At 54.2% G+C, this 60,948-nt stretch overlaps 1 protein-coding gene across 5 annotated transcripts; it reads right to left on the reverse strand.

The window, feature by feature from the left end:
* Nucleotides 1–20,136: 20,136 nt before the first annotated feature.
* On the reverse strand, nt 20,137–57,110 carry PRKCD (protein kinase C delta). Of its 5 annotated transcripts, none has more exons than XM_010347030.3 (19): nt 56,915–57,110; nt 48,673–48,784; nt 34,957–35,090; nt 33,700–33,899; nt 32,271–32,331; nt 31,932–32,094; nt 31,805–31,836; nt 30,037–30,122; nt 29,664–29,793; nt 28,646–28,746; nt 27,926–28,022; nt 27,598–27,698; nt 27,292–27,465; nt 26,950–27,041; nt 26,270–26,332; nt 24,820–24,958; nt 24,436–24,624; nt 23,446–23,574; nt 20,137–20,748 (listed from the first exon to the last, which is right to left on the reverse strand). In XM_010347030.3, the coding sequence occupies exons 3-19, from the start codon at nt 35,069–35,071 to the stop codon at nt 20,590–20,592; spliced, it is 2,031 nt and encodes a 676-aa protein (XP_010345332.1). In that variant the 5' UTR covers nt 35,072–35,090; nt 48,673–48,784; nt 56,915–57,110; the 3' UTR covers nt 20,137–20,589. The 5 variants fall into 5 exon arrangements, with proteins under 5 accessions (XP_010345332.1, XP_074259774.1, XP_010345331.1 ...); XM_074403673.1 differs by lacking the exon at nt 56,915–57,110 and adding an exon at nt 54,530–54,549; XM_010347029.3 differs by lacking the exon at nt 56,915–57,110 and adding an exon at nt 52,375–52,591.
* Nucleotides 57,111–60,948: the final 3,838 nt, after the last annotated feature.

The raw sequence follows: 60,948 nt of genomic DNA on the forward strand, positions 1-60,948 counted from the left end.
CAGCATGCACCTGTGGTCTCAGCTACTCAGGAGGCTGAGGTAGGAGGTTCCCTTGAGCCTGGGAAATGGAGGTTGCAGTAAGGTGTGATCGCACCTTTGCATTCCAGACTGGGCAACAGGACAAGATCCTGCCTCAAAAAAATAAAATAAAATAAAATAAAACTAAGGAATGGGAAGAAGGAGGAAGTTTCTTTTTTTTTTTTTGAGATGGAGTTTCGCTCTTGTTACCCAGGCTGGAGTGCAATGGCGCGATCTCGGCTCACTGCAACCTCCGCCTCCTGGGTTCAGGCAATTCTTCTGCCTCAGCCTCCTGAGTAGCTGGGATTACAGGCACGTGCCACCACGCCCAGCTGATTTTTTGTATTTTTAGTAGAGAAGGGGTTTCACCATGTTGACCACGTTGATCTCGATCTCTTGACCTCGTGATCCACCCGCCTTGGCCTCCCAAAGTGCTGGAATTACAGGCTTGAGCCACCGCGCCCGGCCTAGGAAGTTTCTTTTTAAAAAAAGAACAGAGGCTGGGTGAGCTGGCTCATGCCTGTAATCCTAGCACTTTGGGAGGCCAAGGTGGGTGGATCACCTGAGATCAGGAGTTTGAGACCAGCCTGATCAACATGGTGAAACCCTGTCTCTACTAAAAATACAAAAATTAGCCAGGTGTGGTGGTATGCACCTGTAATCCCAGCTACTCGGGAGGCTGAGGCATAAGAATTGCTTGAACCTGGGAGGCGGCGGTCGCAGTGAGCTGAGATTGTGCCACTACACTCCAGCCTGGGTGATAGAGGAAGGCTCTGTCTCAAAAACAAAAAATTTTAAAAAGAGCCAGGCACAGTGGCTCAAGCCTGTAATCCCAGTACTTTGGGAGGTCGAGGCGGACAGATCATGAGGTCAAGAGATCAAGACCATCCTGGCCAACATGGTGAAACCTCGTCTCTACTAAAAATACAAAAATTAGCTGGGCATGGTGGCGTGCACCTGTAGGCCCAGCTACTCAGGAGGCTGAGGCAGGAGAGTTGCTTGAACTCGGGAGGTGGAGGTTGCAGTGAGCCGAGATTGTGCCACTGCACTGCAGCCTGGCGCCTGGTGACAAAGTAAGACTCTGTCTCTAAATAAATAAATAAATGAAGCAGAAACCTATCAGCAGGCCATTGAGCACCCCTCCACACACATCCAGGTCCAGGGCAGGAGAAAATCCCCCTCCTTGATCTGGGTCTCACCTCCCAAGAACAACAAGGTTTCCAACATTAGCAAATGCTTTTCCCCAAAAAGACTTGGGTTTCTGCCTCAAGTCTTCATCAAAGTTACCTCAGGTAGTGTTAATGAGTACAGCAAGTTGTACATGGTATGTTTTTATGTTTTTAGTGATTTCAGATCTGAATGTTCTATACATATGTTTTCAGCAGGTTTTCACAGGAAGCAGGGACAACAGACCAAAGTATTTTTGGGTTTTTTGTTTGTTTGAAAAAGGGTCTCACTGGCTCAGGCTGGAGTGCTGTGGTGTAATCTTGGCTCACCACAGCCTTGACTCCTGGGCTCAAGTGAACCTCCCACCTCAGTGCCCCCTGAGTAAGCTGGGACTACAGGTCTGCACCACCACACCCAGCTAATTTTTGTATTCTCTGTATACACGGGGTCTCCCCATGTTGCCCATGCTGGTCTCAAACTCATGGGCTCAAGCGACCCACCAGCCTTGGCCTCCCAAAGTGCTGGGACTACAGGCGTGAGCTGCTGCATCCAGCTGACTGACCAGAGATTTAACAAAAACTTCCTATCCACACACCACAGTTTAAATTCTGGAATTTTCCAGCTCTAATCCTGTATGCCCAAAAGACTGAGAAATCCCCACCCAATTTAGAACTAGATGAGGTACTTTATCCCTTTAAGAGTTTAATTGGAGATAAGCAGAGACCTCCACGCATGCCTGAGCCCAGGTTCACCAGGGTTGGGGGTTAAAAGGCTTTGACATTTAGACTCCACCAGGAATTTCATTTGAGCTGATCACTGCAACATAGATCTCAGCAACTGCCTGTTCATTCATCCTCAGAGGCCCACATTGCATTGCTCTGCAAGTGTTGGCGGCCTGCGTGGAAGAGGAGCCTGCAGCGCCACCTGTAGGGCTGGGGAGGGATGGATTCATGGACCAGAGATCCTGGCTGCAGCAGTGTCTCCTGGTCGTGGTCACACAGAATTGAAACTGCAAGGTGCATGCTGGGACAAAGATGTCAGGCAGTAGTGATTCGCTCCCCACGAGACTAGGTAGGGCTTTCTTCCAATAACACCATAGCCCGTTGATTTTACCTTTTCTTTTTTCCTAACTTTACTTTTTCTTTTTTCTTTTTTCTTTTTTTTTGAGACGGAGTTTCGCCCTTGTTACCCAGGCTGGAGTGCAATGGCGCGATCTCGGCTCACTGCAACCTCCGCCTCCTGGGTTCAGGCAATTCTCCTGCCTCAGCCTCCTGAGTAGCTGGGATTACAGGCACGTGCCACCATGCCCAGGTAATTTTTTTTTTTTTTTTTTTTTTTTTGGTAGAGACAGAGTTTCATCATGTTGACCGGGTTGGTCTCGATCTCTTGACCTCGTGATCCACCCGCCTCGGCCTCCCAAAGTGCTGGGATTACAGGCTTGAGCCACCGCGCCCGGCAACTTTACTTTTTCTAAATTTTATTTATTTTTTGAGATAGGGTCTCACTCTATTGCCCAGGCTGGAGTGCAGTGGTGTGATCTCACTGCAGCCTCCACCTCCTGGGCTCAGCTGATTCTCCCACCTCTGCTTCCTGAGAAGCTGGAACTATAGGCACATGCCACCAAAACTGGCTAATTTTTGTATTTTTTGTAGAGACGGAGTTTCACCATGTTGCCCAGGCTAGTTAAATTTTACTTTTTAAAAGGCTGGACTCGAACTCCTGGGCTCAGACAATCCTCCCACCTCAGCCCCCCGAGTACCTAGGAGTACAGACATGTGCCACCATGCCTGGCTTATTAGTTTATTTTTTAATTGTTTGCTTTTATTTTATTCTACTTTTAGAGACAGGGTCTTTCTTTGTCACTCAGGCTGGCGTAATCATAGCTCACTGCAGCCTTGAACTCCTGGGCTCAAGCAATCCTCCCACCTCAGCCTTTCCAGTAGCTGAAACTACAGACATGTGCCCCCACACCCAGTGTGCTTTCATTTTTTATTGATGCATAAGCACTGTATATATTTATGGGTTACAGTATGATATGTTGTTACATGGTATATAATGTGTAGTGATCAAATCAGCATAATTAACATATCCATCACCTCAAACACTAATCATTTCTGTGTGGCGGGAAGATTCAAAATCCACTCTTCTAGCCATTTCAAACTATATATAATTCAATAAATTGTTAATTATGGTCAGCCTGGGGTGCTATGTAACCCTAGGACTTATTCCTTCAACCTCGCTGTACTTTTGTGTCTGTTAACCAACCTTCGGTGATTTTACTTCCTAAATGATCCCAAACGTGCCACCTTCTGCTTTCATCCTGGTCCAGGCCAGGCCTCCATCATCTCTCTCGAGAGGCAGCGGTCAATGGCCTCCCTGCTGCCTCTTGATCTCCCGGCTCCCCCTGCTCATTCTCTACACAGCAGCCTGAGGGAACCTTCTAGAACCCGACACAATGGCTCTTCTGCTCACACACCCCTATTCACACATGGCTTCCAGTGGATGAAGCCTTCTCCGGCCCTTTCCAGCCTCGTCTCAAACTTCTCCCCCTCAATTCCCAGGCCCCAGCCCCGGCCCAACTACTTAGTTCCTCAGTGGTCTCTCTCACTTCCTCTTCTGCCTACCCACTGCCCCCCCAGTCTAGGTTGGCACCTGAACACTTAGGACTGAGGAAAACAAAAGTTGGTTTGACAATAGGAAGAATGGTAACCCAAGAGGGGCAGGAGAGGGCTGGACGGTGTGGGAGGAAGGCGGGTCAGGAAAGCCTCCTGGGAGGAGAGGGCATCCAAGCCAAGGCTTCAGGTGTGGACTGGGAGTCTGACTGAGAGTGAGCTGTGGAGGGCTGGGGATGGAGTTGGGGTGCCCATTCCAGGAAGAGTCCTATTTGGATAACAGCAAACATCTAGTTTGACTAGAAGGCAAGTGTAGCAGACAGTGAAATGAGTGCGGGAGACGGAGCCTTGAATAATGGTGGACTAGAACCTGGTCAATCGCAGGTAATCAGATTCCAATCCTGTGTGGCCTCAGGCAAATCCCCCACCCATCAGAAGAGCCTCTGCTTCCTCATTGATAAGACAAGATATTGTTGGCCAGGCACTGTGGCTCATGCCTGCAATACCAATACTTTGAGAGGCTCAAGTAGGAGGATCACTTGAACCCAGGAGTTCAAGATTGGCCTGACATAGGGAGACCTGACATAGGGTGACATACGGAGACCCTGTTTCTACAAAAAATACAAAAATTAGCTGGACATGGTGATGCACACCTATGTTACCAGCTATTCAGGAGGAGAGCTTAAGGTTGGGAGGTCAGGGCTGTAATGAGCTGTGATTGAGCCACTGCACTCCAACCTGGGCAACAGAATGAGATCCTGTCTCAAAAAAAAAAAAAAAAAAAAAAAAGACAGGACATTGTCCCTACCTTACAGAAGATTGCATACCTTATATCTCAAATAATACTCAGGCCAGATCTCAAGGTACTAAACACACATTTGGGGTGAGGGTGATGGACAGGCAGAGACTTGAGCCAGGGGTGCTTAGTTAGCCCCCGACCCCAGGGGCCAGTCCCAGTTCCCTCACCAACCACTGAGAGATCCCAAGCATGTCCTGCCCTCTTTTGTCCTGGTGTCCTCAAGAGAGAGAAGAAACAGAGTCCCCAGGCATCTGGTAAGAGCCCAAAGCTGCCTGTCCCAAGCTTAAGATATCTCCAAGGAAGCCGAGCGCGGTGGCTCAAGCCTGTAATCCCAGCACTTTGGGAGGCCGAGGCGGGTGGATCATGAGGTCAAGAGATCGAGACCATCCTGGTCAACATGGTGAAACACCGTCTCTACTAAAAATACAAAAAATTAGCTGGGCATGGTGGCGTGTGCCTGTAATCCCAGCTACTCAGGAGGCTGAGGCAGGAGAATTGCCTGAGCCCAGGAGGCGGAGGTTGCGGTGAGCCGGGATCGTCTCAAAAAAAAAAAAAAAAAAAAAAAAAGGATATCTCTAAGGAATCCTCCAAGGATTTTAAGGATAAATTTAAAATTCCTACAGATTTTGCCCTCTGCTCTGTGACATACAGTTTTACTATAAAAATAATATTTTGCATTACTTAGTTGTAGATTTGGTGTTATTCCTTCCTTAAATGTTCAATAGAATTCTCCAGTGAAGCCATCTAGGTCTGGAGTTTTGTGGGAAGGTTTTTAACTTCAAATTCAATTCCTTTCATGAATATGTGCTGATACAAATCTCATTTCAAGTTGTGATCCCCATTTGTCAGAGGAAGAACCAGGACGGAGTTGTCAGAGAGCTGATGGGTTTTTTGTTGTTGTTGTTTGTTTTTTTGAGACGTAGTCTCACTTTGTCACCCAGGCTGGAGGGCAGTGGTGCCACCTTGGCTCACTGCAACCTCTGCCTCCCGGGTTCAAGCAATTCTCTGCCTCAGCCTCCCAAGTAGCTGGGACTAGAGGTGCCCACCACCACACCTGGCTAATTTTTGTATTTTTAGTAGAGGTGGGGTTGACTCTTCTCTATTGCAATTCCCCTGTCTTGATAAATTGGCTTTATCTGAACAGTGGGCAAAATAAACCTACTGGGTGGTTACAACACATCTTATCACCAAGCTAATCTAGATATTGGTAATGAAATAATGAAGCTTCAGCAGAGTCTTATCTGAAATTGCAAAGGCAGGCAAATTCGTTCCAGACGTCACGAGACTTAACATTCCATTATAAAAGTAAATGTCATTTTTTTAAGACATTTATTCCGTGTCACGATCAGACTATTACATTTAGCAATCAACAGCATATGTGCAAAAAAAAAAAAAAAAAAAAAAAGAAAAGAAAAGAAAGAAATCTACATTAAAACCCTTGTTGGAATGCTTTACACTTTCCACAGAACAGAAACTAAAATAACCTGTTATACAATTAGTCCCAAATACAGTCCTCGAGCTTTTTGCCCATACACATGAGTATTTGTCTAAATCATGTCTTCTTTGTAGCAGCTGGGCCCTGCCACCACTGTGCTTGGCTGGGTTCACAAATCTGTTGCAACCTGTTGCAACCTGTAGCCTCTCTCTCACTTCTCTGGCTCTCCTCTCCTGCTAAGCTTTGTTTCCTAATTTAAAATCTTCTGCCACTGCCATAGCTACTGCTGCTCCTGGAACTGCCACAGCCACCTCAGTTTTGTGGTGTGGCAAAGTATTGGCCTCCACCACCAAAGGGGCCAGAGCTTCTGCCTCCAAAGTTTTCTCTCCCTTCATAGGTCCAAAATTTGAAGACTGGCTGTTGTAATTGCCAAAATCATTGTAGCTTCCACCACCTCCAAAATTGCTTCCATCATTACCAAATCCATGATAGCTATCCCCACTGCCACCATATCCACCACCACCACAGCTGCCACCAAAGCCACCACGACCACTGAAGTTTCCTCCATGACCAAAGTCGTCATTTCCACTGAAGCCACCTCCACGACCACCACCAAAGTTTCCAGAACCACTTTGACCTTCAGCTGGATGATGCATAGCCATTTCTCGCTCTGAAGTTAGGGCTTTCCTAACTTCACAGCCGTGGCCATTCACAATACGGCATTTCTGAACGACAATCTTACCACAAAGTCAGGTCGTCAAAGTTTACAAAGGCAAAGCCCCTTTTCTTGCCACTGTCTCAGTCAGTCATGATTTCAATCACTTCAATTTTTCCATACTGTTCAAAATAATCTCTTAGGTGATGTTCTTCAGTGTTGTCTTCTTTTTTTTTTAGACGGAGTTTCGCTCTTGTTACCCAGGCTGGAGTGCAATGGCACGATCTCGGCTCACTGCAACCTCTGCCTCCTGGGTTCAGGCAATTCTCCTGCCTCAGCCTCCTGAGTAGCTGGGATTACAGGCACGCACCACCATGCCCAGCTAATTTTTTTTATTTTTAGTAGAGACGGGGTTTCACCATGTTGACCAGGATGGTCTCGATCTCTTGACCTCGTGATCCACCCGCCTTGGCCTCCCAAAGTGCTGGGATTACAGGCTTGAGCCACCGCGCCCGGCTGACCATTATTGTTATAAGAGTATACAACCCTTTATGAGATCCTTCCTTCTGAAAGATACTTTTGTTAGCTATGGAATTCTGGGTTGACAGGTGAAAACGACCTTCCTCCACTCTGCAGCTTCTCTCTCTTTCTTGTTCTGTCTCTCTGTCTTTCTCTCCAGATTCAAGGACAGTAGAGTGACAGAAGGCAGGGAGATGAAGCAGAAGGAGACATTTTAATATGTTAACCAGAAATTTACTATTTTAATCAGAAGTTGCAAAAAAACAACAAATAAGATGCAGCCTTTCTTAACTAAATATTTCTAAATTCTCAGGCTTCAGGGGGTTACCTAGGTAATGGTCTTTCTTACATTTCTGGTTGGGATAAATATCTTCATCCCTTCTCTGTATTTATTCCCTCCTATTATGGCAATTTGTTGTAGACTGTGAAATCCTTAAAGCCTGGGTACTTTTCTGGTTCAGCTTTCTTTTTTTTTTTTTTTTTTTTTTGAGACAGAGTTTTGCTCTGTCACCAGGCTGGACTTCAATGGCATGATCTTGGCTCACTGCAACCTGTCTCCTGAGTTCAAGCAATTCTCCTGCCTCAGCCTCCTGACTAGCTGGGATTACAGGCATGTGCCACACACCCCGCTAAATTTTTTTGTATTTTCAGTAGAGACAGGGCTTCACCATGTTGGCCAGGCTGGTCTTGAACTCTTGACTTCAGGTGATCCACCAGCCTCAGCCTCCCAAATTGCTAGGATTACAGCCTCATCTTTATTTTCTTCCCATAGCCAGGCACAGTGTTTTGTACAGGGCAGCTGCCACATGAATGGCTGTTCAATAAAGTGGGTAACTGGAGAGAAGTGTTGCAAATGATAATACATTAACCTGAGACAACTTCATCATTGTGGTTGAGAAAGTTTCAGGCGCAGATGCACTGCTGAAGGTTTCCTGCATTTTATTATTTATATAAAAACAGTTTCACTGCCTTGTGTATACTCTTATAACAGTAATGACATTTACTTTTACAATGGAATGTTAAGTCTTGTGACCTCTGGAAGGAATTTGCCTGCCTTTGCAACTTCAGGTAAGACTGCTGAAGCTTCATTACTTCATTAACATACCAGTCATGCGCGTAGTTACCATTTGGTCTTCTTTGTTCCTTCGTGTAGATCAAGCGTCCCCAAACTTTTTACGCGGGGAGCCAGTTCACTGTCCCTCAGACCGTTGGAGGGCCGCCATATACTGTGCTCCTCTCACTGACCACCAATGAAAGAGGTGCCCCTTCCTGAAGTACGGCGGGAGGCCGGATAAATGGCCTCAGGGGGCGGCATGTGGCCTGCGGGCTGTAGTTTGGGGACACCTGGTATAGATTCTTATTTCCATCGGGAATAACATTTCCTCTGCCTGAGGACTTCCTTTAACATTTTTTTACTGATGCTGGAGATGAATTATTTCAGCTTTGGGTGAAAAACCCTTTATGAGATCCTTCCTTCTGAAAGATACTTTTGTTAACTGTAGAGTTCTGGGTTGACAGGTGTTTTGTTTTAGTACTTTAAAGATGTTACTCCATTGTCTTCAAGTTGCATTGTTTCCAAAGAGAAACCTGTTTAATCTTTATTTTTGTTCTGTATGTAACAAGGGTTTTTTTTTGTTTGTTTTTTTTAAACTGACTGCTGGCTGCTTTTAAGATCTCCTTTTGCCGGGCGCGGTGGCTCAAGCCTGTAATCCCAGCACTTTGAGAGGCCGAGACGGGTGGATCACTAGGTCAAGAGATCGAGACCATCCTGGTCAACATGGTGAAACCCCATCTCTACTAAAAATACAAAAAATTAGCTGGGCGCGGTGGTGCGTGCCTGTAATCCCAGCTACTCAGGAGGCTGAGGCAGGAGAATTGCCTGAACCCAGGAGGCGGAGGTTGCAGTGAGCCGGGATGGCGCCATTGCACTCCAGCCTGGGTAACAAGAGCGAAACTCCGTCTCAAAAAAAAAAAAAAATCTCCTTTTTTTTTTTTTTTTCTGTCACCCAAGCTGGAGTGCAGTGGTGCAACCATAACTCACTGCAGCCTCAACTCCCCTGGCTCAGTAACCCTCCTGCCTCAGCCTCCTGAGTAGCTAGAACTACAGGCATATGCCACCGCAGCCTTGACCTCTCAGGCTCAAACAATCCTCCCGCCCCAGCTTCCCAAGCCTCTGGGACCACAGGTGCTCCACCATACCTGGCTAATTTTTTAAGAGATAGGCTCTCACCATGTTGCCCAGACTGATCTCGAACTCCTGGGCTCAAGTGAATCCTCCTGCCTCGAAATTATATCACAACTCACAAGAGCTAGGATTAGAGGAGTTAGCCGCCACGTTTTCCTAATAAGACAACTTGTTAGCTAAATTGCTCATTTTCCCTCATGCCGGGCACCCTTCCGTCCCCTGCAGGTGTATCGCCCACTGAGGCCTCTAGCCCAGGGCTTTGGTTTGCCTTACCATCGCCAATGCAGAAAAAACACTAGAAAGTTTAACAAACAACTTTTTCCCTTCTCTTGAAGTTTGTCTTTTGCTTCCACCAAAAAACCTCAACTTTCCTTCCACTCCTGCCTGTTTTTCATCTCCTCCAACTTCTAAAAGTCCCCGGAAAAGCCTGCAGAGCTGGCTGGGGAGCTGTCAGCAGTACCCCCGTGGGCACAGCTGCCCTGCGCCTCCCAGTGGCCGCTGCTCCGCCCTCTCCCCCCAGACAGGTTGTCAAGCTGCCGCTGCCACGAGTTCCTCCATCGGCACAGCCCCTGCCTGCCGCCTCCAGCAAGAAATGCCAGGCTCATTATAACCTCCACCTGCTGGCCACAGCTACCGCCTCAGCGCACCAAATGGCAGTGGTTAAACTACTTAATTAAATCCATCATCTCACTTCCACTGGCTCCCCCTCCCTGAGAGCTCACTTTTCATCCAGTCTCACACAGGCTGAAGTAGGACTATATTAGCTGTGGCCCCAGCAGTGCAGATGGGGCACCGATGGCCGGCCAGGAGCAGAAATGCTGTTCCTCAGGGGACTGCACCTGACTCCCAGGGCCATGCACACCCCAGCTTCCTGGCCTTTGCTCAGGCTGGCTCCTCTGCCTGGGACTGCCTGACCCGTGTCTCGCCTACTCATTCTTTCTTTTAAAAACTATGAAATGTCATATCCATAAAGAAAAGCACATAGAACAAAAGAACAGTGTAGCACATTATTATAAAAGGACACCTGGGTAACCAGCCATCAGGTCAAGAGTCAGAACACCTACATGTTCTTTAAAAGACATTTTTTAAAATTATGGATCATTTGGAACAGAGACAAGCACAGAGACTAAAATAGGCACCTACGAGCCCTCCGCCCAGCTCTGTGAAACTCCAGTGGTTTTCCTTCCATGCTCCAGATTTTTTTTAAAGTGGAACATTACAGAATGGAAGCCAAACTTTGTGCACCCTCTGGCTCCCAGGCCTCTCCCTCCCCTGCAGCAGAACCTGAGTCCTGGCCGGCCACTCTCAGCCCTGAGTGTATGTGCACCTCACAGAGCAGCCCATGTCCCGAGCTCCACACGGCTGGCTCTGCACTGTGTCTAGCCTTAGGGAGGACATTACAACCCTTGTCCTTCCACCTGGTGCTTTTCCCCCAATGTGGGCTAGAGATTTTCTTGGTGTTGAAGCAGGGAGCTCTCTTGGACAGTTAGAGTGAATGAACCAGTATTCTACCATAAGAATTCACCTCCTGTCCTTCAGCAAGCCTCCTGTCAGGGGCAGTCAGCTTGTTTCCAATTGTTACAACATGGCAATGAGCATCCTTGTCTGTATGGCTCGAGGCCACCACCAAGGTTGTCTCTAGCAGAGACACTGCTGGTCTTCAGTGCTCACAGAGTGCCAAATGGCTTTCCAGGGGAACGGGGCCGACTTACATTCCCACTGCTGCGAATAGCTCCCCACCCCCTGCCAGAGGCCTACACCTACCAACAGCACTGGGTATTATCAGACTTGAAAAGTTTTGCCAGTCTGACGGTGGAACCTATTCATTCTTTAGGTCTCAGGATTAGATGTTCCCCCTGATGCAGGGCAGATGAGCCTCAAAATTGGGGCTTAGCCTGGGAGGGTTCTTGGCTTTATCCAGGAAAGAATCCAAGAGCAAGAGGTGGTGTTAGACAGCAATTTCTTTTTTTGAGACAAGGTGGCCCTTTATTGCCCACACTAGAGTGTAGTGGCACGGCCTTGGCTCACTGCAACCACTGTCTCCTGGGTTCAGGTGATTCTCCTGCCTCAGCCTTCCAAGTAGCTGGGGTTACAGGTGCCCATGACCATGCCTGGCTAATTTTTATATTTTTGTATTTTTAGTAGGCATGGGGTTTCACCATGTTGGCCAGGCTGGTCTTGAACTCCTGACCTCAGGTGATCCTCCCACCTCTGCCTCCCAAAATGCTGGGATTACAGGTATGAGCCGCCTTGCCGGACAGACAGTTGTTTTTATGGAGGCAGCAGCACAGGCAGTAGGGCCTGAGTAGCCACTCAGAGGCAGTTCTGCAGTCACATTTATACCCACTTTTAATTACATGTAAATTAGGGGGTGGGTTATGCAAAAATTTTTAGGAAAAGAGTGGGAACTTCCAGGTGGTTGGGTCATTGCCATGGAAAAGGGTGGTAACATCTGGGTGTTGCTGTGGCAACAGTAAACTGACATGGTGCAGCAGTGGTTGTATCTTACAGAAAACTGCTCGCCCCCTCCCTATTTTAGCTAGTCCTCAATTTGGTCCAGTGTCCAAGCCCCACCTCCAGAGTCAAGTCCCACCTCCTACCTCACCCACTTCCAGGAGACCTTCCCTGGTCACCACTGCCCACCCAGGAAGAGCCAGCACCTCCTCTGTATACGACAGCCTGGGTGGGCAACCCTCATCCCCACACCACCCCATACTGTGATCATCTTTACGCACCTTTCTCCCCGCAGAGGCCACGAGCTCTGTTCCTTGATTGCACCAGCTTCCCACTATCCTGCAAGGCCCCCAACATGCGATCGTGGAGTGAATTAATGAGTCCAGCCTTCCTTTCAGGTCAAGACCACGAATGCACTAAATTCTCCAGTACCAGATCTGCCCTTAGTAGCTGCTCAAGAAACATCAGTGCAACCTGCATATTCATGCCCCAGCTTCTACCAGTAGGGGCTACATTTGGGGGGGTCTCCAGGTTGCTCTGCAGCTGAGCCTCGGGAACAGGTTGGGGAAGATCATGAGATAGCTCAGTATGGGCTGGAAGACCAAACAGGGGCAGAAAAGGGGCCATGTCGCACGTGTCAGCTGCTCTTTCAACTGCTGCAGCAGCTTTCCATGGAATTTTGTGACAGTGGCAATTACCGCCTTTCCTAGGGTTTGATTTTAATTTGTGCCAAGAACCGGGGTATTTGACATTCAAATTTTCTTTCTCGCAATTTAAACTCACATGAGGCCCACTTACTATTCCTATCAATCTTAGACACATTTTCTGCTGTGGAGCTGGCTGCTGGCCCAAAGCCCAGGGTGAGAGGAGGAGTGAAGGCCCCTGTTTCAGGGACTGCAGGCTGCCGCTGACTCATGACTCAGGGCTCTGTACCCCACTCCCATGCTAGGAAAAGAGTGTCCCCTTCCTACAGAATTTTTTACACTTGCAGCATCATTATGAAGAGATCACGCATGACAACATGCAACATGTTCATGGAGTTAAGAATCACATTCTTACATTTCTGGGTGTTGGGCTGCAGTAACAGTTCTCTACGCATTGACCTCCTACCAGCCATATAAAGCAGTACTATTACACACACGCTGCAGAGGAGGAAGCGGAGGCTGAGAGAGGCTGGACAGCCTGCTCAGGGCCACACAACTGGGACGGGGCAGGCAGGTGTGGACCCAGATCTGACTCTGAGCCCTGGTCAGGGCTGCCGCCTCCTGGCACATGCCAGGCAGAGTATGCATATAATTCCATTATAAACAGGGGCATCTGATATTAAGCAGTTGACAAACCTGAGCCAGGGCTTAAAGATGTTTTTTTCATTCCTCCAGGCACAGGGCAAATAAAAAAGAAAAGAAAAAACATTTTTTTTCAAAACATACCTTTTGTCCAGACAGGGTATTCAGGAACAATTAAGCTAACAAAATCCATTTTTGATTCAATGCAAATATTTTGTGAAGCATATTACTTTTAACTTTTATTATTCATGCAAAGCATATCTAATTGGCTAAACTGTTTCTCAACTCATGATTTAAAACTCAGAAAGTGGGCCGGGCACGGTGGCTCAAGCCTGTAATCCTAGCACTTTGGGAGGCCGAGGCGGGTGGATCACGAGGTCGAGAGATCGAGACCATCCTGGTCAACATGGTGAAACCCCATCTCTACTAAAAGTACAAAAAGTTAGCTGGGCATGGCGGCGCGTGCCTGTGATCCCAGCTACTCAGGAGGCTGAGGCAGGAGAATTGCCTGAACCCGGGAGGCGGAGGTTGCGGTGAGCCGAGATCGCGCCATTGCACTCCAGCCTGGGTAACAAGAGCAAAACTCCGTCTCAAAAAAAAAATAAATAAATAAATAAATAAATAAATAAATAAATAAAACTCAGAAAGTGGCTTGGCGAGGCCTTGCCAATGCTACCGATGGCAACCGGCCGCCTAATGGGCTGGGGCCTGCTGCGATCGCCCTGCTCTTGAGCCGGGTCCCTGCCCTCGGCAGGAGTGGCCGGCCTCCACCACCCACCCACCGGAGGACATGAACTCCAAGGGCCTGAGTTTTGGCTGCACTGTTAATGCCACAGGCAAGACTAGAGGCCACTCCTGAGTTTACCTACTTCTTATCCTTGTCCCTCCCTGTACCAGAGCAGGGGAGGGGAGCAGAGAGCGAGAGGCAGAGCTGTGCTGGGTGTAGTCCGTGGACACACACCTGTGCTCATTCCTCCACACCGACTGGCCACGCACCACATGCTGGGCTCACTGCAGGCTTGCAGTGGGCAGAAAGGACACCAAGCCAGGATTCTGCCCTCTAGGGGGTAGTGTGTTGGGGACACAGCTGGCTTTTCCCTTTGAGGATCTCCCTGTATCCCTGCCATTACCTTCTTGTGCTACCCTGGGCTGGTCCCTTCTCCTCTCTGGCCTGTTTTCCCACTGTGAATTCACAGAAATCCCCCTAGAGATCCATCATCTCCAAGGGTCCTTCCAGCTCCAGGTCAGCCTGCCTGTGCCCATTGTTGCCGCCCTCCGCTGTCCCTGCCTGCCGCCAGCTCACTTCTCTCTTATGGGACCCTCTGAGAACCAAGGCAGGGAGCCCTCGTGTTTTCTCTCTGACAGTTCCTAAACAAGCCCAGGAACGATGGGAGAATGTCCTGTTGTCTATACAGGAAACATAACAAAGGAACCAACTCGCAGACGCTGAAGGAGCCCCCAGTCCAGAGCCGAGAGCCAAATCCCTCAACCCCTCAGAGCCTGGGTGTGCTCACTGGTAAGATGGGGAGATTCACAGCCATTTCCTTATAGGGTTGTTGTGAGGGTGAACTGCAGGCCATCATGCAGGAAAAGCATCAGGCACAGTGCTTGGCCCAGAGTGTCACTGTCACAGGCTCTCAGGCCACACACCATGAGTGCCAGGCACAGTCGTGACTTTTGAGTGATACTCATCAGGATCCTGAGCACAGCAGCACCTGTTCCATGAAGGAATATACAAACACAGGAACAGCACAGCGCTGCCCACCCCACTCATCTCCTGTGTCCACCGTCCCAGGTGAAATGGATAGGAAGCTGAATTCCCCTCTTCTAAGAAGAAAAAGGAAAAGTACCTTCTCGAAAGCGCTGAGCTTTGTCCCGTACTTAATGTGGGCTGAGCAGCAAATGTCAGGGCCTTCAGAGTATGTATTTCAGGACAGGGACAGAGAATAAATTAGGGGTCTTTGTATTAGTCGATTCTCACACTGCTAATAAAGACATACCGGCCTAGTGTGGTGGCTCCCGCCTGTAATCCCAGCACTTTGGGAAGCCGAGGCTTGTGGATCCCTGAGATCAGGAGTTTGAGACCAGCCTGGCCAACATAGTGAAACCCTATCCCTACCAAAAATAAAAATATTAGCAGGGTGTGCTGGCAGGTGCCTGTAATACCAGCTACTTGGGAGGCTGAGGAAGGAGAATCACTTGAACCTGGAGACAGAGGTTGCAATGAGCTGAGATTGCACTACTGCACTCCAGGCTGGGCAACAGAATGAGACTCTGTCTCAAAAAACAATAAAATACAGTAAAGACATACCTGAGACTGGATAATTTATAAAGGAAAGAGGTTTAATCAACTCACAGTTCTGCATGGCTGGGGAGGCCTCAGGAAACTTACAATCATGGCAGAAGGGGAAGCAAACACATCCTTCACGTGGCAGCAGCAACGGAAGTGCAGAGTGAAATGGGGCGAAAAGCCCTTTATAAAACCATCAAATCTCGTGAGACCTCACTGACTATCATGAGGGCAGCATGGAGGTAAACACCCCGTGATTCAATTACTCCCACTGGGTCCTTCCCACAATACCTGGGGATTATGGGAACTACAGTTCAAGATGAGATTTGGGTGAGGACACAGCCAAACCGTATCAGTCTCCTAAGGGCCACTTAAAAAGCCTGATTTAGGAAGCAGCATTGAAGTTCTGAAGACCTAAATCACTGAGGCTGTGTGAAGGGCTGGCTTAATCTGACCACCAGACCCAAGGAGTGCCCCAAACCTAACACATTTGCCTTGATCTGGCCCATGCTGACAGGCCTGGCTCTCACCTTTGGGAGCCTCTCTTTGTCCCCATTCTCCTTCTTGGCTGCCAGACTCATGTTTTCAGGTGTTTTCAGCTGCTGTATCACCCCCGCCCCACCCTAAGGAGATAAAGTGCCTGGAAGGGTGGTCAGGACTCAGGAAACCACAACCAGCTCCTCAGCCTCTGGCATCACACAGGGTGGTCATCCAGGGTCACCTGACGGGCACAGTCAGGGTGCAGGAGAGAGCTGAAGGTCCCACCCTGCTTGGAGGGGGGCGAGGAAGAGGCAGGTGTATGGTGAGCTCATGGGCGTGGTGGCTCTCACCTATAATCCCAACATTTTGAGAGGCTGAGGTGGGAAGATTGCTTGACCTCAGGAATTTGAGACCAGCCTGGGTAGCATGGTGAAATACAAAAATTAGCCAGGCAGGGTGGCCTGTGGTCCTAGCTACTCAGGTGGGAGGATTTCTTGAGCCCAGGAGATCGAGGTTGCAGTGAGCTGTGATGGCACCACTGCACTCCAGCCTGAGTGACAGGTCAAGATTCCGTCTCTAAATAAATTACTAAATAATAAATGGGGGAATGTGGCTGTGACGGTGGAATGGTTGAATTTAGGACCATCTAGAGATTCTAAAAAATACCAGTGAGCTGTCTAGCTGTAACCTCCACGTCTCTGAGCCTCCGCAAAACGGTCCCCAGTATCTCTTTGTAGGAATATTTCTCCAGGGACTAGTGACACGAGGTGGGAAAGCCGGCGCTACCTCCCACTGGGGTCCTCCCTCCCCTGCGGGGGGGCCTGAGGCCTCCGCAGCGCCCGCGAGCCTAGAGGCCGCCAGAGGGCGCTGTAGCCCAGCCCGAACCACGGGCTCCCCGCACCGTCCCTCCCTGCCCGTCAATCCTCCGCCTGTGGTCCGCGCGCAGACGGGGACGAGGGCAGCAAAGCGGATGCTCTGGCCTACCCGGCCCACGGCTGGGTCACACTAGCGGGTAACTTCGCCTTCCAGTGTGTGGCCTGTTCAGAGCAGCATTCTCTGGCTCTGGGCAGAATGCAGGACGACTGGGCAAAATGCAGATTCCGCAGCTGGCTCTGGATCTTGGTGCATGTGGCACCGCAGGGATAGCTTTCAAAGTACGGATGCCCGGGCCCTCCACAGATCACCGCGTTAAGTAGACCAGGGCAGCCTGGCATCGGCTTCCAGTGACAGCCAGGGCTGAGACCCACCGGTTAGAACTTGATGCAGACTCATACAAGGCTGCGGAGTGTTTATTTAAAAAACAAAAACAAAAACTTGATGCAGACCTGGTACACGCTGAATTTGAGAGCCATTGCCTTAAAGGGATTCGGGGTCTAGGGAGTCCATTCATTGATTGACTCATTCATTCATTCATCCATTCATCCATCCGTCCGTCCATCCATCTATCCAACCATCCTTCAATCCATCCTTTATCTCTGCAGCCCTTGTGTGCCTGAGACCTTGGGTGCCCTCACAAGCTGGCCCGTGGAACCACAAGATGGAATCTGGCTGCATCTTTGATTCTCTCGATGGCTTTTTTTGTGGATCACTTGGCCCTGCACCACCTTCCACACCAGGCAAGTATTTAACCAGCTCCCGGACTGCTGGGCCTTCTGCCTGCTTCCAATTTTCCCCAATTAATCCATGCAGTGGTGTGCTTCCTGGCAAGCGGCCTCGGGCTCTTGGGTGAGGTTCTCAGGTAGCTCTGCCTGAAAGGTACCACTGGGTCGTGGCGTGGGTGCATTTAATTCCCCACCTGGAGTCCACTGCTTGGGAAGTGCCAAGTGCAGTGGACAGGCCTGCTGTCCTGAGCATGTTTCATCCCACTGGGGCATGGGGCCACAGTGGCTGCTGTTTCCTATGCACCTAGTGTGTGCCCTGCACTTAGAGATATCACAGTCCACGGCAGCCATCACAGTAATCCCCATTTTACAGTAGAGGAAGTTGGGCCACTGGGAGGTTAAGTCATTTACAGAGGTGACACAACTAGGGACATGAAGTTCGAATCCAGGGCTGTCTGGTAGCCAAGCCTGGAGGCCTGCACCCACGTCACTTCACCCAGCACTGATGGGACACCCAGCTGTTTGGCCCTTGCAGGGGGGGCCAGGCTGGATGCTGCTCAAATACCTACTTGGCAGGTGGGAGGCAGGGGGCAGTCTGCCTGCTCCAGGGTCCCCAGGTCCCAGTGAAAGTGGCTCAGAGACCGACCACAAGAGGCATTTCCTGAGGCTACTGGGTCAGCCCTGGCACCCACCCAGTGACTGGGAACAAGCCTGGAATGGTGTAGCCTCCCAGGCGGTTTGGCAGTGTCCCCAGCAGCTGCTTCCTGTCCCAGGCTGCTTGAGGTGGACCTCTTGGGCTCAGCCCATCCTTTCCTGGGCTCTGCCTGGCACCCACTGAGTATCAGCAACAGTCCCACAAGGGGCCCGCCAGTCAGTTCCACGAGGTAGCAGGGATTCATGATCTGGTTTTACAGATGAGGAAACAGAGGCCCATGAAGGAACTCATCGAGTGCATGGCATGTAAGTGGCAGAGCAGAATTCAAACCACAGGCTTCTGATTCCAGGCACCATGTTCTTTCCACCACCCTCTGCTTGATAAACAACCTGTTCCTCCATTCCACACGGGAGGAAACTGGGCTCGAGGGGCAAAGCTTCACTCTGGAGCTTCAGGAGCACGTTGGAAGGCTCTGAATTCAGACCCCAACCATGTTTTTGTTCTAACCGCCATCTGAATGGTCCCATGGGGGTTTCGGGGGCATGTGTGTGTTATAGCAGAGGCAGGGAACAGAGGCCCCCCGGCACCTCCTCTGGCCTACAGCCCCGGTGTCCCAGAACAGAGCCCTGCCATGCTGCCAGTTCTCCCACGTGACCGTGAGCCCAGGGGACAAGCACTTCTGAGGTTTTCCCTGCTCTCCTGGGCACCCAGGCTGGCCTAAGGCAGAGCAGGGTTCAAGAGCAAGGCTTCCTGAGAAGATGGGAGTGGGGAGAAGGGAACACTTGGTCTCTTTGGGGAGTTTGGCCCCCATCCCTGCAGCCCCTTCCCTGGGCCAGCACCAGCCCCATACCATCCCTCCCTCTCCAGTTGTGGAAACTTGTACCTCAGCCCAGAAAAATGAACTTGCTGGAAGTCAGCTGCTTGGCTGCCGGGGGCCAGCCAATCTGCTGCTAGGAGCGCCTCACCCTGCTCCAGGGACAGAGGGCCAGGGCTGGACCAGAGGGGCTGAAGGGCAGGCCTGAGACTGGTGCCCCAGATAGCAGGGCGGGAACAGAAAGAGGGAGAGGTAGGGAGAGGCGGAGGGGGAGCAATGAAAAGCCAGGAGCGGGGAGACATGGAGACCTTAGGGAGGAGGGCAGAGCAGACACACAGTCTCCGGCTGCGGCTGCACACACTCAGGGGGGTCAGGGGGGCGCCGGCGCCTCTACGTCTCCTGGAGCCTGCTCCTCACCTGCACGACAGGCACACTGGGGCACGCCGGTCAACCTCGGCCGTCACTTAGCGTTTTCCCACCCTTCTCTCCCACCCTGCCTACCCCCTCTTCCCCAGGTAGGCAGAGCTGCTCTGATAGTCTGGAACTTACACACAGGCTCCTCTGCGGCGAGGCAGGGACAGGTGGTGATGAGATGCAGAGTACAGCCATGGCCTCCTTGTCTTGTCCCCATTTTAGAGGAAACTGAGACTTTTTCTTTCTTTTTTTTCAAGACAGGGTCTCACCATATTGTCCAGGTTGGTCTCAAACTCCTGGGCTCAGGCAATCCTCCCACTTCAGCCTCCCAAAGTGCTAGGATTACAGGTGTGAGCCACCACGCCCACCCAATACTAAGGCTTAAAATGATTAAGTGACATGCACACAATCCTTTGGCTACTCTGCGATTTAAATCCAGATTTAAATCTTCCTCCCTCATCTGGGGCCAGCCTCGAAACCTCTGCTCATGTCTTCTACCTCTCTGCCCTTCCAGACGGTTCCCTCACTCTCCAGAGGCAGCTGCAGCTGGTCCCATCACCCTTCAGAGACATCTGGGGCTCACTGCAGCCACCCAGAAAAGCCTTCTGCCTTAGGCCCAGGGTCCTGGGGCCAGAGGAAACCCATAAATACAAACACATTTGCATGAAGGCCCAGCAGTTAGCTTCCGGGCCAGTGCTGCCAAAAGTGGGAGTGGCCGCCACCACCTTCCTGGGACAGACATGTCCCCACAATCAGGTTGGTACCATTTGGTGTTTATTTAGACACACAAATAAAAGAACCTGGTGCTAGTGGTTCAAACAGCTTGTCCTTTTTTTCGTATGTGTATTTTTTTTGAAAAAAAATCAACGTATCACCAGTCCCCCACGGTTTTTCTCTACTGAGCAATATATACAGCCTATTATATATGTATGTGTCTATATATATAATATATATTTTCAATAGATAACTACATTCAAGTAATGAAACACAGGATTTACAATTTCCCTCTGAGGGCAGAGGAAAAGCAGATTCACACACAGTTCACAGAGGAAGTACCATGAGAGCCTCGCCAGACAGGCACCGAGGCTGCTCTGGGGGCAGGGTGGGGGCCAGCAGCAGAAGTCACCACAATCCCACTGGTGCTTATCGTGGAGAGCGGGCAGGTGTGGGTGGAGGGGGGGTCTAGCCTGCTCTGACCAGGAACCTCAATCTTCCAGGAGGTGCTCGAATTTGGGGTTCACGAAGGAGAAGCCGGCAAAAGCCGACTGGTCCATGGAGTCGATGAGGTTCTTGTCACTGTAGGAGAGGCGCGCCTTCTCGTTCAGGAACTCCTGGTCGAAGTTGCTGTAGTCTCTGGGGGACTTCTGCAAGCAGAGGGCAGGGGTGAGCGAGCAGGACCTAGGGAGTGGCCCTCCAGACACCCCAGGCTGGAGTCCCTGCAGGGCGGGGCCAGGCCAGCGCTGTCTTCACCCAGAACAAGAGAGGGAGCTTCCCCCAGCGGCCTGAAAGCAGCCCCACGGGAAGGAGGCTGCCAATTCCCCAGGAGGATGAGGAAAGTGACCTGGGAACTCTGGGCCTGGGTGAGGAGAGGTGGTAGCCTCCTGATTAGGGACCAGCAAATCACAGCCCACAGGGGCCAAATCTCACCACCACCTGTTTTTGTGGGGCCCACAGCTAAGAATAGCTTTCACATTTTTAAATGATTGGGAAAAAAAATTAAAAGCAAAATAATATTTCATGACATGAAAATTAGCTGAAATTTCCATAAATAAAGGGTTTTTTTTAGTATACAACCATGCCCATTTCTTAACATATTGTCTATGGTTGCTTTGAGACCATCAAGCCTGAAAAGCCCAAAATATATACTATCGGGCTGGTGACAGAAGTTGGCTGACTCTCTGCTCATAAGGATACGATGGGATGGTAATACAGAGAGGCCGCAAACCAAACCTAAAGGGGCAAGCACAATCGTTTCGGCCTGCACTGGGTTTTAATGGAATTTGATTATTTATTTATTTATTGAGACAGAGTTTCACTTTTCTTGCCCAGGCTGGAGGAGCGCAATAGCGCAATCTTGGCTCACCGCAACCTCCACCTCCCAAGTTCAAGTGAGTCTCATGCCTCAGCCTCCCAAGTAGCACGCGCCACCACACCTGGCTAATTTTGTATTTTTTTTTAAGTAGAGATGGGGTTTCTCCATGTTGGCCAGGCTGGCCTTGAAGTCCTGACCTCAGGTGATCCAACCTGCCTCTGCCTCCCAAAGTGCTGGGATTACAGGCGTGAGCCACCATGCCTGGCCTATTTTTATTTATTTTTTTTGCCCACTCTGTTGCCCAGGCTGGAGGGCAGTGACACGATCTCGGCTCACTGCAACCTCCGCCTCCCAGGTTCAAGTGATTATCCTGCCTCAGCCTCCTGAGTAGTTGGGATTACAGATGCAAGCCACCATGCCTGGCGAATTTTTTTTTTTATCTTTTTTTTTTTTTTTTCTTTTTTTGAGACGGAGTTTCGCTCTTGTTACCCAGGCTGGAGTGCAATGGCGCGATCTTGGCTCACCGCAACCTCCGCCTCCTGGGCTCAGGCGATTCTCCTGCCTCAGCCTCCTGAGTAGCTGGGATTATAGGCACGTGCCACCATGCCCAGCTAATTTTTTGTATTTTTGGTAGAGACGAGGTTTCACCATGTTGACCAGGTTGGTCTCGATCTCTCGCCCTTGTGATCCACCCGCCTCGGCCTCCCAAAGTGCTGGGATTACAGGCTTGAGCCACCGCACCCAGCTCTTTTTTTTTAAAAAATATAGACAGGGTTTCACCATGTTGGCCAGGCTGGTCTTGAAGTCCTGGCCTTAGGTGATCTGCCTGACGCAGCCTCCCAAAGTGCTGTTGTGAGCTACCGAGCCCAGCCTGAATCTGTATTTTAAAATTGAGCAATGCAATATAAAAATCCAGATTTCCGGCTTCTTTTGAAAACTGGCAGATTAAAGTAGCCCTGGGCCCACTTCCTGGCATGCCCACTCTTGGTACTGAGAGCCACCGGACAGCCCCTACCCCACTGACAAGGGGCACATCACACGTGCTTTGTGTTTCTTAGTGTAGAGAAGGAAATCTGTCAAAAGTGAGAGACTGAAAGCAGGCTGTGTGATTTTCTTGCAGCTGGCCTAGCCTGTCAGTTACATGCTCAGCCAGGACACCTCGGAGTTTGAGGTCCCTGGTATAGGGGAAGTGCTCTGTAGCCTCAAAGCACAAATGTGGGGCACATTACACAGGCTGCCCAGTGGGAACTGTGTGCCTGGTGGAGGAGGGGAATCAAGGGAGGGACAGGGAGTAGGAAGGAAAAACTGTGGTCACAGAGGGGCCACACAGCCCCAACTTTCTTAGTGGCCCCACCTGCCTCTGCTCTCAGGCTGGTTCCTTGGTGGCCCTGTAGATTCTGGGTGTGTGAGCGAACCATCCCCTCTTACCCAGCTGTCCCCTGTCTAGCCTCACCCCCTAGCCCTGCTCAAGTCTCCCTTCTTCCAAGGGGACCTCTCAGACCCACCCTCTTCTCTGCCTCCTGGGCTCCTGCTAACAGACCCACTCAAGAGCAACTGATCATGTGTCCTGGGGTATCTCTTGTACTGTGGTCTCTTATCACAAATGGTCATCGTTGTGCAAGTTTCTTATCTCTCCAGCTAGCTGAGGGCTCCTCCAGTTGTGGGACTGTATCTTTCACTTCGCTATGCAGCCTAGCACTGTGCTCTGCATTCAGCAGGGACTCAGGATTTCCCATATGTACTGGAAAATGGATTGGATGGAGTGATAAAGTGAGGCCTCAGCTCTAGTTCCCAAAACAGAGTCCTCTGCATACAGGGGGACCCACAGTCCCCAGTGTGTGCTGAATGACTGAGTCAGGAGGGAGAGGAGGAGGATACAAGGCAGCGGCTGTGACTGAACATGCTGTGGAGATCGGGGAGCAGGCCTGCTGGAAGAAGGGAGTTGTGGGAAGCATGTGAATGATGCAGGAGAGGAGGGCAGGGGAGGAGGAGCCCAGCTGGAAGGCAGCATAGGGCAGCGATCACATACCACTTTGGGCCTGAAGGGTGGCTCCAACCTCCGATTTTCCAGCAGAGTCCAGTTTATGGTCTTGAAGAAGGGATGGATTTTGATATTTCCGGTCACTCCAAGTCTCTTGGGTGGGTCCCTTTCAAAGAGCTGCAACCCAGCAGGGACCCTGGTTAGCACCCGAAAGCCATGGGGAAACTGGAGCTTTGGCAAATCCCCAGCAGGCCCAGGGATGCACAGCCAGGCTTGCTCCAGTCCAGCAGTCAGCCTGGGGAATGGTGGGGCTGCAGGAGGCCACTCTGGCTTGCAGTGCTCCCAGTACCCCCGGAGATGACAGGCTCGGGGCTGGACATCCGCGACTCTGCTGGTGGCACTTTTTTTTTTTAAAGATGGGGTTTCACTATATTGGTCAGGCTGGTCTCAAACTCCTGACCTCAGGTGATCCACCCACTTCAGTCTCCCAAAGTGCTGGGATTACAGGCATGAGCCATCATGCCTGGCAGGACACTTTTTTTTTTTTTTTTTGAGACGGAGTTTCGCTCTTGTTACTCAGGCTGGAGTGCAATGGCACGATCTCGGCTCACCGCAACCTCCGCCTCCCCTGGCAGGACTTTTTATTGAGTATGTACTATCTGCCTGGCCCACAGCTGAGGATCATACGTTTCTGTTTCCTTCCCAGCAACACTGTGAGGCAAGTCTGCTCACAGCCCCATTTTGCAGATAAGGAGATAAACTCTGAGAGGTTAGGTGACCAGCTAGTCCCAGGCAGAGCTGACGTTTGGCCTGGCGTCTGTCTATCTCCCGACCCTTGGCCCTGGTCGCCATGTCAGACTAATTCCATGCCCAGGACTCAGACGGGAGTTCCTGGGAACATGGTGAGAGAGCAAAACCCCGTGTGTTAGGGCTGGAGCACCACCAAGGGTGCCATTCCAGAGACAGGAAGCTCCTCACCCGAAGCCCAGGGTCTGCCAGCCCCAGCCCAGCCCAGCCCAGCCCAGCCAGGGCCTCCACCTTCTCCAGGATGTCCTTGGACTCTTTGGTGATCCAGCGGGGATAATGTGGCGTGTCCACACGGATGGACTCGAACAGTTCATCCTCATCATCACCATGGAAGGGGGACTGGCCAATGAGCATCTCGTAGAGAAGGACCCCAAAAGACCACCAGTCCACAGAGAACGTGTACTTCAGGCCCTGTAGGATCTGGGGGGGGCCGCAGCAGGTCAGCAGGAGCTGAGGTGCTGGGCCTGAGAGGGACCCCTGGGCATGAGCCCCGGCCAGGCCTCCTCAGCCTCTGGGCTTTGGCTTGGACATCACTGCCCTTGGGAAGCCTTCCGTGGCCCACCATGGGGAGGCAAGGTGCCTGAGTGAGCGGGGGCTGGCAGGGTACCAGCTCACCTCAGGGGCAATGTAGTCCGGGGTGCCACAGAAGGTGCTGGCCCGGTTCTCCCCGAATATATTCTCTTTGCACATCCCAAAGTCAGCAATCTTGATGTGGCCATCCCGGTCCAGCAGCACATTGTCCAGTTTGAGGTCTCTAGGACATGGGACAGGAAAGAGAGTCATCAGGGGTCAATTCTCCTTCCCAACCCTGCTCCCCACATCCTAATTTTCGGCCGTATCAGTCCAGGACTGTCCCCAAAGGTATAAGGAATGAGAAAGAGAAAAGCAAACAGAAGAGACAGATCCTAAAAACAGTGGCTTCCTGCAAGTCCCCCACTGTGTGCTAGACGCTGAGCCCACACTGCCCTACCTCCTGAAGCCCAAATGAGGCTCAAACAGCGCATGTCACTTGCCCTGGGTTCCCTAGCAGTCAGCAGCAAAAGTGACCCCCAGGTTCATGTTTGTCTACTCCCCAAAGGCAGGGACCATGGCTATATTTATGCAATTAGTCATTTGATTAGATACTTTATGCATACAGGAACTAGAAAGGGCAAACAGTACAAAGTCTTCCTTCCACTGGGCTCAATCACCAGGCTCTCAGAGCAATTCTAGGCGTGGACAAGTCTATGGCAGCATGCAGCTCCATCGCACTATTTTTTTTTTTTTTTTTTTAAGACAGAGTCTCACTCTGTCACCCAGGCTGGAGTGCAGTGGTGCAATCTTGGCTCACTGCAACCTCCCCTTCCCAGGTTCAAGCGATTCTCCTGCCTCAGCCTCCTGAGTAGCTGAGATTACAGGCATGTGCCACCATGCCTGACTAATTTTTGAATTTTTTAGCAGAGACAGGGTTTCACCATGTTAGCCAGGCTGGTCTCGAACTCCTGACCTCAGGTGACCCACCCATCTCAGCCTTCCAAAGTGCTGGCATTACAGGCGGGAGTCACCGCGCCCGGCCTGGCTCCCACTTTTTAAAGCCTGAATGCTAATATTTGACACCTACTCTCTCATAGGTTGGTTTCCACTTAACATATCTTGGCCTTATCCCACATCCATGCACAGAGCCTGGCCTCAGCCTTTTCGGTGGGTGAACAGTTTCCACCATAGGATGGAATCAGAACTTATTAGATGAGACTTTATGGAACCATCCCTTCTGGTGGAAGCTTAGATGACTCGATGGGGCTTCAGAGCAAAACTGATGGCTCCGAGGATGAGAAACACTGTTAAGTTCAGCGCCGCCCTCCCCACCAATGGTGTCAAATACAGGCAGTGAGTTCCTAGTTCCTGGAGCTGCGCCAGCCTCAAATGGGGGGCCACAGGAATGCTAGCGCCAGGGCGGGAGGTTTCGGCAAATCCCCAGCAGAGAAGGAACTGGAGCTGGGCAGGATCCTGCCTGGAGCATTTCAGAAGACATGAGGGGGCTGCAGCCTCCCCTCCCAAGAGCCCCCCACCACCCTAACCCCTGCACCTGTAAATGATGCCCTTGCTGTGTAGAAACTGCAGTCCACAGATGATCTCAGCTGCATAAAACCTGGGCAAGAGAAAGAGACACAGTGTTCCAGGATCTCTGCCAAGCAGCCTCTGCTTCTCCTCAGCCCTCACCCCCACCTCCAGGGGCAAGAAATGCTGCAAAGAACTAACTCCATGGACAACCTGAGCCTGATCAAACACATCCTGTATCAGGCAAGCAGGGGCCGAAGGGAAAGCTCTCAGTGAGCCCGTTCTCTGTCTGAGAGTGTATGCATTTATACGCATATACATAGGTGTTTGCGTACATGCACGTGCACACACACACATACAGAGTTTGGGGGAGGGGCATGTGAATGAGGAAAAACATTACAATGCAGGTCTGGGGCCACACACCAGGGTCCTGTGTCGTGCAGGACCACCGTCTGCAAGGCTGCCCTGGCTGCCACCCACGGAGGGGCCAGGCCCAAGAGTGCTTGCGCCCACAGCCACAGCCTACTTGCCACCCGTGGCTTCCTGTGTGGTGTGGACCCAGGCTACCCCCATATCTCCCCAGCTGCCACTCAAGCTCAGGCTGGCTTTTCTAGGGAGAGAGAAGGCATGGAGGGCAGACTGGCAGTGGGCTCTGAGCCAGTAGCTCTTCCTCCGCACTGGGTCCCTCCCCCCAGGGCCCTCACATACGTGGCACGGTAGAGTTCAAAGCGGCCTTTGTCCTGGATGTGGTACATCAGGTCCCCCCCATTGAGGAACTCCATCACGAAGAACAGGTGGTCCTGGGGTGGGAAGGGTGGTGAGCAGGGGTGAGGAACAGGCGGGAGGTGCCCTCACTGAACGCCACTGGGACCACGCGCCAATAAGAAAGAGCAGGGACAGGCCCTGGCTGAAGGGGACAACTCTGCCCTGGGAGGTGTGGGGGGAAAACACGGCACTGCCTTAGGTGAGGGGGAGACACGGCCCTGACTTAGGGGGGCCGAGGGGCTGCGGCACATGGCACAGGGCGGTGGCGGCGGGAGGCACGGGCACCTTGGTTTGGAAGGTGCAGATGAGGTGCGTCAGAAAGGGGTTCTCCGCGGCGAGCGTCAGCACCCGCTTCTCCACCATGGTGCATTCCACGTCGTCATCGATCAGCACCACATCCTTCTTGAGGGCCTTGACGGCAAAGTACTCTCCCTTGCCCTTCAGCTCTCCAAGTAGCACCTGATGGGAGGCAGGGGTTCTGAGCAGTGGAGGACGGGGCAGGGGCCACAGCCCGACCCACAGACTCCCAACTCGGCCACCTGAGCGGAAGCCAGGGTGGGTGGGAAGCAGGTGCCCGGCCGCAGCCCTCACCTTCCCGAAGCTGCCTTTGCCCAGGACCTTGTGGAAGATGAAGTTGTTGATGTTGCACTTGCTGCTGCCCTCCCAGATCTTGCCGTAGGTCCCACTGTTGTCTGCCGGAGAGATGGCACCTCCTCAGATCGGGGTCTCCGTGTACACAGCTCCCCTCCCCTGGGGCCCGGGGTAGGCTGGGGGAAGGAGCCACAGAGAGGAAGGGGCTTGCTCCCCAGGGCCAGTGGTTCCTCCCATGTCTCCCTTGACAATAGAAGGGAGGACAGTCCTCTTTCTGTGGCCTCATGGGGAATAAAAACTGTAATAGGGGCAGTGGAGCCAGCTTTACCTAGTGAGTCCTCCCCAGAGACTCCAGTCTTCTTCTCGAAACCCTGGTATATCCCAACAGGCTCTGAGGAGGCTGAGTCGGATCTCCGGGAGGCTCTCTGGGGAGGGAGCAGAGGTAGGGGACCAGACAGACCATTATCAGAACTCCCGGCACAGAGGGAAGACTCCCCAGCTGTAACTCCACCCTCAATGCCAAGAGGAGACAACAGGGGCACAGCCCCGGCCCCCTAGGCAGGCTGCATGGATGCATACACTTCCAGCAGCCCGGAGAAGCCTCAGTGGTCTGAAAGGCTCTGATTACAAACAAGTTTTGTAAACTGAACGCTACCTTCCAACCACTCACTCGACAGATTTTATTTGACTATTTAACTTCATTTCTGATTGATTCTAAAATTTTACCTTGAGGTTTTGTGGCACCCCTCAAGCCCCACCCACATACAAATGTCACACCCAAAGTCTTAGTTCAAAGTGTTCCAACATCCGATCCTGCGGTCCCCCAGGTCAGGTTTACCTTCAAGTAAAGAACTGCTTGAATGATGAATTTCTCATGAGACAAAGCACCCCCTCCCTCTGCTGCCTGAATTCTTAAGTTGGATCTTCCCAAAGTAGAATCCTGGCTCTAAATACACCTGGCTGCCTGTGGCTCCCCAGCAGTGGCTGTGAGCCTTGACTGTCCCTGACCCCACTGCTCTGTGTCCAGGGTCCCCTGGCACCTGCCCACCTGGGAGACTTGGTTCAAGGCCTCAGCCAAGAGCTTCTGGTTGATGCCGCAGAGGTTGGCCACTTTCTCCCGGCACTTATGGTGTACATTCATGCCGCAGTCTGGGGTGTGAGAGAGAAGTGGGGCTGTCAGTCTCAGAGCTCAGCCAGGGGCAGGGGGTGGTGGAGGAGAAGGGCAGGAGAGCAAGAGAAAGGAGGGATTCAGGGGGTCTGCCGGGTTCCCGCTTTTAGGAAAACATTGATCTGAAGCTATCATAAACAATTCAATCTTCTTTTTTTTTATGAGATGGAGTTTTGCTCTTGTTGCCCAGGCTGGAGTGCAATGGCGTGATCTTGGCTCACCGCAATCTCTGCCTCCTGAGTTCAAGCAATTCTCCTGCCTCAGCCTCCCGAGTAGGTGGGATTACAGGCATGCGCCAGCACACTGGCTAATTTTGTATTTTTAGTAAAGACAGGTTTCTCCATGTTGGTCAGGCTGGTCCTGAACTCCTGACCTCAGGTGATCTTCCTGCCTCAGCCTCCCAAAGTGCTGGGATTATAGGTGTGAGCCACCGCGCCCAGCCAAGCACTTCAATCTTTCATGATTTAAAGAAAAAGGAGAAAACAGAAGACATGGGACCTAATTTGAAACCCTTCAAAGAACATCTGGGTCAAGTTAAGCACATTCCCTCCAGGGTCTCCTGTCTCATCTCTAAGTGAAGCAGAGAGCAGGGGAGGCCTGTGTGGGGCACCTGCCAGTGTGCGCCAGGCCTGGCTTCGGCACCCTCTGCCCCTGGCCCCTCACAGGGACTCTCTAGGTCCTGCTCTTCCCCTCCAAACAGCTCAGAGGGGTGAAGCCACCCGCCTGTGGTCATACAGCAGGTAAGTGGCAGGGTCCACCAAGGCCTAGCCCTCATCAAGCCCCTGAATAAGGTGCCCGTCTCTAGGTGAGGGGATGATGTTGGCATGGGGTGGCCAGAGTTCATGGAGCACCAGCTGGGAGTGCCCCTCCTATAGCCCAGGGGCGGGGTGGCACACACCTTCACACTTTAATCCCTGCCTCACCAGTCCCCAGAGCAGGCTGCCACAGTGGTCGCAGAAGGTGGGGCTCATGTAGTTGTAAACCTTGAAGCGGTGCGGCATGTCGATGTTGAAGCGCTCTTTCTGGAACTGGGGGTGGGGGTGTCACAGGCTGAGGGGCACGTGCCAGCTCCAGCCCCTTCTTCAACCCCTAGCTACCCCCAACCCCATGCACAATGAGATCCCAAGAGAGCACCACTGTGAGAGGCAAGGAAAGACTAAGAAAAATGCGGAGGGAGGGTGAGCTCCCCAGGGAAGTAGGGGAGACAGCAAAAAACCCTCCCACCTGGCCAAGCCCCCCAGGCCCCCACCCCTACCCAGACCCAGGCTCACTATGGTGTCCCGGCTGTTGGCCGCTGTGCCAGTGCATCTGCCGATGATCTTGTCGATGCATTTCTTGTGGATGGCAGCGTTACATTCTTGAAGAGGCACAGGCCCAGGAGGGGGAAGGGAAGGCACCGGGAGGGGCAGAGTCTATGAGCTGGTGCCTGCCAGCCCAGCCCAGCCCTCTATACAAAGCCACCGTTCTCCTGACCACCCACACCCTCACCCCACAGAGGCCCAGCGCTTGAGTCTTCCTCCTGCCAGCCCTCAAAGGAGGGGCCTGAAGAGGACGGGACAGAGAGGACAGGCCAATCTGCAGGGGCTCAGAAACAAGGGAGTCCTAGCAGGCAGGGAGGTGGGCACGGGGCACTGCAATAAGGGAGGTGGGGGCAGTTCTTTCCCTCTTCCAAGGCCTGGGAAGCAAACAGCTCCTAAGTGCCTTCTCTCACACATGCACACGGACACACTTCAAAACAGACACGTATACATACACGCAAAGCACGTGTAATAATGATAACAGACTTTTTGCACAGAACCCCTTCCAGTGGCAGCACTTAAAATACAGCTTTACATATCTTATACCATTTGATCTTCACAATGACTCTTCTAATTATATCTATAATTAGAATTAGATATACTTATAGATTATAGTTATATCTAATTTATAGAAGAGGGACAGGCACGATGGCTCAAGCCTGTAATACCAGCACTTTGGGAGGCCAAGGTGGGTAGATCACTTGAGGTCAGGAGTTCGAGACCAGCCTGGCCAACATGGCAAAACCCCCATCTCTACTAAAAATACAAAAATTAGCCGGGCACGGTGGCTCAAGCCTGTAATCCCAGCACTTTGGGAGGCCGAGGCGGGTGGATCACGAGGTCGAGAGATCAAGACCATCCTGGTCAACATGGTGAAACCCCGTCTCTACTAAAAATACAAAAAATTAGCTGGGCATGGTGGTGCGTGCCTGTAGTCCCAGCTACTCAGGAGGCTGAGGCAGGAGAATTGCTTGAACCCAGGAGGCGGAGGTTGCGGTGAGCCGAGATCGCGCCATTGCACTCCAGCCTGGGTAACAAGAGTGAAACTCCGTCTCAAAAAAAAAAAAAAAAAAAAAAATACAAAAATTAGCTGGCACGGTTGTGCATGCCTGTAATCCCAACTACTTGGGATGCTGAGGCAAGAGAATCGTTTGAACCTTGGAGAAGGAGGTTGCAGTGAGCCAAGATCGCACCACTGTACTCCAACCTGGGCAACAGAATTAGACTCAATCTCAAAAAATATATATAGATGAGGAAACTGAGGCACAGAGAAGTTAAGTAACTTTGCCTAAGGCCCTATAGCTAGGAAGTGATAGAGCTAGGATTCAAACGCAGGCAGTCTGGCTCCAGCCCGCAGCGCCTGGTGCATGCACCCTCAGGGAGAGAGTGTGCTCGCACCTGTGTACACAGACACCCACCTCTACACAGAAGCACATGCAGCCATTGTGTGCTAGTAAAGGTCTCATAAAAGAGGCCTGGTGTGTGGCTTGGGCTGGTTTCTGTGTGAATACTCTACTATGGCCAATTGCCAGCCACCAACTCCTGGTCACTGAACGTAGAGCTGGGAAGAGATTGCGCAGAACTGGCTTTCCAGAGCAGCAGCGAGCCAGCCCAAGCACCCACTGAACTCAGCTGCTGTAGCTACACTGGGAAACTCATGTGCACATACTGAGAGCACACAGGCACTGGTACATGAGCACACATGGTACATACATACAAACTGGGCTGTGGAGACACTTACGCCTGCATTTGTAGCCTTGCTTGTTGAGGCCCCTGAAAGGCAAAGTCCAGGCAAAGTGAGTAAGGGGGAGCGTGGGATCGGCCCCCACTACCCTGAACCACCAGCAGTGGGCACGGCCATCTCTCACCAGACAAAGTCTTTGCACACAGAACAGAAGGTGGGTTGCCCAAAGAAGGTGGCGATAAACTCATGGTTCTTGATGTAGTGGATTTTGGCCTGTTTGATGGCTCCACGGCGGTTCATCGTTGGGAACTTGGCCTCGTCCTCACTACGCATAGACTGTTTGCAATCTGGAGACCATGGCGTGGGGAAGTCAGGCCTGGTGTCTGGGAGGCGTGGCACCCCTGCATTCCTTCCAAGGGTGGCCCTGGACATCTCTGCCAAAGGGAGGTGCTTCCCTGCACCTCAGTGCTGGCTCTGCCTCTGAACCCGGCAAGGGAACCCTCCATTCCCAGGGAGTTCTTACCCACGTCCTCCAGGAAATACTGCACAGACATCAACACCTTGGCCTGGGGCTGCAGGTCCAGCTGTTGGGGGCCAGCGGCCAGGGGAGAACAAGGTCAGTGAGGGTGGCCTGGGCCAGGGCAAACTCGGAACCAGCCCCCATGGCTGGTATCCCAAGGCCAAGGCAGCCCCGCTCAGGCCTAGCCAGACACCTGTCTGCCCACTGTGGGCAAGGCCCTGCCCAAGCCCCACCCCTGAGCCCCACCCCCACCCTGTACCCAGAGGTATTATTACATTTGGGGAAGTGAAAGGGTCCAGCCCACACCCAGCCCAGACACATAGCCGGGGAACAGAGTGGGAAGGGAAATTCCCCACCCCTACCGGCTGCAGCCCCCGGAGGCCCCTACCCACGCGCACATGCAGAAAGAGACAGATACATTCATCCTCGTGCACCCACGCTGCTCCTCCCTCTGTGTCAAGGGCTCCTCATGTAGACTGGATAGTCTCGAGAGTGGGATCTGAGCCTCTATTGCTTCACCTCCCCCAAGACCCAGACCTGGTAACTGACATCCTCCCTTAGGGAAGTGGAGACAGCACAGCCAGAAACCCCTCTGTGTCCTGCCCAACTAGCCAAGGGTCAGTATAGCCCTGTGTCAACCTTGCTCCCAGCCCAGCCCCCTCGCCCCTCACAGCCCCCTCACCCCCTGACTGGAGCCTCCAATGGTCCCAGGGCCTTTCCTGGTGGAGACATCTTGGTTACATCCCACATGTAACCCCAGAGGAGTTCTGCTAGCGCTGGCCTCTTGTGGCCACCCAGAACATACAGGTGGCCGCATGCACGTGCAGAGTCTCCATTTCAGCAGGTGAGTAGATGAGACCATCAGCCTCCTCTTCTCCCACTTCCTTGCTGTTAAAGATCATTATGTTGCCCCCTCTATGCCTGCCGAGACCTAGAATATACACGAAGATTCCAAAAAGAACTGGAACAATGGATGCCTCTGGAAAGCAGGCCTGGTGGGGCCTGGTGTTGGGGCAGAGACACATCCTTTCGTACAGTTCAGAATGTTTTACTATGTGCATATCCTCCTTTCCAAAATTAAAAAGGAAAAAGTAGTCACAATAAGGAAGTTGGGCGTGTTTGGCACCTGCTATGTGTCAGGTTCTGCAGTAAGCCCTGTACATCCAGCTGCTCCTTTCGTTTGAACAACTGACCCTGAGGTAGGCACATTTAGCAGTGCCCTCCCTTAACAGATGCGGAAGCAGAAGCTCAAGGAGGCTGGAGATCTGAACTGCAGAGCTGGGATTCACACCCAGGCCACACTGACCGCAGAGGGCCAGCACAGGGCTCGGTGACCTTCAGCTGTGCCCACTGAGCCCACACACACAGGCACACGCACATGCACACACACACACGCACACGCACACGCCCTTGCGGCTTGTGAGCCCCTCACCCAGAACTCAGCCTTGCCGTTGTTCTTCTTGCAGCGCTCGGCCAGCACCGACACACCCACGGTCACCTCAGACACGGGCTCCTCAGCTGCCCGCATTAGCACAATCTGGATGACGCGGCCCTCGTAGATGTGGGCGTCAAATGTTGACTTCCACTCTGGATACATGGTCGGCTTCTTCTGCACCAGTGTTTTCCCACGCTCTGCAACGGGGCCAGGCCGGGAAGGTTAGGCCAGGGCCTCTCTGTCCCTCCCTCCTGGACCTCCACAGCCTTCCCCTGGCAGAACCTGCCTGAGTCTCCTGCCCTGCAGGCCTGCTGTGCTCCCCCAGTGCCCTCTAGAGCACAGAACTGCCTCGGGCACCCTGCTGTGTCCTCCCATCAGGCCTTTGCTCCTGCTGTTCCCTCTTCCTGTGACCCTCTTGCTCCAGCTCCATTTAAATGTCACCTGCCCTTATGCATTCACTCAGGGAACATGGGCTGAGAGCTGTTGCATGCCAGCCACAGTATTCGAGGTATGGAACACAGCCAAAAGAAAAGCTACATCTGGGGCCTATCCTTCCTGGATCCCCAGTCCCGGGTGGAGAATGCACCAACTCCCTCAAGTAACCGTTAAGCCACAGCTGTCACGAGACCCAAGAGGGCAAGGCTGGTAGTGCTAGACCTGCCTATGGTCAGGTGGCCACAGGGTCAAGCCCAAGGGTCAGTGGAGATTTCCCGAAGGAAGGGACAGTTCAGCCAATACCTAAGGGACAACTAGGGGTTTGCCAGGCCAGGGCAAAAGCAAGAGGGAATGGTGTGAGGTATGTGCTTCCTCCAGGAAGTCCTCCTGACCTCACGTTCGGAGGGTGCCTTCTCTGGGCTTCCCTGTTGCAGGACTCACTGCTTTGTGACATCTCTGGTTTCCCCACCTGACTGTGAGCCCCCCAGGGCAGGGCAAGGTCAGTCCTGGAGCATGACAGTATCCTCAGTGCCCAGCAAAGGGCCTGGCACAGGTGGAGCTGTGAAAATTGTTGGGTAAAACAACCAGTGGAGGAGGAGCCAGAAACTCCAGCCCCAAAGAGGGCTCAATCTGGCCAGTGTTCATGGCCCTATAGAGACTCAGTGGCCTCTGCCTTCATAGCTGGGTGGGGCAGGGGGTCAAAGATGAGGAAGAGAAGAATCCTTCAGAGGTTCTAGGAAACAAGACCAGGCCTCCGCAAGTCCCTCCAGCTGGGCCCAGATTCCCAGCCCCTCTCCAGGGTCCAGCCTCCAGGTCTACCTGTGCTGAGCGCCTCCTTCATCTTCACCGCACAGAAGGGCTGGTTCGTCTCATCCTCGGCCTGCAGGGAGCCCAGCTCGTAGGAGTTGAAGGAGATGCGCAGGAACGGCGGCATGGCGGGGCCTGCAGTGGGGCTGTGCACACAGAAGGGTGAGGCTGGGCGGTCACGCAGGGACCCACTTCCCAGGGTTCTCCCAAGGTTGGGTTTGGCCCACATGGTATGTACACGATAGTCCCACCGGCCAGTGTTAAAAATTGAGAGGTTTTAAAGCATACAGGTCCCGGCATCTTGTCCATGGCAAATGCTGGACCCAACACAAATGGTTCCCAGTTTTTCATCTGCCAAGACTGAGTGGTTGGATGGCATGGCTGTGGTCTTTGGCAAGGTGAAAGAGGGCATGAATACTGTGGAGGCCATGGAGCGCTTTGGGTCCAGGAACGACAAGACCAGGAAGAAGATCGCCATTGCTGACTGTGGACAACGCTAGTGAGTTTGACTGTGTGTGTGTGGTTTTTTTTTCTTTTTTTTTGAGACAGAGTCTTGCAGTGTCACCCAGGCTGGAGTGTAGTGGTGTGATCTCGGCTCACTGCAATCTCTGCCTTCTGGGTTCAAGCAATTCTCCTGCCTCAGCCTCCCAACTAGCTGGGACCACAGGCATGCACCATCATACCTAGGTAATTTTTTTGTATTTTTAGTAGAGACGGGGTTTCACCATGTTAGCCCATCTGACCTCATGATCCGCTTGCCACGGCCTCCCAACGTGCTGGGATTACAGGCGTGAGGCACCACACTCGGCCGACTTGTGTTTTATCTTAACCACCAGACCATTCCTCCTGCAGCTCAGGAGAGCAGCCTCCACCCCATTTGCTCACAGTATCCTAGAATCTTTGTGCTCTCACTGCAGTTCCCTTTGGGGTCCATGTTTTCCTTGTTCCCTTCCATGTCTATCTGGATTGCAGAATTAAGTTTATGATTATTAAATAAAAACTAAATAACAACAAAAAAAAAATTTGAAAGGTTTGCTGGGCACGGTGTGGCTCACACCTGTAATCCCAGCACTTTGGGAGATTGAGGCAGATGGATTGTCTGTGGTCAGGAGTTCAAGACCAGCCTGACCTACACGGTGAAACCCCGTACCGTCTCTACTAAAAATACAAAATTAGACGGGAGTGGTGCTGCATGCCTGTAATCCCAGCTACTTAGGAGGCTGAGACAGAAGAATCACTTGAACCCAGGGGGTGGAGGCTGCAGTGAGTGGAGATCACGCCACTGCACTCCGACCTAGGCAACAAGAGCAAAACTCCATCTAAAAAAAAAAAAAAAAAAAAAGAGAGGTTTTACGTTAAGTCTGGATTTGTGACGTCTCTGGTAAAACTGGAAAATGTGATGTTGGGCCCTCTGGGCAGCTAGCACTGGGATGGCTGCTCCTCTATCAACCTACCCCAGGACCCCTCTCTTCACCCCTCCTCAAAACCCACCTGGGCCCTCGTGGCATCTGTATCTGTCACCCCAAGATATTCATTTGGGGAGTCACTCAGCACCTCCCTAAGTACCCTACTGCTGGGCACCTACTCCATGCCAGGCACCTGGTATGTGCTACTGTCACCTGGCAAAGGGACAGGATAGTGCTAACTCTTTCTTCCATCCTGTCCCATGCAACCCTTCATGATTTTCTAAGTTTGGGGTTTCTTCTTCGTAACTACCCAGGTAGATAAGCAGGGCCAAACACCCCCACTTTTCAGCTGGGGAACCTAAAACCCTGAAGCAGAATCAGAACCAAAAGCTGACATTCTACTAACTTGGCACCCACTTTGTTACCAGGGCAGTGAGAGGCTCTGCCTACCTCAGTGTGCCTGACCTTTCTGAACTTGACCCCTTGGGACCAAGTGCCTCTTGCCTGCCTGGAAGGTTGCCTGTACCTTCAAACTAATTATTTCCCCAAATATAAAACAGGTGGGCATGTTGGCTCACTCTTATAATCTCGGCATTTCGAGGAGCCAAGGTGAGAGGATCGCTTAAAGCCAAGAGTTCAAGGCAACGTTGTGCCATGATCGTACCACTGCACTCCAGCCTGGGTGGCAGAGTGAGATCCTGTCTCTTCAAAAACAAAAAATCCCAAACTGTAATGCTGAATGTGCCTTGCAGATTCATACAGGGTGGCTCCCACACTCCTGAGTTTCTTACCATTCTCTAAGTTAATGTTCACTACAGTAAGTGATACTGAGGGCCTCCTCAGGTTGCCACTTGTGAAGGACGCTCAGGTGTGCAAGCACCAATGTGCACGCTGGCTCCCGCCCCGGCCCCACGAGGCTGCTCCATAGCCTTGGTTGAGGGAGCACTCACTCAATTTTGTGCACATGCACGTGTATTCACTCCATCCTGAACATAAGCCAGCACACAGGGGCACACTCAGACACACGTGTGCATGCACACACAACAGCTGCCCAGTCCCAGATGACTTCCTCCAGCTCTTGCACAAGGTGGCCAGAGCAGAGCCAGCTCTGCTGGAGCTCCCAGCTCACATGAGCTCACAGCAAATGCTGACCTCAGCCTGCAGCCCAGCCCAGTAGCAGGACCCAGACAGAGCAGACCCCACCACATTCCCTGCCCGGGCCTGGCTCCTATTCAGTGGATGTAAGAGTGGGTGTGTAAGCTCACACCTGAGCCCAAGTCCCAAAGCCTTCAGCCTAACACCAGCAAGTGGGCAGTGGATGCTGTGTGCCAGGCCAGCTGCCCATGACCTCTTGGTGGGGGGTTGCTGCTGGCTGCTCCCCAGGCTGAAGCATGCATGAATTGGTACATGTGAGGCTGCACAGGTCTACAGGAATGTGATTGTATGCAGCCATGGGAGTGGGTGGCACATGGCCACTCAATGCTGGAGTGAAAAGCAAGCTGTGTGAGCCTGGCGTCGAGTGTGTGTAGGAGTCTGGGTGAACATCCAAAGCCGTAAGCAAGATGGACATTTTGCCCCTCTTGCCGTCTGGCTTGGCCCTGAGAGTCCGAGAGATTCAGCACTCAGGTGAGTGCTCCCTGGGTCTGGAATGATTGGCAGGTCTGTGTCCACACATCCAGGGCCTGATCCCAGCAGATGTAGCTCTGCTGTTAGGAAAACCTGGAGACCCAGCTGGGACAGCAAACAACTTCTGAATGCCTCGGAGGATGATGACGGTTGAGGGAGCAGGGGCGCAGAGATAAAGGAGGGGCAAGTATGTTGCAGGGGGCCTGGGCTTCTAGGAGAGAGAGACTCAGGGCAGCACATGTGGCAAAACGATGGTCAGGCTGCCTGGGTGCTATACCCGGACACCAACATTGCCTTGGCTGTGGACTCTGTGCAGGGCACTTGGCCTTTCTGAGCCTCAGCACGCTCACCCCAATTGCCTGATGAGGAATAGTCTCTTGGCTCAGGGTAGTAGTGATAATGAGAACTCATGTAGGATGAGGGCCACAATCAACCCAACAGGCCTTGGGGAGGGGGGTCCTCTCATCACTATCACCCCCTCTCACTTGCAGCATCCATCCCACACCGTACACCTCCCTTCACAGTTTACAAAGCACACTCGCATCCCCCACCACATGCATTTTCCAAGCCCTGCAGCCTGGGAAGACGGTCCTGGTTACAGACTCCACTGCTCAGATAGGGACACCAGGTCTCCATGAACATACAACTCACTCGGGAGCACCAGATGCTCCAATACCAGCCAGCCAGCTCCTCCTCCTGGCCGCTCACCCTTGGGGCCCAGCCCTAATATCCCACAGGCTCCATGGCTTTCCCTGCCCCCAGCCTGCCCCACAGGAGCTATACAGGAGAACTACCCCAGGACTGCATGGAGGGTGGAGGAGACAGTGGGTCAGAGAAGCCCCAGGAGGCTGAGAGGCAGAGCCCAGGACCCACCCACCCAAGGACAGCCCTCCAGCTCTCTCAGGCCACACTCAGAGCAGCTGCTGCTCACAGTTAGAAGCCACTGGAGGGGGCCGGGCGCAGTGGCTCAAGCCTGTAATCCCAGCACTTTGGGAGGCCGAGGCGGGTGGATCACGAGGTCGAGAGATCGAGACCAACCATGGTCAACATGGTGAAACCCCGTCTCTACTAAAAATACAAAAAATTAGCTGGGCATGGTGGTGCGTGCCTATAATCCCAGCTACTCAGGAGGCTGAGGTAGGAGAATTGCCTGAACCCAGGAGGCGGAGGTTGCGGTGAGCCGAGATCGCGCCATTGCACTCCAGCCTGGGTAACAAGAGCGAAACTCCGTCTCAAAAAAAAAAAAAAAAAAAAGAAGCCACTGGAGGGAAAACCACAGGCCCCAGCCCTGAACCTGCACTGCCAGGCTGCAGTGCCATGAGAACTAGGGAGCCATGGTCTCCATGGGCTGCCCCGAGGCTACCCAGCAGTAACCAGAGGGTCAGACCCAACCTCCTAGGACTAAATCCAGGGCATGGGCTCTGGCCAAGTCCTGCCACCTCCTCTGCCCCTAATTGTACTATCCAGAGCCCCGCATCTTCTTCCATCTCTGTGTGACCCTGAGAGAGGTCCTGGGCCTCTCTGGGCCACACGTCCCTGCTCCGCACAGCAGAGGCAGTCTGCCCCTACCTCTCAGAACGTATGGCAGGGAGAAGGGGGTGAAGTGGCAGCACAAAAGCAAGGTGTGCTGACTATTTATAGCCCCCATGCAAATAGGCCCTGGGCCACAGGCCCCAAAGGAAGGCCGCTGGCTCAGCCCCGGACTCATGGCCACTCTGCAGGGCCAGAGGGTACCGGGGGCTGGACACCACACAGCCTCTATAGCAGGCGTCCCCAAACTACGGCCCGTGGGCTGCATGCGGCCCCCTGAGGCCATTTATCCGGCCCCCCGCCGCACTTCAGGAAGTGGCACCTCTTTCATTGGTGGTCAGTGAGAGGAGCACAGTATGTGGCGGCCCTCCAACGGTCTGAGGGACAGTGAACTGGCCCCCTGTGTAAAAAGTTTGGGGACGCCTGCTCTACAGGGACAAGCTCCTTGGAGCCTGGCCTTTCCCAGCTGCCTACGGGCTCCCAGGCTCTATTCTCCTGCTTCTCCAGACTAGAGCAGAGGCAGCTTTAGGAAGCAGAGAGCACTGGACTAAGGGTCAGTGTCTAGTTATGAATCTCGGCTCCTCCACTTACAAGGACAGTCCTTTTCTGAGGCCGACAATGCAGCAGATTACCTTTGTAATTACCTTCGCTCACTTAATCCCTATGTGGATCCAGAAGAGGGGCATTTTACTGATGAAGAAACTGAAGCTCAGAGAAGCTAAGTGACTGTTCGAGGCCACACAGCCAGTAAGTGGCGGGAAGATAAATCCAGGCCTGCCTGAGGTTGCAGACCAGGTCCTTTCTCGTGTGCCATGTTGGGAAGGAGAGAAAAAGGGAGAGAAGAGGGTAGAGGTGGAGACGGATGAAAGTTCCAGGAACAGCACAGACAAACACACATGAAGACAGAAAACAGGGAAGTAAGGGCTGCAACAGACAGGTAGCTCACGCCTGACCAGCAGTCTTCCCTCCTGATCCCGCCACTTAAACCAGCCTCCATTTCCAAAACCTGGAGAAGGGCCGGGCACAATGGCTCATGCCTGTAATCTTAGCACTTTGGGAGCCTGAGGCAGGCAGATTACCTGAGGTCAGGAGTTTGAGACCAGCCTGGCCAACAAGTGAAACCCCATCTCTACTAAAATATAAAAATTAGCAAGGTATGGTGGCACACACCTGTAATCCCAGCTACATGGGAAGCTGAGGCAGAAGAATAGCTTGAACCTGGGAGGTGAGGTTGCAGGGAGCTGAGATCAAGCCACTGCATTTCAGCCTGGGCGATAGAGTGACATTCCATCTCAAAAAAGCCAAACAAAACAAAACCTGAGGAAGGCTTGGCCACACTGGATCCCAGCCCCAGGGAACATAATTCCAGCAGCCCAGAGGTAAGGAAAGGCAGTAGCTAGGTGGGGCCAGAGCAGGCAGGCCACCTTCTCTGGGACAAATGGAAACCTGTTCCCATCTAGTACCCAGCGGTGGGCAAGGCCAGCCTCAAGGTGATCAGCATGACCTTAAGGTTGGAGCTCCTGGGGTACAGAACTCCTGGTTGTCTCCAGCAGACAAGTATGTGTGTTGCACATCCACACGGGTGCTGGTATATAGCAGCAAAGGAGGCGGGGGGTGAAGGACATGGCCTGAGGGGCGCTAGCAGGAACAGAAATGCATTTGCTAATTTTTCTACATCACATGTAACTTGTTGGATAATGGTTTTGTCAAAGGTGAAAAACCCCAACAAGCCAGTATCTCTCCAAAAGATAGGTCTTCAGAGACTGACATGCCCATCTGCTCATTGAACAGAGGAGGAAACTGAGGCCAAAGTTCTGCAGTGAGGGTCCCCTGGCTCCCAGATCTGGCCTGGTCCCCTCCACCCCATCCCTTCCCTGGTGTTCGATTCTGCCTCACAGGCCACAGAGTGATACCCATTGGTCAGAGAAATAAGCTGGGCTTGAGGAAAGAGGCCTTGGTCAGGCTGCTGGCAGGGAGGTGTGTGAGAGCAGAGGGAGGCTGCCTCAGAAACATCTACGAGAGAAACGAGGTGGCAGGCCAAGGTCAGTCAAAGCAAGAGCAATGAAAGACCAGCTGTAGCCCCTTGTGGGTATGGGAGGGTCTGGCTCCCTCGAACAGACCCCCAGGAAGTGGGGGATATCCCCCATGCCACCTACTGCAGCCCTCTCCCATACACACTTGCTACCTGCCATGGAAGTCACACTGCATGGCAGGTGACACAAAATGGGGGTCCTCCTAAGGATGGAGACTCTGCCTAGGGAGTCCACAGTGCAGACTGCCACAGTCTTGCGGATGAATAAAGGAGAGTGGAGGAGACCAAGGCCCAGGCAGGGGCAGGAAGGACAGTGAGAGGAAGTGTGACCAGCAGGAGGGAGCAGGACTGGTCCCGGCAGTCATGGCAGGGCAAGGGGGCCGGGCATGGTGGAGCTGCCAAGTTGGGTAGGCAGGTAGGTGGGTAGCTGGGCTGGGAGGCTGGCTGCCTTGGCCTTCCCAGCGGAAACAAGGCAAGGAGGCCATGTGGGTTTCACAAGCCAGGAAGTGGGCTCAGCAAGAGGAACAGGAGGTGGGAGGGGAAGGGCTAGCAAGACCCTTTAAGGCTCCTCCACCAGGGCCCATCCCCCAGCCTCCACATGCCCAGCCCTGTGCTAAGAACCAGATCTATGGACTCAGGTCACAGCCAAGTCCCATAGCAAGAGGTGCTCCCCATACCTGCTTCTCCCAGGACAGGGACCTCACCCCAAGCCAGGGCTCCTCCTGGACCCCTCCCAGACCAACCACTGCCTGTGGCCTCTCCTCCCCGGCCTTCCCCAGCTCCCTCCCAGTTGTCACCACCTCTGGTCCCTCCCCTACCCATTCTTTCCACAGCTCAGAACCTCCTAGGCTCTCGTGCCCCCGGAGAAAGCCCAGATCTCTCCAGGCCTTCGAGGCTCCCCGCCGCCGGCCCTGCGCTCTGCTACTCTGTGAACATGTATCTCATTTCCCAGCCCCATGTTTCTCCAGATGCTACTCCCTCAGCTGGAATGGCCTTCTGAGTTCCCACAGATCCTTCCAGGCAGCTCCAAAGGCCGGCCCTGGGGGACCCTTCCCACCTCCCAGGAAGCTAGGTGTTTTCCCACTGCTAACCTCTGCCACACCAGGCCCATGGAACTCACAGCCTGGTGGGGGACAGTCACATACACATGCGATTACAAAGGAGGGGAAGCCCTCTGTAGGATGCGCCACGCAGGCAGTGAGTAGTAGGGAGTGAGGAGGGCTGGAGTAGAATGGAGGCTGCGGGGGCCTACTGGCTGGGAGCCTCCAATCAGAGGGGTCGACAGGAGCTTAATGGCCCGCCCTGCCAGAGGGTCTGGAAAGGTCAGAGGGACAGGACTTGGGAGCCTGGCTGTCATGGGCTCACAACCACCTCTGCCAGCTTGTGTGGGGTAGGGCCTCCTTGGAAGGAAGCCACCTGGCACAGGCCTTGAGTCACCAGCCAGCCCTAGGATATGAGAAGCCCTGGGCTCAGTCAGAGGGGGTGCCCCAGGTACCTCTGAGAGAGGGACAAAGGCCCCTTCATGGCAGGAGCCAGAGAGCCAGCTCCTGTGAGGACAAGGGGCCTCTGTGAGGAGCCAGGGTGGGGGGTGCAGCTGGGCCTCTCCACAAATAACCACACATATGTGCACACATGGGCACACCCACCAACCCAAACAGGGAACCCCACTCGACATTAGAAACACACACGCATGCACACACACACACACACACACTGCTATGACTCAGGGGCACACACACAGAAACACACCCCCACTCACCAGCTCTCACGAGTCAATAGACACCCAGGCCCACAGAGACCACACCCGACCACACAGGATCCACATGCACATGGGGTGCCACAAGCTATAATGTATACACGGGCACACAGACTCTCCAGGCAGACACAGAAATAAACACACAGGCCTGGAAAGACCCCATGTGCCCGACTAGCGTCTGGCACCAAGAAAGTCCAAATGCAGGTTTTTCCACCGCAGCCCCCAGGCACAATGGCTGGGGAATGAATGGAGGAGGGGAAGAAGGGCAGCTGGTGTTAGGCTAGGCTGGGCCTTTCCACCCAGGGAGGCGAAGAAAGTCCCTCTTGGTCCGGAGCAAAGTCTAAAGTGTGTAAGGGAAGGAGTGGGCTGGCTGGGCACATCACTGGGCAGACCTCCGCCCACCTGCCTTCAGTGCCATGAGGCTGTGGTGGAGGTCGAGGGTCACAGGTGGCAGTCACAGGCCTGGCGCACAGGGGGAGGGGAGGGCTTGAACCTGTGCTGGTGGGGGCAGCAGGCCAGGCACCCCAAGCATAAGCTCCATGAGCTCCAGGCTCACTGTGCAGAAACCGAAAGAGGTTGAGCAATTCAACCAAAGCCACAAAGCCAATGGGGCAGACCCGGGGGAAGTGGGGAGAAAGCCTCCAGCTGTAGTCCTAGAACTGCCCACTTGGCCTTCGGCAGGGCAGGGGTGTGTGTTTGGAGGTGAAAAAGCTCCTCCATCAGTCCCCAGTACAAAAGTCTTACTCCTTAGCCCTTCTCTCTCCCACAGATTTTCCCAATTGTTTACCATTGGAAACAATCATTTTGTGTTTGGGAGAAGGTAAGATGGCCACCTACGCCTTCTGCCAGCCATCCCCAGGATCTGGGCAGGGCCCACATGATGCCTCCCTACTTTGGGGATCTCGAGAAAGCTAGGAGAGAGGCAGGACCATTCCACATGCTGTGCCATCCCACAGCAGGCAGCGGACAGAGGAACCAGAGCGCTTGGGCTTAGACAGGCCTAGCTCAGATCTGCTGCTCGGGTGCTCCTCGGACTTGGCCTGTCTGCCCTGGTGTCTTCCAGACCTCCTTGGATCCGTGGGAAAAGAGGCTCTGTTAAGCCCCCCAGCTGTGGGGTGCCCTGTTCTGGCCTGGAGCTCTGGACAAAACCAGACTGAGGTAGGCAGCATAAATCCACTGGCAGAGGCTGGCCAGCTACTGCCCCTCCTGGGGCTCCAGCCTCCCTGTCTCAACAATGGAGACCTCTAAGCTTTCTCCAGCCCTGACACTGGAGGACCCTGAGATCCTCCTGCGCGAACAACCCCAGCCCACAGCTACACCATGCAGATATCTGATCCAGCCTCAGGCCTTGGCAACTGTCTGCTCCCTCAGCCTGTTTACCCAACACGGTGGAAGACATGATCCAAAGCTTCCGGAGCTGTTGTGAAAACAGCGGCTCAGCCACCACAAGCCTGCCTCCTGGGTGCCTGGGCAGGGACCTCTGAGGGACAGCCATCCCAGACCTGTCCCTGGGGCCTCTTAAATGCTCTCCCACCCTCAAGTAGACAGAAGGCCTGTTGAGCCCTCTCCTTCCCAGTCCCGGCTTTAGGCTCCCTGTCTCTACTTTGGGCCCAGACCCTCCTGAACTTCAGACTCGTGCCTCCCTGGCTTCACCACATGAATGATTCCAGAAGAGCTCAAGCCTGCCCACAGCAGGCCCCCCGTTCCCCTCCCAGTGCTCCCCTGCTCCCCACACAATACCGCCATGCATCTGCCTCTCCAGCCCGTCCTCAAGTCTCAAGCCCTCTCTTCTCCCACCACCACTGTCCCCAGGCTCTGCACCTGCCTTCTGACTGCTCTCTGTCCTCTGCCCTAGCCCCCACGGTCCCCCTGCCCCAGCCACCAGACGGAGGTTTTCAGACAAATTTTTGTCACCCCCTGCCCAAGCTCCCAGCACCTCCCACTGCCCCTCTAACAAGCCCAGACTCCTCCCCTCAGCCTGCTCCATGCAGCCTGCCCCTCCCCCATTACCTTTCTGACCTCCTGCTCGGGTGTCCCAGCCACATTGACCCCTTTCAGTTCCCAGAACAGCCAGTTCCTTTCCACTTAGGAGCCTCTGGGCTTGCTGTTTCATCCTCCTGCCCCACCCCACCCCACCCTACACAGTGGCTCCTTCCCATCATTCAAGTCTCACAGGACACCCCTGATCTGCCCATTTCACAGATGAGGCAAGTGCACAGCCAGTAAATACTGAGCAAGGATTCAACCGGGGTCTGACCGATGCCCGCAGATGTCCTGCTCCTAAGCCCGCAGGATGCCCCCACTCCCCCTCCCCGCCCAGGCCCATCCAGCTTTTGCTCTCCAGCCCTCAGGCCCCTGCTGTTCGAATCACTGTCCTTAACACTCCTCAACACTCCTCACCCCCAGCCTCTGGGCCCCACACAGTGAAGGCCAATGCTCAGCCCAGCCCCCAGCTGTCACGTGTGTAGGGGGTTTTCTAGCTTCCCTGCCTCTTCCGGACTCCATCGGCCCCAGATGCCTACTCCCCGCCCCAGCCCAAAGGCTGACTCTGGGGATGTGAAGGGTAAGCAGGCTGGCAGGAGGGCTTACATCCACGCCCTCATTCCCAGCCAATTCTCCCAGCCTAGTGTCCTGCAGGAGGCCAGAGCCAGGGAGGGCCAAGGGGAGCCCTGAAGGGGCAGCAGGCAGCTGCAGACTGCCTTTCCCCTCCCTGCATCCATTTGTCATGAGATCTATTTTTCTCCCTTTGAAAGGGAGTGAGGGAGAGAAGAGCAGGCAGGGAACGGACTGCTGAGGGGGTGGAGCTGCTCCACTAGGAGCTCCTCTCCTTGGAGGACCTGGAACCTATTGAACTAGCAGGGCGCTGCCACTGGAGGCAGAATTGAGGGGGATGAGGGAGTCAGAGACCTGGCTCCTCAGCCAGGCTCCATAGCCACCTGGCCATGTAACCCTGGCCCGGTGCCCAGCCCATCAGATAATAATAACCCCTCATCAGTCCCACTTGCTATTTTTTGAATGGTTACCATGAACAGGGCACTAAATGCTTTACATAACTACAGTTTCTACTCATTAAACGCTGACAATGTGTTAAGCATGAAGCAAGCTACTTTGCATACGTTATCTGTCATTTCCACACAACCTCATCAAGGTAGATACCATCATTATCTCATTTGTCAGAGAGGAAACTGAGGCACTGAGCAGCAAAGACACTTGCCCAGGCTCATTCACAGAGCTGCTGGGAGCTGCCTAGTCACTGAGATGCAGCCCAGCCATCGCCACTCTCAAGGGAGCTATGCCTACCAGAGCTGATGCTCTCGAGCTTCGGCTTACAGGCTCAGAGCGAGAAAGGAGCCATGGTTATGGGGACTGCAGGGGACTTCGTGGCCTGCCCCCTGCCCTTCTCCTAGAGCTCCCCAAAAGGCCTGGGCAGTGAAAAGCCTGGTCAGTCAGCCTAACCCAGTGGCCAGACGCTGCTCCCCTGGGCGGGCAAGGCAGGGGCGGAGCAAGGCATAGAGCCGCGGATGGAGGGCTGGTCAGTCCCACTCTGAAACCACTTCCTGGGCAGCCCAAAGGAAGTAAGCCTCCGGAAACGCATCGGACAGACAGGCCTCTCCCCTGGGCCCAGGCTTTGGGAAGTGAACAGTCCGCCCCTGCCTACCTCCCAGTCCTCAGGGCCCAGCAACTCCACTCCCTCCAGGCATGGACACTGTGGGGGACAGAGTAATTGATAGGACCCCTAATCCATGTGAGCCTCGCCAGACAGCCTACTTCCTCTGCTGTGGCAGCAGGCACACAGTGCCGGCAGAGCTGACATGGCCTCTCTCCCCCACTCATGCCTCCCATCTCCAATGCCAACCCCTGGTCGGCCTGGGGCCCGGGGCCAGGTGGGCAAGGTGGCTGTTGAATGCCTGGGCAGAGCTCACCAACCAGGGTGGGCCCAGCCACCCTCAACCCTCTGAGATCACAGCCACACCTGAAACTTCCCTATCAGGTGCCAGATGCAGGTGACCTGGCTGGGCTATGACTCTGACCAGGGCCCTCCTTCCTGATCCCAGAATGGGCACAGTGTGGTGTGTGCGGGCAGGCGTTTGAGTGCATGGATGCCGACAGTAACTGGGAGAGCATCTGTGTGTGTGTGTGTGTGTAAGTGTGCTATGGGTGGCTGCACGTGAGCACCTGTGTACCTGCATGCCCACATGTGTGGTGCACGTACAGGAACTCATGAGTCTGTGGGTGTGCGTGCCCACTGCAGCCTGGCTTACCATATCCCTGTGTGAGCACACGTATGTCTGTGCAGCTAGACGGCGATGTCTGAGGGTTTACAGTGGGCTGGCTCCAAGACTAATCAAACTCCTTAGAAAACAAGGCTGAGTGACAGTGAAGAGCTGGCTCTTCAGAAATCAGGTGGCAGAGGCCCCCACACAGCCAAAGGCACTTCACTTCCTCCACACCAGGTTTAGGGGTAAGTTCTTATGGCTCTACTCACAGACCTACAGGTGCATGACAGCCAGGTGGGTTGGCTGCAGGGGTCTGATCAGGAAGAACTTCTGGAGGAAAGACCATCTTTACTATCCCCTCACTGTCACTCCCAGGCTCCAGCTTCATTAGCACTCATACCCACTGCCAGAACCCTGCCCACTGGGGCCCAGACACCCAGTCACCAGCCTGGAGTGAGTGTAGAGTCACCCACAGCAATGTTTTCATGGTAATGGGGTTGGAGGAGGCAAGGATTGCCCCAAAACGAGGAATTTCTAGCTTTCTGAGCTGCTTCAGAGAGACTGCAGCCTTCCCGGCATTGTTCCAGACTCTGCCTAGCTCGCCTTGAATCTGGAAGCTGGAGAGAGGGACTGAGCCCTACTCGGGCTCCAGAGAAGCTGGGGAAATGGAGGGGCCTGGGGTGTGGAAGAGAGCGCAGCTGTACCTGGAGCTGGAGACCCCATTCCATCTCCAGTGTAGTGTCCAACCCACTGTGGGGCCCACAGGGAAATCTCAGTGTTCTTGTGTGATGATGAGGACAGCTTGAGGCAGATACAGGGTCATGGAAAAGCTGATACATCCACCCTCAATCCTCAGCCCACAAGCCACCCTCTCTCTAACTGACCAAAAAAGTGTTACTACTTTTTGCCCCAAACTAACGGTAGGCCCCAGGCCTCTGAGCTCCAAGGCCAGAGCATTCCTGGGCCAGAGCCAGGTTCCAGTCAGGAAGTTCCTCATGGGCAGAGAGCCCCTCATAGACAGGGCACACAGGGCCCACAACTGGATCAGGGACTCTGCATGCATGCCTAACCCCCATCCAGTGTCACAGCAGAAGACAAGGAGGCCAGAGAGGAAGGCCACACCTGAACACCGTCCATCTGCCTAAGAGAACTCAGTCCTACCTGGGGATTCCAGCTCCCGCTTGTCCTTAGTCCCGGCTCCCGCTGCGGCTGCAAAGCACCAACCACCAGGAGAAACAGGCCTGCCCCCTTGCCTGGCCAGTTCCCTGCAGACCTGTAGAAACAGGAGGAAACAGCTGAGCTGGGAGGCTCCGCCAAACAGGCTCTCCCCATGAGCCAGTCCCAGCATGGCTGACAGGCCCAGTTCAGGCTTCCCTGGCCCTAAAACCTCGGGTCTCTTGGGATATGGCTTTCTCTTCTGTGAAATGGGGTGTTGGGCACAACCTTTCCTGGGCACTGCTATGTGTCCACTCCATGTTAGGGGCTGGAACACTGTGTCCCTGCCCTGAGCACATCTCCAGCCTGGTGAGGAAGCCAATAACACAGCAAAAGCCTGTTCCCAACCCTCTGTCTGCAAGAGGTTGCTCTGCAGGCTTAGCCTGGGGAAAATCCCCTGAGCCTCAGTTTTTCAAATGAGGAAAATACCAGTACCCTCTCCCCAGGTGGTTCTGAGGTTCCAGTGATGTGGCGTGTCAGCTCCAGTGCTGGATTCACATTCAGAATGCCAAATGAATAGTGGCTTTTTTTTTTTTTAAGGTGGCGGGGTCTTGCTCTATCATCCGGGCTGGAGTGCAGTGGCACAATCTTGGCTTACTATAACCTCCACCTCCTGGTCTCAAGCAATTCTCCTGCCTCAGCCTCTCAAGCAGCTGGGATTACAGTTGCATGCCACCATGCCCAGCTAATTTTTGTATTTTTGGTAGAGACAGGGTTTCGCCATGTTGGCCAGGCTGGTCTCAATCTCCTGACCAAGTGATCCACCCGCCTTGGCTTCCCAAAGTGCTGGGATTACAGGCGTGAGCCACCACACCCAGCCTGAAAAATGACATGTTTTAATCTCTTGTTTTGGTGCCTTATAGTTCAGGTGATTCTCACATTACTATTGTGCCCATTACACAGCTGAAAAAAACTGAGGCCTGGAGATACCTTGGAAGGAAGGAATGGCAAAGGTAGCAAGGTACCCTATGTCTCCTGGCTGAAAGGTCTAAGCATTTTCTCTGAAGGCGGGCTCAAGCCTCCACAAAAGATTCTGCTCCCCAGATGTAAGCCCCTCCCCCAGCTGGAGACCCCCATCACCATCCCCTGGGGGCATCATTGGCTTTATCTTTTTGTCTGTACTTTAAATTATTTCTAATTTTAATCTAAACTGTGCCAGCTAAATGGTGTCAGCGCCCTGCAGTCACAGCTCTGAATCACCCTCCACCCCTCTCTCCCCCATCCCTGCTACTGGGACTAAGGGCTGGTGAGGGAGGGGCTGTCATACAGCCTGAACAGGGCTGGGTACGGGGGTCTTTGTCTGGGCATCCTCCCTCCCCTAAGCAGCCTGGTCAAGGAGATGGGAAAGGGGCAACAGACAGGCAGGAAATTGGGTTGGGGACTGTCTGGGCTTTCTTTAGCCCCAGCTCCAAGGAGAATGGGAACCATACAGCTGGGGGTGGTGAGCACATAAGACTTCGAATGTACGGTGTTCTCACTATGGGCCAAGTTTGCGCTGAAGGACCTTTAACATAGGACCTTTTGTCCTCGCAACTTTCTCCATTCTGCAGATAAGGACACAGCCTTGAGAGGCCTAGCTTGGGTCTCTTCCTCTTAATAGGCATAGCAAGAATTGGAGCCCAGGTCTTTCTTGGGCCCAGAGCCCAAGATCTTGGTTACATCACTAGAAATCCCAAGACGTGCCCTCTAGCCCTCTCCATGTGCACACCCGCAGCCTCGTGGTCTCCCACACGCGCACACACACACACACACACACACACACACTGGACTCACCTTCCCTCCCAGAACTGTCACCATATACCTTGTCACACCCCCTTCTACCACTAACACCCACGCCCAGGCACTCTCGGTTCCCCACAATCGCAGTCACTCCCCAAGCATACACTGGCAGTTTCATAGACTGTCCCACCAGCCACACACTCCCACCATGGCCACACACTGCCAGCCTCACCCCAGCACTGTCCCATCACACTGCCCTCAAACCACCCCTCAGCCAGGTACAGCTGCCCTGACACCTCCACACCTCACACACACACACACACACACACACCCGCACGCGCACGCGCAAGCGTGCGAGTGTCATACAGCCTCCCGCTGCTGGCCTGCCCACCATGCCCCAGCTTGCTCCACAGCAGGAACGAGGAAACCCCAGGGATCAGTCCCCTCCCTTAGTGACCAGGTGAGCCTGGTCCCAGAAGCTCAAGAGGGAGAGCCACAGGCAAGTACACGCACGTAGACACACTCATACATACACTCACACGAGCCTGGTGGGCTGGCACCCAACACCAAGGGCTTCCACAATTAACAGATTTAACCTACTCATGGCCAGTTGGTCACCACGATATACCCAGTGTGCAACACTGAAACTTCCAGACACACACGGACCTACACACTGGCAGGCAAAGACACACATACACACACACACAAGTCTGGTGACAAACATACCAAGAATGGTACATACAGTTGCAAAAGACACACACGGAGCCTCGGGACACACAAACAGACATACAAACATACACACAGCAAGTCACACCTGTGAAAAAGGACACGCATGCACAGGCAAGTCCCACAGTGACAGAGAGCACAGAAGCTGACACAGACACACAACATACCCACACACCTCGATACCAGTGACTTAGCACAAGGAGACAGTGTCCATGCATACAGGGTAGGCGTCAGAGAATGGGAACCCCCACTCACAGCAAATCCTTCTGACCACGTTTAAGTGGGGGCTTGGTGGGGCTCTCCCTGGCCCCAAGAGTAAGGGAGTTGGGGAAGTGGGAGCAGTTCCGATGGTGCTCGCCTCTTGCCTCTCCACGACCAGCCAGGAGGGCTCCTCCTCCCCCGCCACCTCCTCCCTTCACCTGACGGAGCTCCCAAGTCGGAGGTGGCATCTGGGTTGGGGGCGGGTAAAGACCACACCCCGCAGGGGCCCCCAAGGGAGGGGTCTCAGAAGGGCGGAGGGTGGGGCGGGAAGGAAGGGGGATGGTGGAGACTGGAGCCACGCCTAGCCCAGAGACGGAGGAAGGGACCGAGAAAGACTCAGAGACTGAAAGGAGAGACAGCGAGGAGGCGGCGCCGCGCGGGTCGGGCCTCCAGAGACCCAGGGGCGGGAGGCGAGGCCCGGCGGGCGGCCTGGCCTGGGCCCCGCTCTAGAGCGGAGGGGCGGCTGGACCGCCAGGGGGCGGCGAGCGTGGGCCGGGGGCGCGGCTCCGGGAGGATCGGATCGAGGGGGCTGTGGGCAGGGGTGGGGGTGGGGCGATGGAGCACGCGGAGGGCTAGAGACAGACGGACCGGGTCTGGGAGAGGCGGGCAGGGGAAGAACACAGAGTGGGCGGCGACAGACGGACGGACGCAGGGCCCGGGAGAGAGTCGGGAGGGACGGACGGGCCCCTCTGAGGAGCGGGAGACACACAGGCGGGTGGAGGGGCTGGGAGCAGGCGGACAGAAGGACCTCCGCCCCCACAGTCGAGCGGAGGGACAGACGGACGTGGGGACGGAGTCACCGGCAGGTCTCGGCTCGCGGCGGGACTTTCGCTGACCGCGGCTCAGTTTCTCAGTTTCGGAACCGGGACGGGGACGGGGACGGAAGGGCGCCGCTCCCTCGGGGTAGCCCCGATCCCGCGCCCGGGCCCGGCCCTCACTCACCTCCAGGCGCAGGGGCAGGCGCCAAGGGTCGCGGGGGCGGCGGGGGCGCGGCTCCCCGGCGCGAGCGGACGGGGGTCGGCGCGGGGCTGACCGCGACAGGTCCAGTGGCCAGCGAGGTGTGGCCCCGGCCTCGGCGCGGCGGGCGGGCGCCGGGGGTAGCTCGGGGGATCCGATCTGCAGCCGCCTCGGGCTCCGGCGCCGCGGCACACGGAAGTGCGAGGGGGCGGGGCCGCGCGACCTCACCCAGGTGCCGCCAGGCCCCGCCCCCGCCAGGCCCCGCCCCGCCAGCTGCGAGTGTGGACGCCTTCCCTCCGCCTCTGTCTCCGTGGGACGCTGGGTCTCCCGGCCCCTCTGCCCACCCCGGACCGCTACGCACCCTCCAGCCATTAGCGCGCAGTCAGCCCTCGGAAGGGGCCCATTTTACAGAGGAGGACGCTGAGGCCGGGCGGGGAGGCGACCCCCGCCCGCTGGGGCCTGGGAGGTGCCGGCGGGGGTTCCCCCACTCCCCACGCCCACGCCCGGGACTCCCCACTGGCCAGCTGGCCCGCCTCGCCTGGCCCCACTCTTGCTCTTCCTGTTGGCTGGAGCTCCGACGCGGCCGGGCTCGGTGCCCGCCGCCAGGCCCGCCGTCACCGCCCTGCCCCATAGACGGAGCTAGATAGACTCCAGGACCTGAGGTTCTCCCTGGTCGGCCGCTGCACTGCTCCTCAGGCAGTTCTGGGAGCGGCCCCTACCCCGACTGGCAGTCTTCTGCTCTCCTGCCCCCACCTTTGAGACCTCTCTATCGCCCCTGGCAGGCAGGCGCCTAAGCCTCCTTTCCAGACGTGGAACTTGGTTGCCAGCCATAACTCGTTTTCATTCATTCACTCATCTATTCACCGAGTATCCCCTAGGCTCAAAGTCTAGGGACCACTTGGGGTTCTAGGGAGTCCATTCCCGAGGCCCCAGAGCTCAGAAAGCAAAGACATTAGCCTTATACCCATCTAAAGAAATGTCACTTTCCAGGAGACAAAAGAAAGGGTTCCAGGTTCTGGGGAACCACCTAGAAGGGATAGGGAAAATCTAGACAGCTCTTCCCAGCTAAGATACAAGGGATGGAAGTGGGGGACAATCCCTGAGGTAGCCTGAGCTGAGAATGGGGCTTGTGACAGAGATAGCCCATGCCCAGGACTCCATCTTCACAGGGAGCAATGAGAAGGTGGCGATGGCTGTTAGAACCAGGCAGAGAGACAGGCTCAAGAGGGCGCCTGAGAGATAGATGGGGCAGAGGGACAGCAGGGCAGAGGAGAGGCTGGATGGGGAACAGAAGGGCTGCCATGATGTTCAGGTGGGAGGAACCTGGGTTGAGATTGGGGAATATGGATGGAGAGGAAAGGCCAGACCAGGTGGGTTCCAGGACTATCCTTTGTGAAAGACATCTTTCTGTTCACACCCAGGGCTTGAGCATGCTGTTCTCTGGGCCTGAATGCCATTTCCCACCCACCCCCACACCTCCACCTGCCTTGGTCGTGTCCATTCAAATGCCCCTTCTCCCTGATGCCCAGTTGTAATGCACAGCACTTTCCTGAGCGAAGGACCATAGTCATTAGCATGTTCTGTGTCCTGATCCCATCCCACCTCACCCACCACGCCCCATGGCTTCCCCAGGGTTGTACTGGAGGAAAGAGTGCACAAGGTGAGCCTCAAGTGACCTTTGCCCACTGGGATTGGGTTTCCTTCTGGCTCCTCCTTCAGGTCCACAGTAAGCCAACCCAGCCTCTCCCTCAACATAAACAATAGGCCCACCCTGTGCCAGGGACTGCAGCCCGAGGGAGGACTGTCCCTTGAGGAGCTCCAGGTCTAGCCACCAGACCTTTGTTCCCACTCCCTGTGGTTCACCTTGGAAGAAGGAAATAATCATGGCTATCACTGATGAAGGCTACCCAGTACCAGGCTCTGTGCTGGGTGCTGGATGTGTGCAGTCTGAACAGTTCTCAAGAGGTGAGGGCTGCTGTTAGTGCCAGTTTTGATGATGTGCAAACTCAGGCTCAGAAATGAGAAGCAATTTGCCCCAGAGTACACAGCTAGTTGGTGGCAGCAACAGATTCAGACCCAGGTCTGTCTGGCTCCAAAGCCCACAGTTTACATCAGGGACCTCAGTCTCAATACCACTGACCTTTGGGCCAGATGATTCTTTGCTGTGGAGCTGCCCTGGGCACTATAGCGATGTTTAGCAGCATCCCTGGTCTCTGCCCACTGGATGACTGTAGTACCTCCCTGCTTTAGCTTCTGACAGACAAAAACGTCTCCAAACACTGCCAAATGTCCCCTGCAGGGCAAAATTACCTCTTGTTGAGAATCACTGTTTGAAGTATACTGGTGTTACAGGGACAAGATTTATGTTAGACAACGTAAATCAGCACTTTCCTGATCCTCAGGATGTACAGACTCGTGAGCTTAGGGACTGCAAGCATACACAATTGGCTTCAGCCAATCTTTCTCCTCTGGAGACTCCAAGGGAAAGTGTGATGTACTCAGAGAGGGGCAGAGGGGCTAAGGCTGTGCTAGCTATGCTGTGGCAAGGGCAGAGAAGGGATGAAGGTGGGCTTCCTTCCAGGCCTTAGGTCCAAGGGCCCCAGGGAGAACAGATTTGCATGAGGTCCAGAGTCCAGGCCAAGCTTGACTAGAACCACCCTGCATCTTGGAGCTGCCTTTGGGTGCCACACTGGTGGGCCAGGGCAAGGTCCAGATGAGCTGATGTCTATGTCCCCATAATCTTCCTGGCATTAACAAGAAGGACCTGCTGAAGCTTGAGAGCAAACCTTGACTGTGTCACATGCTAACTATATGACCCTGAGTAGGTAAGCACACCTCTCCCAGCCTCAGAGTTCTCACCTATGAAAAGGGTTGATGAGAGTCATGTCGGGGGTTGAATGAGATTATAAGGGTTAAATGAGATGATATGTAGAGCCTCAGCCAGGCTAGACACATTGCCCAGGGTTACAGGCATGGTCATGTGCCAAGTCACAGGCTGTGAGCCTTGAAAGAGCCTTCAATGTCCTCTCATGACATGGGGCGTAAATCCCTGAGCAGGGCTAGACTTGTAGCAGCTGCCTAGAGGTGATACTTTCCTCCTCCTCCAGGTTTGCAGCCAAGGAGATGGGCTGGGGTGGTGCCAGGGGGCATCCAGACTCCCACCCATGGCATCCACCCAGGGCTATTCCTCAGTGGGCTACCTGTAGGATTTATCCAGAGGAGAAACAGCTTGACCCCTGCTGCCCCTGCCCCCTCCAAAGGCCATGAACTCTGGGAGGCCCCTAGACTCCTCCACTCCTGAAGTCTAAGACTTAGCCAAGCAATCTGGAAAAGGCCTCCCTCTGTCCCTGAGGCCCGAACAGCTGAAGGCAGATGGAGTCCCCTCACTTGATCCCTGCCAAGAGTTGGTCCTTGTCCTGGCCTCTCTGCCTTCTGCACCTTCTCTCTATTTCTGTCTCTCTATGTCACCATCCTTGTCCCTGAAGCTTTGGTTGACAGTGCCATCTCCATCACACCCAGAGCACTGGCCTGGCCAAGAGAGAGTGGGCTCATGTTTCTGGAGGAGAGACACAGTCAACAGGGACAATGCACCTGGGCAATTGCTGGAAACAGCAGAGCCTAGGAGGGACCCACTGGGGACAGTGTAGTAGGATACTTGGGACATGCCCATGCCTCAGGCCACCAAGACTGTCATCAGCAGGAATGTCAGCCTCAGGCACTAGGTGAAGGACAAGCAAGGACAAGCTGAGGGGACAGTGGCCTTGTGGGTAGTGCTGCACAGCAGGCAAGTGCCAGGCCAGGGGCTGAAGGGGCTGGGTTCACATCCTGGCTCTGCCCTGCACTGCAACCTAAATGTGCCTCAGCTTCCTCATCTGTGGAGTGGAGTTGGTAAGATCGACCTCCTGAGGCTGAGAGGATGGAAGAGTTCAAGTTCATCCCCTGTTGGTGTTACCTGCCAGGCAGAGAGTTAGCGAGGTTGGGCTAATGTTCCTTCATGTTCCTTCCTCGACACATTTGTGTGTGGGTGAAACCTGAGACATACCTGGGGGTAAACAAAGGGAAGGTGCAACCTGGGAGTGCAGGGCACAGGGCCTTCCTGTGGCTGTCCCAGGGGTATGTACCCTGGACTGTCCCTTCTCTGCCCTGACCATGGCTCAGCCCCTGCCAGCCTGAGTCCCCTTTCTGGGTTCCTCTGCCCCTGCCCCCAAATGTGTGTGCAGGTGGGAAGAATGGGCACTGGTGTTGGGACAGTCATCAGCAACAGCTATTCCTTTGCACAGAGACCAGGGGACCTCACAGCTCTCCTCCACTATCCCTATCCCCCAAACACACTCACTCAGCTCTGACCTACGGGGTCCCTACTGGGAGGCCCAGAGGCTTAATCGCTCCCGGCAGGGAAGTAGGGCAGGGAGGGCTAGGAGCCTCACCCGCCTTTCCTTTCGCTCCCGAGGGTGCCCGCGGGTGCCTCAGCTCCCCGCCTACACTCCTCACCCCCCATTCCCCACCTCCTCAGAGGACAGCTCACCAAACTCAGCCTGGCCCACGGGAAACAGGGTGGCCGTTGGCCCTGAGGTGAAGGGCGGCTGCTGGAGGTAGGCAGGCTGACAAGGACTGACTGCAGGCACACCAGGGTCCCCCGCGCCAGGCAGACATCCCAGTACCCACCGCACCCCAGCGGACACTCCGGTCGGGCGGCGCGATTCCTGTGCACCGGCACAGAGAAGCCCCCGGGGCCCCACCCTCCTCGTGCCCGCCCCGCCCCAGGGAAGCCTTTCCGAGACCAGGGCGGAGGCGCCCGCCCAGCCGCGTGACGCAAGCCCCACTATAAAAGACCAGGCTCTATTCCCGGGTCCGGCAGCCACCTGGCGGCTGGACCGGTGCTGTCACCTGGCTCCCGGCGCCGCGCGGCGCCTTTGCCTCCATGCCCTTCCCGGCCGCCCCCCCACGCCCCCTTCTTCTCCGTCCAGGAAAGTCAGGGAGATTTGAGCTCGCTCATTTCTTGGATGGTGCAACTGAGGTCCTAGGTGTGAGGGTCGTCCAGGGCACTGCAGCCCGCCTCCTAGTGGGAACCTCTGAGAAGACCTTGAGGCCTGGGGGCTGGATATGGAGTGAGAGGCGAAGAGGGAGAGTCACCGAAACCTAGAATAGCCTGGGAGTGTTTGGCTGTTCTGATTTAAAAAATAAAATAAAATAAAAAGGAATACATTTAATACATTTCTATTAAAGCAAGGAAGACAGAGGCAAATTTACCGAGGGAAGTAGGAATCTCCCATAATCGTGCAGGTCATTTCATCTGCCCTGACACACCTGCCCTCTGCACTGTCGCTTCATGCTACAAATTGTCTACTGAGGACACACTGGAGGCAGGCTTTGTGAAGGGGAGTGCTGTGAGGCCTTCGGAGACTGAGCAGAGCAGCCCGGGGCTCAGGACTCCCTAATCCTTGCCCTGGGACAGGGATTGGGGGAATCCTAGGCCCCTGACCCAGACTTCACCCAGAGTTTGCCAACAACTCTTGGCAGGTCTGTGAGCAGGGACAGTGGGCAGTGCCAGAGATAAGTGGTTGGGCCAGTTAGACCAGCAGAGCCTGAACAACCAGCACCCTCCACCCCAGGTCCTCAGTGATATGAGAGGCCCTGAGCACGAGGGCACTTCTGCCACCCCTTCACACTCCCCACCGCTGCCCATCAACGCCCTCCGCCAAGCTTCTGCTCAGGTTGTGCTTTGCCCTGGAATGCCTTTCCATTAAGCTCTAGCCATTTAACGAGGTCCCATGCAAATGGTCCTCCTGCAAACTGTCCTCCTCCAGAGAGGCATCCTCTGCTTTCTGTGAGCGCCTGCCCCCCTCCCCTCCACTCTGTCTATTGCAGAGGCTTCAGAGTGGGAAGAACTAGCCTGCAGCCCCCATGCTGACTGCTTGTGTGACCTGGAGCAATGCCAGTCCTCTCTCGGCCTCAGTTTCTTCACCTGTAAAATCTCCAGCCCTTGGGGCTGCTCTGAAGATAAATTAAAGTGTTGAAAGCAGAGTGCCCATTTCTGTGCTCAGCACTGGGAACTGGCAGCTGGGCTCTTCATGTGCCGCATCTCCCCCAGACCATGAGCTCCCTTGGCAGAGACACGCCTCCTCCCCCAATGCCCAGCAGCCTGCAGTGGGCAGAGGCAGAGATTGGCAGGGAGGAGCTTCCCCAGGGAGATGAGTCTCACCCTCAGGCTCTGCTCACCCCACCACCTTCACATGCCTGGGTCCTGCCTCTGCCTGCAGCCTTCTGCGGGCACAGGCTGTGACCATCTTGGCCACAGTGGCTAGGCAGATGGCCAGGCCACTAGGCAGGCCTGGGCAGTACTAATGGTGAACCCTGGGGCCAGAAACACAGTTAGTTCCCAGGCCAGCCCCTCAGGGCCCATGGGTACTGGGCAGTCATCCCAGGGCAGTAGAGGGAAGGGAGAAGGCTGGGATTTCTGAATAAGGGGTGGAATTTGGGTCAAGGGCTAGGGTACTGAATCTAAGCCCTCAGGTATGTCCATGTGGGGCCTCTTACACCTCCACTCTAGGCCAGTGGAATGGGGATTCCAGCCAGCTTCTGACATCTATTAACAGTTGTGCCAGGGTGGGCACTGGAACTGAGGCCTCAGCTTCAGGTACCATGCCCAGGATCACAAGGGTCTCCAGGTGTGGAGGAAGTCTGGAAACCTGGGGCCTTGTAAAGGTGATGAACTAGAATTTCAACTTGCCCTCATGTTTTACTGGATATCTGGGAAGTTCATGCTCACATCTGCCCTACCGCCCTCATGTTGCTAGGGCAGACCTGCTGGTCTGTCTGCTGGCAGGGGAGGGTGGCTCCCTCGTGTGTGGGCTGCTCCAACCCTAAGGTACCTGTCTAGGGGGAGGGCTGGAAGGTTGCTTGTGGAGACGGGGGGAAGCGTCAGTGGGTTTGAGTGCTGGGCTGCAGGGGCTGTGGTGGGAGTGATCTGTGGAATCTGACTTTGGGTTCAGGTGTGTGCTCCTAGGTGCCAGCTGATGTGTGTGTCTGTTAGTAGTGGTGGGGATGCTTAGAGGGAAGGGGGGTAGTGGAAATACCAAATCTTCCCTCTTGTTCCTTACGCACCCTCCTCCCATCCCACCCACACCAAGCCACTGGAACCCAGAGGAGAAGGCCCCAAGAAAGCTTCCACTGCTCCCCAGAGTCTGAAGATGGCAGACAGCAGCAGAACCACAGCCTCTGTGGATATGCTGTGTGGGTGTGCATGGCATAGCCATGCTGCAAAGGAAGAAAATAATGAATTTTCTTGCCTTGGGCTGAAGCCTTTCTCCAAGAAGGAGGGTGAGAGGGGAAAGGACTCCCAGCCCCCAGGCAGGATCCCAGTGGGCCTGCATGTGACAGCCTTCTGCCCCGGCCCCACGTGCAACCTCCTGCACACACGATGGTCTCACCCCAGCCAGGCCCCAGTTCACCACAGAAGCTTGCACGGGTCTCTCTCCCCTTGGTGTCTCAGGGTCCCCATTCTGACTTCTGAGTTCTTTTGTTTGTTCTGGCCTGGGGTAACCGTGTCTCTTGTCTGGCCATCTGTGGTGGTCTCCTCTATTCAGAACACCACCTCCCCACCCCCAACAATTCTTTTCCTTCACAGCAGCCAGACAATCCTCCAAAAGTGGCATGGAATACTCACTCTCCAGCCCTGAGACTGACCACGGATCTCTCGGAATAAAGATCGAAGTCCCGCTGGGGCCATCTGGCCCAGTGTGACCTAGCCTCTGCCTCCTGTCCCCGTCAGCCCCAGAGCTCCTGGAAAAGGAAGGTCTTCCAGTTCCTACCAGACAACATCCTTCAACTTCTCCCCAGAGTCTGAACCTCTGGGCCTTTGCCCATGCCCTTCCCTCTGCTTAGCACACCATTCGTAGCTAACTCCTCTCAGTCTTGTGGTAGGTTCTAGCTTGGTTACCACCTCCTCCAGGAAGCCTCCCTGGCTGACCTTAAGCCAGGTTAGGTAGTGCTCAGGCATGAGGGTAAAATGTGCCTTTCATCCCACAGCACAACCCAAGGCCTCCTTTCTCTCTCTGCCTCCCCACCCGTCTGTGTCTGGCTGCCAAGCCACAATCTGATACTCCATTTCACCTCCCAATTCACTAAAGAAGAAAGAACAGGGTGACTAGGAAGAAGTGAGGGCAGGAGTGACCAGGGGGCATCAGGATGCCTCCTACAGCCCTGCCCTTCATGTGGGAGCTGGTACCACCGACTGTCCCCCAAATCTGCCTTCCCTGGATTACCTGGACTCCACACCACCACTGACCCAGGTCCCCTGGCTACCCCCAGCTCTAAGGAAACGCTAGAAGCTGAGGGGCAGGCTGGCTTCCTGGGTCTTATCTGAAGGGGAGCCCAGGTGGGTGTAGGGTGAAGCTTCTGGAAAAAGGCTAAGCACTAAAGTGCCTCCCAGGCTGGAGTAGGCCTGGGCAAACAGAGAGAGTTTGTGTCCAGGTGTGAGTTGTGCAGCACTGAGGCTTCCACGGGCCCCCAGTGGACACGCACAATGTGAGTGAGCTTGAGGAGATGCTGGACCCTTGG

This window comes from Saimiri boliviensis, chromosome 8 (assembly GCF_048565385.1).
Source record: "Saimiri boliviensis isolate mSaiBol1 chromosome 8, mSaiBol1.pri, whole genome shotgun sequence".
Lineage (NCBI taxonomy): Eukaryota > Metazoa > Chordata > Mammalia > Primates > Cebidae > Saimiri > Saimiri boliviensis.

Coding starts and splice junctions, on each gene's coding strand:
- PRKCD (XM_010347030.3), bottom strand. CDS start 35,071: ATGCCGCCGTTCCTGCGCATCTCCTTCAACTCCTACGAGCTGGGCTCC. Junction 27,466..27,597: donor GCAAAGGCAGCTTCGGGAAG/GTGAGGGCTGCG, acceptor GCCTCCCATCAG/GTGCTACTTGGAGAGCTGAA. Junction 27,042..27,291: donor TCTGCACCTTCCAAACCAAG/GTGCCCGTGCCT, acceptor TTCCCACCCCAG/GACCACCTGTTCTTCGTGAT.